At 46.4% G+C, this 56,540-nt stretch overlaps 1 protein-coding gene across 2 annotated transcripts; it reads right to left on the bottom strand.

Moving 5' to 3' along the window:
• Positions 1-51,272: 51,272 nt before the first annotated feature.
• Positions 51,273-55,706, bottom strand: HLX (H2.0 like homeobox). Of its 2 annotated transcripts, XM_065058533.1 has the most exons (4): positions 54,615-55,702; positions 53,839-54,018; positions 53,163-53,347; positions 51,273-52,382 (listed from the first exon to the last, which is right to left on the bottom strand). In XM_065058533.1, exons 1-4 carry the CDS (start codon positions 55,186-55,188, stop codon positions 52,032-52,034), a joined length of 1,290 nt encoding a protein of 429 aa, XP_064914605.1. In that variant the 5' UTR covers positions 55,189-55,702; the 3' UTR covers positions 51,273-52,031. The 2 variants fall into 2 exon arrangements, with proteins under 2 accessions (XP_064914605.1, XP_064914606.1); XM_065058534.1 differs by lacking the exon at positions 53,839-54,018 and having other exon boundaries at positions 54,615-55,706.
• Positions 55,707-56,540: the final 834 nt, after the last annotated feature.

The raw sequence follows: 56,540 nt of genomic DNA, 5'->3' as shown, positions 1-56,540 counted from the left end.
AGACTCAGTCTTTTTGGTAGAAAAAGGACATGTCTAAGGGTCAAGGTCTCTTCATTTGTAATCCAAGAGCATGAGGAAAACAGTATTTCACCCCAAAGTCCATTGCCAGTCTATGGCCAGTAGATTCCCAGGGTCCAGTGGAAAGATCAGATAACCCCTCATTGTCCTCCAAGCCCTAAATATGAGAAGTCTCCAGCTGGCACATACATACCCTAGTCATGCAAGTCTATAATCCTATAGGTGTCAACATCTAGTGGAATGAGGTGTGTGCATTCAATGGGTTTGCTCCTTCCTTGATCACACAGAAGACCTCATGGCCCTGCTTGCCTTGGCCTCGCTTTATAGGCCAAATCAGCTCCACGTCACAAAGCTATTTCAGAGATCCACTCACTAAGCTTTAGACTCAACAAAATATGTATTTTTTTTTGCTCTCAGTCATATCATTTACTTAGTGTAACACGGACTTCAGACTCATCACAACCTCAATCATCCCGCTGGGCCCAAGGGCTAGCTGCAGAGGACTCATCCTTCCAAGTCAGATGCCATCAGCTCAATAGAGAGGAATTGCTGATTGAAACATCCATTCCCAGAGAGGGATGTGGGAACTACAAAACAGGCTTCAAACAGCAAACCAAGAGTCCTCAACATATAGCCAAAAATGCTTCAAGACTAAGGAACAGCTGGATGAGCCGGGATGCAAACCCAGTCCTGACCTTGCAGGCAATACCAAGAGCTTACTGTGTTTCCAGGTATAAATTATCCACTGACTGAAGTGCATTGGGAACAGTACTCCTATGTAATGGCTTTTCTATAATTACCCAATGTGAATCTCTATGCACCTTCTTCCTAAATCCGCTGCTCTCAGCTATGGCCAGTAACTGGATGCACACAACAAGGTGGTCTCATTTTCCCATTCATCTCTTCTGCTCCTCACCTTTTCTTTGGCTTTAGGTATGGAGGGGCTCTGTGTCCACCTGGGTGTTTTGAAAGGACCTGCTGGGTGCAGATGCTACTGCAAGTGTCATTGTTATTTTTGCAATTAGAGAGATTATTCTGTGCTCAGATGTCATGCAAGAGAAAGAGATATAATTGCTGAGATAACTGGCAGAGACCCTAACAGATTATAGATTATACAGTGTCAGAAACACAAGCAATACTCATCTTAAGTAAGATTTTAATACCTTTAAAAGCTGTGATAAATTATAAAGAGACATAATGTAAAAAGTAGGATAAAGTGCAGGTTCATTTTACTTTAGGCTCTCTACCACGTGGGGACCAAAGGAGAGGGAAAGAAGGATGGATCGTGTTTTTTATTGCTTGGCTGCAATGTCAAAATTGGATTGGTTTAAAATATTTATGACATGAGAGAAAGAAAATCTATGAATTACTCAGAACTTAATGTATGTACCCTCAATGTGCTTCGCATTTTCTTTGGTTGGGGACAGCAGAGTGGGGAATTGAGGATAACTTGTTTACTGCCAAACAGCTCTCCCTAGTACCTAGTTTTGCTATGTATTAAAAATCACGTTGGGGGCCAAGAATGCTAGGACTGGAATTAAAGACGAGAACACACAATAACTTTAAGTAATGGCAGAAAGATTTAAATAGCACACATCAGCAGAAAAGAATGGGGAAACCTACAGTACACTGACTTCATTGATACCCCATTTATCAGCAATTACTGACTCCATTAAAGGCAGAGTTTACAGCAGACAGAGAAACAGAGCCTAAAATATGTCCCAACAGATGGACGGAGAGTGTCAGTGATGCCGTATTTCAAAGGCATCTGCAACTTTGTTATCATTGTACATGGAGTCAGAAAGACAGCGAAAAACACTGGAGTAAGGGCCAGCAAATGATTTACTTGACCCTGCATGGGCAGAACTGACAGCGAAAACCTCATTAATTCCTCGGGTCATTCTGGAAGACATTAATTTGGTTTGGACTCGGGACGAGAGGAGATTTTCCAGACATACACCAGGAATTATGAAATCTCTATAGCCAGAGGAAAGTATGTCCAAATCACTTTCTGCATAAATCAAGCTGACTTTCTGAAGAAGGATAATATGCCTAATCAGGGGAGTTATGGAACTTCTTGTACTTATTAGACAGAAAATAAAACAGTATTTTATTTGATAATCAGCTTGGGGAAGATTTTTTTTTTCCTCTTTCTTTTACTGCTGTCCTCTCTTGCTGGAGATGAGCTGGAAAAAAGACTGTGATGCATGAATAATTGCAAGTGCTGTGATATTATTTGTTTGTTCATGCAGATATACACATAAAGATACATATATAAGGGTAATATATGTGTTTGGTTTTAGTCAGCCCGCTGTATTTACACATCTTTTGGCCTTTTACCTCTGTGCTGCAGAATGCCAAGTACAGTCACCTTCCCTCTCCAATTCTGTTTAACTCTTTCTTACCCTCAGCCAAAAGCACCTGGGTAAACAGGAGGACAAGCAGAGTGGAGCTTCTCCTGGGGAGCCAGCCCCAATGCTGTGCTTCTGCTCCTGCACGGTCCCTCCACCAGCACAGCTCCCACCAGCACTGACGGGACCCTTCCTTCAGCAAGGACTGACCAAAAACGCGGAGTCCAACCTGTGGGACTTGGAGCAGAAACACACTTGGGGTAAACAGGAACCCCCCTTGAGCAGGGGAACTGGGAATTATTGTCTCAGGTCCCAGCTGTGAATTCTTCAGGCTGGCCCTAAATGTCTGAGCCAAAAAGAATAAAAGGGTCCCTGAACAGAAAAGCACCAGCTGGATGTCCCCCGCTTAGTGATGGGGAGCTCCAGACCCAGCTGGGGTGAGCAGGACCCTCCCCTCCCTCCTGGCTGACCTTGGTGACGAGGCCAGTTTGGCTCCAATAGCAGCACAAAAAGCCCCCAAAGCCTCTGCAAATAGCCAGGAGCTGCAAGAAGTCGTCCCACAAACCCCCCCGCAATACATGCTTTCCAGTGCTTATACATAATGCCTTGCAGTACAGGGTATCTTCCTCTGTAAAAGATGCATTCATCATGTTCAGAGAAGGGTTATCTCTCTCTGGAAAGAACATGCATTAGTACTTTTTACTCATTCAACACTGGACACTCCCTATCAACAACAGCCTGCCGAAAGGGGAGAAAGAGGTAAATTAATCATGGGAAGAGACAATTTAAAGGAGTTTGTCTATAAAATGGAGTTCATTAGGAGGCCATAATGTATTTGGGACTAAGAAGCTGCAATTTCCCCACCTCTGCTGTTCCAGGCAACAATAAGCAGCACTAATTGCATTGACACGGCATTACAGGACAGCCACCTACCCTCTTTTAACTCCTTCCATAGAGCAGTCGCACAAAAAAGTTATGTCACCTATTGTGAATGCAAGTTCTCTTTCAAGACGCTACACTCCCTATCTCCTTGGACTGAGAGAAAACAGTATTGAGTGGTTTGCTGTTTTCACTCTGGACCTAAGGTTGTAATAATAATAATGTTACTTGGCTCTAAGGTTGCACTTAGAGAGATCTCAAAGCACATTACAAATGTATATGGAATAGACAGCATATCACTACAGGCATAGAACCAAGTGAACCTCGGCTGGGAACATAGCACAAAGCATTTTTTCCCATCCATCTGCCAGGACACAACACTATCCATTTTCCATGCTTTTTCTGATTTGGCTTGTTAAAAAATATATTATGTTGGCTAATATTTTGTTCTGCATTTAAGACTTCTCTTACATTTTGTTTCATGTTATTATTATGAAAAATAGGTCTATACAAAGCACTGTTGAAAACATTTGCCCTGTAGGGGACTGAGTCTAGGGCAAAAGGAGAGATAAAAGAAGGTTTGAAATCCACAAGAGACCCACATTTGTGCAGTGCTGAGTGTCTGGATTTCTTTTGATCCGGTCAGAATAAGTCAGTTTTTTCTAAGGCTAAATTACAGTTCAGTTATTCGTTGGGATGTTAGTGGTGACCTTAGCTCTATGCAGCACGCTAGAATCTAATACAAAATAAATATTTCATTTGGGAAGCCTTTGTTGCCCATCAACTGCAAAAGTACCACAGGAGGCAACTCGGCTGCGGGGAACTATTTGCTCTCCCATCACCTTCGTGCTTTCACTGGAGACAGTTGTGTTCTTGCTATTACGAGGGTGAGAGAAAAGTGCCCAGCCTGCAGGTTCAGAAGTAAGTAATCTTGAAAAGAAAAACAACATGCAACTAGCAAACATTTTGTTATGAGCAAGATAAATGAGGGAAACAATTTGCAGTACACAGTATTTCTTAATTACATGGACACTCCCAGTTTAAAAATATGAATTAAAATAATCTGGGGATTCATTTTCACATATGCTCAGACAGTCTCTCTAGCGACGTAAAGGAACTGAAAATAAAAGCAAATTATGTGTAGAACCAGATTATGTGGCTAGAGTGACAGAAACTGATATTAACATAAATGAAAAACAGACAACAGGAAGGACTCTGCTCAATCGTGATAATTCACTGCCTAAATCCGGCAGAACACATATTCGAAAAGAAAACGGCCACGTTTCAAATAACAATTGAGATTATTCAGATATTAGAAGATGTATTTCTACTCCTTGCACTCTTCATAGTGCCTTTTTCCTTATTCTTTTTTCTCCCCTCTTCTACCCTTTCCTCCCTTTTCCCTTCACTTCCCCAGTTGTTTCAGCATAAAGACTGAACAATAGAAAACAACTTTCAGTTTGGTTTCCAGTCAGTTCCTGCTGAGTTTTACTTTCAGATGCTCATATTCAACACAATGCTAGAAAATCTAAGTTGAAAATATGGTAATAACATGTTTGCTTGTTGGTCTTGTTCTTAAATATTTCCCTGAGGATTTGTAGCAAATCATAAAAATGTTTTCTACTGGTCTTAAATATTGTAAAAGCTTATTTAATTTAATCAAAACTTAAATATTAAGCCAAACTTCATTGCACAATGTGTTCCTTTAATGGAAAGAGCTAATGAAAAACACACTAGGCCAAATTCACTCTGTTTTCTTCACCAGGGAGATATTTGCTCCTTTATTACTAAGGATCATTTGTTTTGTTTCATTTTGCTGGGAACAGCCTGCAAATTTGTATAATCAGACCGTGTTCTGCACATATTTTTCATGGCTATTCTGAAACAGTTTTGTCCTCATTTCTACCCCTGCAAAGGCTCTTTTTTTGAAATGTGAATCTTGGCTGGATGACTCACTGGGACACTAACTTTATCTTCATCTGTTTTACAGTAATTGGACTGGAGCGATTTTTGTAGCTGTATCTGAGATTGTTTCCTGCTTTGAACTCAGCACTCATACTGTCATGTGTTAATTTTAGTGATTACACAAACTACACCCTGGCCAATGAAGTTCTTGTAGTCAAAAATATGGCTCCAGTCCAAAACACTCTTACTTTATCTTCAGCAGTGTAACTGCTGCTTCACGCTATGAATGGACTAAAATCAAATAAAAATATTTGCCACAATAACTTGCCAGCATAATAATGTGTAGTATAATTTCTTTTGCTACTTAGTTGAGAATTTTGTACAGCTACATTCTGCATAGGAAAGCTTGAAGTTATTCTGTCTCGGTTATAAAAGGACATTTATTCTGTAAGGAAGGGGAAAAAAAAAAAAAAAAAGAAAAAAATAAAGTTGTTCAATGTTTTAGCTTTCATTCAGGTAAAAATCCCAGTTCAGAAAGGGCATAGAAGCATATGCTGGAAATGAAGTGTGTGCTCAAATCCCATTGAAGCCAGGTAGATTGTAAGCATATGCTGAAATGCTTATTTAAATTGGGCCCTTAATTATTATGTGCTATGAGATTGAACTACGTTTCATATTATTTTCATACATCTATATTTATATATGTGTGGGTGGGTGGGTGTGCGAGGATGTATGTAAGCTGTTCACTGAAGAACATTAAAAATGAGGGAAAAAAATCCCCCACACCCTTCCTCCTAAAGTGACAGATTATTTGATGTTTTTGACAAGCAAGATTTTAATGTTTGGTTGAAATGGTATTTTTTTTTCAATGAAAGGAAAAAGAATCAGAGCTTGTTTTTACTAATCTTTCTAGTATTGCACCTCAGGAGTGTTGTATGTGCACACAGGGCTGCAAGGACCCCAGGCCAACCTCGCTGATCTTTGTAGAGTGATCAAAACCCTCTCATTCAAGAAGAAGGCGTCTCTATTTGCATCTGGGTTTTTGTACTTATATGAGTCAGCTATCATTTTATTTTATATCAGTTATTAAATTCTGTCGATTATTTCTATCATTTACGTATATCAAGTTTAAAGTTACATGTACCTACTGTTAACATGACTGTGGATTTTCTCTGTGATAAATCTTTGTCCCATCGGTTTAGGAAGGGAATAGCTTCACAGAGTTTTATCTGAAACCACTGGTCTGTGCCCTACCAAGACAAGCTGGTGTTGCTGATATTGTGCAAATGCAGGAAGCTAATAAAATGTGGGTGTGTGGGTGGGGGGGTTAATAAAAGATCTTAAATACACAGGTTTTTTAAATGGTTGAAATTTTTATAAACAGTCAAAAAGTAAGCTAAGGAGAAAATGAAGGCTTTGAGGAGGGATTTGATTTAGACAGCTGAGACATTCAGCTCCAAGAAGAAGCAGGCACAAGTGGAACAGCATGGACTGTCCCAAGGAAGAGACAGAAATATGGTGCAGGAGGAGACCAGCCCACTGGTAGGAAATGAGAGAATATGAAGCAGCGTCCTGAGGGGGTTTACAATACAGGAAAGTGGTTTTGAATTGAATTCACCAATGAATAAGAAGGTAACAGGGGATAGGAGCAATGGGATTCCTATTTCTTAGAATGAGGAATAAACCAGCCATGGAAGTCTGTATCCACTAAAGTTATAAGAGAAAGAATTTTTTATTCTTTCTAATTGTTTAAAATAAAAAGACAATTTGTGATTGCTGAGGTGTAAAGTCAGGTCCAGGTATGGATGAACTGCCGCGTTGCTTGTAAGATAATGACAGACCTGCTAGCAAGGAGATGCAGCCAGGCTGGTAAAGCTCGGACTCATTATGAGCCTATCTTTGGAGATCGTCGTGCACAGCTGGGCTTCATGCAACTCCCAGGGGAAATCGGTCCCCTGCATGACATCCAGAGGCTAAGAAGAGCAAGAAAAGAGGGGTAAGAGAGGAACAGAAATGTAAGAAGCTTTGCAAAATCACTTAAAGATAGAGTTAGGTCTATGCCCTGATCTCAGCCTCTTGCTTGACATACTGTCTACCAGGGCAGGCAGCCGTTGCAGTGCTGTGGTGACCCCAGGACACCCTCCAAGACTTGCTGAAGGAAAAACATCAGGGATGTATGGAGCATGACTGAATTCTCCTGGTGCATCTTAGCTCCCACCTTCTTGCTGACTGAAGGACTGCGTTGCCCTCCAGCCACTTCTGGTTGTACTTCAAATGTCTGCCACATCCTTTGTGTGGGCAGACAGAGACAACAGCAGTGTCAGAAATTTATGTCCTGAAGCAGAAAGAGAGGACATAAATGCTTGGCTAGAAAGTACTTGTATGAAGGTATATACCATGTACCATCGACTAGCAAATAAGAAGCCACTAGCAAAGAACAAGGCAGAAAAAAGACTTTTTCTGCTGGTCTAAAGACAGTCATGGAGCAAAGGTTGGGATGCCCATGACTCCTGGGTTCTGTAACCACCCTCAGCAGATTTTTTGCTAACTTTGTCCTGATTCAGCATTAACAGTAAAATACGTGTTGTCATAAGGTTTTATCACAGCTGGGCCCAACCAGGATGCTCAGAAAAACCCCCAAGCTGGTTGGTGTAATGCTGTAATGCTCTCTTAGCATGCAGAAGGCAAACAGCTACAGGAATGTTTTATGTTTCTGTTCCATCCCTGAAGTTTCCTGTTGTTTAGAAACCTCCTGGATACAAGGGAGATGAATTATTGATATGCCAGCCTTGGGAAGGAAAAGCAAGGCAAGATTAGAAAAAGGGAAGGGACCTTTGTTTGGTGTAAACTGTATAAAAAAGTAGGACATTCGGTTCCCAAGGAGCCATACACAATAAAGAGAAATCAGACTGCCGTGGTCTGTGTGGTTTATAAACGACTAATCACGGGTGATTCAGCGCATACCTCTGGCTTCGCTCTGCGAGCCGCTGCGCGGCGGCGTGTGGGGCGTTGCTCTCCAGCCACAGGCAATGCTGGGGAGCACACACCACCTCCCCAGACACTGCTCCCAATGCACAGCCCTGCTGTTGGGCTGATGGTGAGGACCTGGGTGCAGGTGGGTTGTGCAGTTGCAGCCATGGTCTGTGTGCTCAGCACTGCAGCCCTGGGCCCAGGCACCATGGGCATATTTGGAGGCAAGGAAGATGCAGGCCAGTGCCCAAACACACAGGATTTTTCTGCTGATCACCATGCAGGGATCTCAGTAGTTACTGCAAGTGTCATAGAATCATAGAATCATTTTTGTTGGAAGAAACCCTCAAGATCATAGTATCACAGTATGTTTGGGACTGGAAGGGACCTCAAAAGATCATCTAGTCCAATCCCCCTGCTGGAGCAGGAACGCCTAAGTGAGGTCGCACAGGAACATGTCCAGGTGGGTTTTGAATGTCTCCAGAGAAGGAGACTCCACAACCTCCCTGGGCAGCCTGTTCCAGTGCTCTGGCACCCTTACTGAGAAGAAGTTTTTTCTCAAATTTAAGTGGAACCTCTTGTGTTCCAGCTTGATCCCATTACCCCTTGTCCATCCTAAGATCATTGAGTCCAAGTGTTAACCCAGCACTGGCACCAAACCACGTCCCTAAGAACCTCATCTACATGTCTGTTAAACATCGCCAGGGATTATGACTCCACCATTCCCCTGAGTAGCCTGTCACAATGACTGACAACCCTTTCCAGGAAGAAATGTTTCCTAATATCCAATCTGAACCTTCCCTGGCACAACTTGAGGCCATTTCCTCTCATGCTATCACTTGCTACTTGGGAGAAGAGACCAACACCCTCCATGCTACAACCTCCTTTCAGGTAGTTGTAGACAGTGCTAAGGTCTCCCCTCAGCCTCCTTTTCTCCAGGCTGAACAGCCCCAGTTCCCTCAGCCACTCCTCATCAGATTTGTTCTCATGCACAGCCACCAAAGCACCTGTATCCATCAGCAGGGATGACACTTCACCAGTTATCTTCCAGCTGTCTGACAAGTCCTTGGAGACTGCTCACTCACCCAAGGTCTCCCCTTTCAGTGGGCATGAGAAGGACAGGCCCTGTGTGTCAAGCTCATGAGGAAAACAGTCATCCAACCATCCAAAACCAGAACCAGCTGATGCAGAGTTGGTCTGGAAAAGGACCTTTTCAATTGAAGGTACCCTTCCACAGGTGCATCCCTCTAAGGTGGTACCACTGTGCCCTCACTAGGGGTTTTGGAATTCAGACAGGGGAGTGAGAAAATAATCTGTCTTACTAATACCTTGTCCTGCAAGGACTCTCATTTATGGTTTGATTAGCCCCATCAGTTGGAACAGAGCACTTCTGCATGATTGACATGTGTGGCATTACATGGCTGATATCTCCCTACTTCTCTAAAGATCCTATATATGGCTCACAACCAGCCACTTCCCCCTCAGCTCTGTATGCTGATGGCAGACAGGAAAGTTGCAAAACACTTGCTCATTCTTCCATGTAATTATGTCCACGCTGTTCTTAGAAAGTAGAGCGTCACTCTCTAAAACCTTACAGCACGTAAAGATGTACCTGCGGCATTCAAGTCTTCCCACCATCACACCTTGGAAATCCCAGAGCAGCCACGTGGGCAGCACCCAAAGCATAGGAAGAAGAAAAAGGAGACCTATTGTGGGTGCTGAGTTGTAGAAGGGTCACCCCCTTCTGTCTTGGTCATGGAGGGCCAAACCAAAAATTACTCAGACTGAGAAATTTGTGGCTGGTTGTTATAGCTGGAGAATAGCTGAAAGGTGAAAAGAACTGATCTTTCAGCTCACTGATGAAGCCAAAAGACAAGAGAGTAGCATAAGGGGGAAGGACTCCTTGAAGTGGACCTGAACAATGTGTTGGAGGGAAATGTTGGAGGGAAAATATTTGAGTTGAAGGCTGTATCTTGGTTCCTTCATGAACTTGTAGTGTCATTCTCAAGCACTTTCAATAAAACTGAAGTAAATCTGAAACTAACATTGGTTTTGAATAATTATATTGCAAGGCTGTCTTTAAGATGTCAGCATTAAATGTTTTGATGTTTTCAGACTTGTATTAACTACAACTTGTTTCCCTTTACAGCAATTTCATATTTATCTTCAATATGTGTTTACCAGTGGAAAAAATAAAGTGACTGAAAATTGTTACCCTGCATTATTTACCAGTACAAACTTTCACATGGAAAAAATCTTAACAAAAATAAATGTCATCCAGCAAATAATTTATTTGATTGAATGCTGCTTATAATGATGGACAGGATTCAGAAAGTATCATGATATCCCTAAATTCAACAGCTGGTGAGAGTGAATAGAAACATCATCCTATAATAGGATAAAAGACGGTTTAGGTTTGCATTGGCCTCCAAGTCCACAAGTAAGATAAGGAGCTCCTTTGACAACACAATGCCAGGGTGGTCAGCACAGCCAGTTTAAAAGTAACAATTGTTGCTCAAGATGTTTCCACATTTTTGTCTGAATTTTCCACTAACCATTTATTTTCCTTCTCAGTTAAAAATAAAGATAGGCAACGTGGATACCGAGTTTTGCCACCTTCTAAGTGCTTGACTTAGAGCACTCCTGAGCACTGCCTTTTGAGTGTGCTTGTTTATATAAAACAAGTACCTGCAGGTGTTGTGAAAGAGTCTTTAATCAAATAGTTTGTTTCCAATTTGCTGTTTTTTCCATAGCACCAATGTCCCTTGTGAGTTTGCTCATGGCACCACATTTGCCTCTAGTGAGAATGCATCTTCTCCAGCCTGGAGGAAGCCACCAGCAATGCCAGAAGCCAGGGCAAATGCCCAACCGCCCTCCAGCAACTTCATTTGCAAGCCCTCAAAGACCTTGACCACAGGTACAAGCATCTGCAAACCCATTACTGACAGAGCAGGATACAGCAGGACGACAAGAGCAGCATCTCTGCTGTTCAGCCTGAGGTCTGGCACACTCATCACTTCCCTGGCCCAGGGGTTGACCCTCTGTGTTCCCTGCCACCAGCCCGGGGCTGCTCCTGGCCTCCCAGCGAGACCTCCCACCCAGCAGCGAGTGGCGGTGGTGGGTGCTCGCCTGCAGTCCCTGGAAAGATGGGCAGGGACTGGCTGCTCCTTCTGATGAAGATAAATGGGGCTGTGTAGATCAGCAGACTATCTGGGGTGTCCATCACTGACAGCTCGATTAGCTGTAACAAGCTCTGGATGAGCCTGCACGGAGGAGTTGCATCACTTAATTTTGGGCCGGTCAGGTCCTCAGACCACAGAGGAGGCAGCAGAAGCACAGCAGAGCATACCTCGCAAATCCATGGAGATAGCGGCTGTCAATTAGCTCAGTGTGTTTATTTGGAAGCAGAGCCATGCAGAGGAAGGGGTTTAGCCCCTGCCATCCCGTATGTTGTTTCCCTCCTCATCCTCACAAAGCAACTTTTCAGACACATTTTTAGAGCAACTGCCATAATTTCTGCATTTCCATTTAAATCCTGCACCCCACCTTTCTGGTGCACGGTTGGACTCTGACTCATTTGTCTGCTCTGAGTTTGCTGTACATTCAGCAGAACACATCTCCAGCCTGACCCTGCGGCACAACAGCCCATATCCTGAGATACTTCCTTGAAGCAGCTCTCAGTAGCAGCAATAAACCACAAACCATCTCAAACATGCCCAGACCAGATCAGCATGCTGTGGGGATATGCCAAGAATCAGACCCCAGATAAATTCCAGCGCACAGATACACACGAGAGAGCAAATAAGTCCAACTGCATCTGGCATGTGGACAGCACAGGCAAGCTTATCTCTTGCATTTTATAATGAGAAGGTGATGGGCCAGATCTCCAAAGGCATTTAGGTGCTTCGACATTTAACCTCCCACTGAAATCAGTGAGAGGCCCACAAGGAAATTAGGTTTCTAATTGTGCTTGGAGGTCTGGTCCTAGAGCTCTGCTTTCCCACACTGTTTATTTCTACTTCATTTATTGCTGCCCATGAAGGCAGTAGACACCACCCTCTCTGCCCCTTGGCCATCTAGATAGCATGAGTTGGTGCTGTGAGGCCCTGATCCCGGTCTCTCAACCCACCTTCAACTCAAAGCTGCTTGTGCATGGCCACATTTGCTTCTCATACATAGAGCTCCTTGGAACTGCTTTATTACACTTTTGGTGCACGCACAGTGTGGACATAGGAGGGAAGAACTGGGACAACGACAACAGGATAAGAGGTGACAGTTCAGCAAAGGGCTAAGTGTTGCTCCAGCAGAAGGTGTTGGGCTCCAGCATGAGCTACACCCACAGACAGGAGCTGCAAATACCAGAGGAGAAATCTGGCCTGCATCTGGCACCACGTCATGGTCACATCCCGTCTTTGCATGGCATCTTTGACAATGTTGTGGCAGAAGGTGTGCAGCAATGACTCTGTGCAGTTGGGACACTCACTCCAGAGCCCCCATGTTCTGGAGAGTGGCAGGAGACAGAAAATCTCCGCAGGCAGAAAAAAACATGTGGACACAAGGAGATGCCAGAAAGCATCTTCTATGCGTGGTTGCTTTCGCTGAAGAACCACATATGGACTTTTTCTACCACCCCAGAAATCATGACATATGTGTCAAGGGAAGTGCACACAGTGTCCTCTCTCCCTTCAGTATCACCATTCTTTCCCAGTTACAACCTCTGTGATGTCAGCGCTGCTTCACTGATTAACCATTGCTGGTTTACATGGCTGGTAATCTGGTGTCATCTGGATTTGTACAAATACATTGCCACCACTCTATCTGTGTGGCCATATTCCATTCCTGTTGTGTCTCTCCCACCTGGCCTTGATGAGTGGTAATCCTCCCATACTGGGCACAGAAGAAGGATTGTCCCCACAAGGGGTGATGACCACCCCTCCCATCTCTTAACTTCAGAGTCACAGACAGACAAAAAAGACCTTTTGCAGGGGCGTAGATAAGTCTACCTCCACCATGCTTGAATTGTCCTCAAGCTGTTGCCAGATTCTTCAAGACTACTTTGAAATGAGCAAAGTCTGACAGCAAACTCTGGCTGTGTGGCGTGTGGGCACCTGTGATTTCAGAGAGAGTCGGACTAAAGGACAGGCTTAACTGTAAAAAGGTCTAAGTATTTCCTACAGCAGAGTTTGCAGCTGAGGCCTGCTTCTGATCACGTCATTGGTCCATACAGTTGGATGTTTTCCTGAATCCAGCAGTGGCCAAGAAGTGTTCACGTCTACCAAAAAAAAAAAAAAAAGAAAAAAAAGAAAGAACATTAGAGAATAAATTCACTCCTTGTGAAATAGAGGTCCGTAGACTTATGCCAAGGAGGAATTTGGACCGAGATACCGAACTTTGGTACTACATTTTAAATAGTAAAAATATTTTCAGTGGACAGGGAACTGTAAGAGGTTTATAAATGCAAAAGAGGAGGGAAAAAAAATGGTGCTGCTCCCCCGCAGCCTCCTAAAAATAGCAAATTACACACCTAATAAATGTATCAGCAGCCCATGAAATTGACAGCCTGAAATTGAAGAACAGACCCGTTTTGTTTGGAGAAATAGTCTTTAAGAGTATAGAGGTGAATTAGAAAAATAGCAACTGACATTAAGAGTGCAAGATTAATTCGACCAAGCTTTAATTGAGACAGCCTGAATGAGCCAGAAAAAAAAGGGAAAAAGGGAGAGGAAGAGGATCCCAGCTCTGTCTGGCTCCATAGAAACTCCACCTACCATGTCCTTTCAGCCGGAGCTCAAGTTACACCATTACATCATCGCCAAAACTTCTTTTTGGCTGATAATTCCCTGGGAGCTGGGTACTGATGCTGCATGCAGGGTTATGGATGTGGCCACTGGGTATAAATTCACCCTTTTGGGTTCATCGGTGGAGGAATGGACAGAGGGCGTCCCTTGGACAGCCTTCCAAACCCTTCCCTGTCCAGAGACTGGGGACCATGGGGGCCACCGGCTCTCGGGGCAATGTCCCCATCATTCCACCCTCGCACCCCACGGGGCCACCACAGAGCTGCCCCAGCTGCAGCTTTTCCTCACGGCTGGAGGATCTGGGACTTGCTGGAGCTGGTAGAGCCGGGGCAAGATGTTATTTATATTTCAGAACAGATCCACGTACTCGGCAAACCCCGAAATCCCGAAGCCTGTAAAAGCATTAAGCAGGCCATCCCGACTGTGAGCCTTGCTCAGGTTTCCTGGCTTAAACAAGAAAGTCCTTCTGGTAAGCAAGGCATAAGCTCTTGCACAGGCAATATTTCAAAAGCCTTGCTACTACTGAGTAAATAAATGTGCGTAGCAGATACAATAAACATTTTCTTCTGTTCTGAAATCAGATCTGCAGATCCCAAATCCCCCTGTGCTGTGCAGACTGTAATTACAGGATATGTTAAATTTTCTTTATAGCCAGCCCTGATGGTTGTTAAGTGACCGCACCGCCCAGTACAGCACCCCTCTCTGGTCTGCTACCATTCGTAATGAAAACCAGATGTTTGTTTAAAGTTAATAATCAATACAGCACTCATCCCGAGTCAAGTAGGGCTAAACATTTGCTTAGAGAAGCCATGTCAGAGCCGCGATAAGCAGGGGCTTGGTGCAGCATGCTGCTTCAGACCCCGCTGGGGCGTGAGATAAACCATTTGAATTCCAGCGAGCGAGTGCTGGGGCCGGGGGTTGTTCTGGGCCTCCATGAGTAACCAAAACAACTAAAATAAAAGCAGCCCTGGCCACATCCAGAGCGACGCAGACCCCTGACGGGTGCAGCAGCCCTGCTCCCAGTCCCCTGCGTGTTCTCAGCAAGGCCAGGGCCTTGCCTTGCACCAACTTCTCTCTTATAGGCATATCTGAACTTAATAAGAATATATTCAGGGGGAAGTGTATGATGCAGTTGAAAGCCACGGTGCTGATAGAGGGTGAGTGCTCCCAAATTGCTGTAAAGGCAATGGAAACTGGTGGAGAAGAGGGTACCCAGCCTCTCATCACAGTCCATTGAGGTCAAGGCTGCAGTTTTCTGATCTTTTTAAATCCCAGGTTAGGAGGTACATTGAACAATTTACTTCTGGATTGGGCAGTGAGATGGAGGAACAGCTTAGGGCAAACCTTTTTTGTGGCCTACATGCCTTCTCACAGTTGGCAATATTCGAGCCTTCATCTCAGTGAATGGATGATGAGGAGGAGCATTGAGATGACTGGTGGGAACTCCAGATGGAGGTAACTCCAGTTGAACTGCTCTGCTCGGATCTATCCTAGCTGCGCCAGAGCTGTCCCAGTCCAAACATGACTGGAAAATTAACACTAGGAGCATGATTTGCTGTTGCTCCAATACTACTCATTGTCTGCGAACAGCTGGATGGCCAAATCCTTTATGTTTCCTGTGCTATAGGTATGAATATTTCAAAGCGGACTGAGTTATTTTTCTTCACTGTTTGCTGTCCAGTGGTCTCCTTGTCAAATGATCTCCACTATCCAGCCCAAGAGCTGAAACAGCTGATTCAGCTGCCCAGCCTGCACCTCCTCTTTCCCACCTCTACTCCCAACACTTCCGCACAGAGGACAGACACCATCATATAAGCTTAACCAGAGTAACTACCACACCGTAATTCTGTGTGACAATACCACGATGAATACCAAGTGAATCTGAGAGAATCCTGAGTCCTAGCATTTTGCCTGGTGGTAGAAAAAGAAAGTTCTCCTTAGCCTGTTCCTTTCTGATGCAATTTTAGCAGCAGAAGCCGGATACTTTTCTACAGCCTAACCCAGTGAGAGAAGTCACTGCTCAAATATTCTGGTGCAAAAGAAACTGAAGTTTTAAATTCTAGGCTTTCTCTAGGAAAAATAAAAAGTAAAATGACAGAAGAAATGATGGGGAAATGTATATGACTCTCAGAATCATAGAAATTTTGGTTAGAAGGGACCTCTAGAGGTCATCTAGTCTGAATTCCTTTTTGAAGCAGGACTAACACCACCAGTGTTTTACTAAGGCTGTATTTCAGGGTATGATCTGTGCATTTGCTCCATGCTTCTTTCTTTCTTTCTTTCTTTCTTTCTTTTCCCTCCAATTTTGTTTGCAAAAGCCTTTTCAGAACATTTGAATTTATTTGCATGCAATATCTGCCCCCTTAACTCACATAATTAGGCTCAGCATTGTCCATTAAAATATTTGTGTAAAGGAAGTTGACAATATCTAAACTTCTTCAGGCTTTTCTACCCTAAATAAAAGGCTTTTCTCCCTTCAGCAGAACATCTACTGAGCTGAGGTGCCATCCCCACTGTTTCTGACAATAGACTCATGCAGCACCTGAGCTGAAATCCAAGGAAGGACAAGAGGATTACAATTCATAAAGTATGGGGTGACCTACACTAGCTTCACTTTTTATTGTACAAGTACATAAAGGGAGACACAGGAAAGCAGAAACACTCACATGCCAGTTCTACTTCTGCACTGTGCTGAGTTGTTAACTTCCCTTCTTCCTCAGAACAGAAATCCCCAAGTTAAAGTACTCATTTAGAGTTACCCAGAAAAGCTGAAGATAGATTTGGATCCTGTTGAAAGCCGCTGTTTTGTAACAAGCCAGAACCAACCCTCTTGGCTTAAAAAAAAAACACCCTTCATTCCACTTAAAACAGGTTCAGTAAATGATCCGTGACCAAAAACAAAACCAAGTACTAAAAGCTGGATAAAACTGCCTATCTCACCTCCAAATTAAATGAATCTGACCTGCACACTGTGCAGACCAAAGCATTCCTAGAGCTCTGCGGCTTGTGAATGTATCAAAAAAGGCATTTATTTAAAAACAGTCAATTTGAAATCATACTAAAAGTGAGTTTTTCTGAAGAGGATTCATCTGCATTCCCAGGTCATGCCATGCCTATGGAGCTGCGGCATCTTCCTAATACACTGCGTGGTGTCACCTTCCCCTGTACAACTAGACTTTGAGCACGAAAAAAACCTCTGTGGCAGCTGCACATCCCTGGATGAGATCCGGAGCTTTCATCAGGGCAGTTTATGTCTCTTTAGCACCTTTTGTGTCCCACTGTGCGTGTCCTCGCATACACACCTCGGTTGGTGCCAAGGTGCAGACAGTCACGTCTCCCCATCCCAGGGCAGCATGACTCCTCACGTTCACCTCCCCCCTGGCTGGGGTAGCGAAGGGGTGGGACCCTTGGTCAATAGACAGGGTCCTCAGCCAAGGAGGAGCCCAAAGAAGCTGAGGAGCTTCTGGACCATGCTCGTAATGACCACAGCCAGATTCTACCAAGCTTTAAAATCAGGCCCCCACCAAAGACCCCCTTTGAGTGGTTTTCTCAGAGCAGTGGGTCTGTGATCAGAGCCCTCCCCTTAGAGTGGAACGCCATCTAAGGAGACTTCTTGGGACTGCCTGCCCTCATCTCCTCTTTGGTGAGTGATTTTCCTTCTGGATATATCCTTGGGTGAGCCCTTGTCCACCCTGGGCAAGCAATTATTTTCTGCTGAGTACCCTTGAGTGAAAGAGACTTCTAGTTCTGTTTTTTGTGAGTGAATGTGTGCGTGCTGTAGATCCTCATTATTCTTATGTGGTCATACAATGATAATAATGTCCTCAACTGGTATCCAAACCTGTATTTTATAGTGTTGCCGGAGTGCTAAATAACTTGGATAAACACCATTTCTGGTTGGTTCCTTGGCTGAACTCTTCTGGCTAGAATAAAGTCTGTCTGAAGCTTGTTGCCTACCTAAATTGACTTTTGGGGTGCCTCTGTGACAATCTCAGAGCACAGCTCTGAGTAAATCTACAAGGAAGGTGACAGCCTCAGAAGTGGTGCCCATGGGTTTCTTGTCCTCAGGGCTAGTTCGCATGTCAGAAACCTCCCACAGCAAGCTCCTGGTCTCCATGTTGGTTCAGGGGTCCCTCAGTAGAGCAGGGTTTTGTCCAGAGAGGACAGGCCTGGGACCACCATCCCTCTCCTGGGCCTTTCCCGTTAGCCGAGTTAGGTGGCCCAGCTGCTGCTGCAGTCCCAGCTTTCACCACATGTTGTCTACAAATGCCTCAAGGCTGGGCTTTGTGATGCCTAATTCCCAAGCCTTGCCTCAAACAGCCAAGTCAGCCACACCGTAACTTTCAAAATAGCAGTCGGTCTCAGCCTTTGTGCGGAAGAAAAACTCCTTTCCCTGGGACAAAAAGCCTCTAGTTTGAGTATTCCTGGGACCTGGTTGGGCACAGTGCTCCCATTGCTCTCAGAAAAAGGCATGGAATTAGGCTGCTTACTGGTGCGCCTGGATACAGCTGTGTATTCTCATCCAAAACCTTCTTTCCCTGGAAGAGATACTGCTTATTTATTTTTCCCCCCCTTTTTTTTTCTCTTTCCCTCGGCTTTGTAAGTAATCCTGTTCTTCACTCTCTGCTGTCTTGGCACCTTCCAAGCAAAATCTGACACTGAGGAAAAGATCTTCGTTTTTTTGAATAATAAATGGAAATACATTTTTACTGCAGCCTTCCAATCTGCACAGGCGACACTGTCAAAACGCTCTGAACTTTTTTTGGAAGCAGCAGATGACTACAGCTGGTTAGCACAATTATAGCCGTTGTGTAATGCTTGGATCCTCTGTTGTTTCATTCATTCTATTCATCAAAATCTGCATTATGCTGTGGGGGAAGATCTGCTGACGGTAAATTTACATTTTTTCCTATGTTACTGTTATTTTTCATAGTTAAAGGGACACTGGCAAGTGACACATCACTTTTTTAATGTTGTTTCAAAAGTTGTTTACCCTGTAATTTACAATATCCTCTTAGAAGCCAGAAGAATGGAGAGCTTGAGCAATTTGGCATTTCCTCACTCTTGTATACTGATTTTTTTTGTTTTCACTGTGGGCTGGAGGAAGCTCAGACACTTTCTGCTTGGAGCGGCTCACAGTGAACTTACGGACAGAGGCTACTGATTTTCACAGCTCTCCCAGAGATCGGTGTTATCCACAAACTATCCCTGTTTTACAAGTGGGAGACAAGCAACCTTTGCAGATATGGGACCAAAGCTGTGCCAAGAGAAGCACCTCTGTCCCAAGCAGGGGATTTTAGGAGGGAAGAAGGACCTTCTCTAGAAACTCATCTTCCAAAGCACCCATCCACCCTTCAGTATGAGCGAGCCCTCCTTGTCCTGCCACCACAGTCACAGCCACCATGGTCTTGCTACCTTCAGCACGTGAACAACTAAGCTGGCCCCAGATGTCCTCATGGGGTGTTCCAGTCCCACCAATAATGGGGTGAGGAGAAAGGGGTATGAAGCTGGCCTCTCTCCCTCACTTTATCCATTATTATAGTGAGCCAAGGTGCTGAATTTTGATTCTTGCAGATATCATTTTACATACAGTAAGCAATATCACCTACATTGGGTCAACGTGAGACCACAATAATAAGATGGGCACTGATGGTGATATTAATTTTTTGATTCTGTAAAACCACCACTGTGTTTGAGCTTTCTTGATTTTTTTTTTCAAGGTAGAAAACCAAATTATGTTCAGTTTTCAAAAACTAAACTTTCTTTTGCTGTTCTCAAGATGAACATTTTGGGGAACTTCTCTAGGATATTTGTGTCTCAAGGCTTTCACTGGAAAAGTGAAGGAATGTATGAAAAACAGTACATTTCTTAAAGGATTTTGATACTCTTATAGCAAGAAGAAGAAAAAAGAAAATAATAGGATGGCATTGAAGGAAGAATAAGGGAAGGAATATAGTTTACAGATGCTGTTCCTTATTTTTCTTCCTCTTTTTGGTCTTCCTATATTAAAAATAAACAAATGAACCAAAAATAAGACAGAAATGTATGTGTTTTTGTAGCTCCTCTCTATGTGATTTTCTCTTGTTCTCTTTCTTTCTTGCCATTGTTCAATCTGTAAGCCTGTATACTTAAAATTAATTTGGGTAATTAATCTAGCAGAACAGCAGAATTTCATTAGCCTGGAACAGAAAGTGGTTTCAATGAGCACCAGAGTTTTCACATCTCCTGGGAGGTAGTAGAAGCACAGTGTCACCCAGCACCAGCCCTGGAGCATTGGGGGACCGTGGAGCCCGAGATGAACCCCCAGACCCAAGATACACCTTGCTGTGCTGTGTGAAACAGCTGTCCTGCACGGCGACAAGTCGTTGCCAATAATGTTCTTGGGTTCCACTGCAATAAAGATTATTTATGCGCCACGACTGCTAAGTGCTACTAAACACAAAAACAAATGACACTACAGTCTCAGACCACTAAATTTGTCTCTCTGCTACACATATCCTTTGCTTTCCCTTTGGCTGCCTTCTTGTTAGCTGTAAATTGTATAATTCATTCTCTTGGTTGTTTTATAGTTTTGTGGTGAAATTCAGATTTATCATCATTAAATATTGTTATCACTGTTTACACAATGACGCAAACTGTCTGAAATGTGTCTCAGACTCAACGCTGACATCTAACCTCAGGAGAAGATGGGACTCTCCAGATCAACCCAGACACAGCCTACAGGCCAAGTTACTGGGCTGAAATCAGAGAAAGCTATTGTAATCCTGTAAGGTGAGAGGGAGGGTCATTACACATTTAACTCTGCCTCTAAAAGGCAAAGGTGCAATGCATGGTCTGTCAAGAAATGGGCCTTTTAGTGCTTTTAATATTATCAGTTAGCAAGGGGTATTTATTTCCCCGGAAACATAAAAAAAATGAATATACTCTAGAAGATGGAACTGTACGCAACAAGGGGACAAAAGACCCATTTCTCCTCTGCTTTCTGTCCTCTTCTCAGTCTCTGGAAAGACTGTGAACTAGAAACCTTTCTATTTTGCATGGCTATTTCATGGTCTGGATGCTGGTGACCTGCTCTCTCTGCTCCAGGACCCATCAGCCCCCTGATTCAAGACCCAAAAAAGCCACTGGCAGGACCATGCATTCGTAACCCCCAAAATGGACACCATGATACCCTGTGGTGATGGAACACTGTCTTGGTTTGTAGGTCAGAAGGAACACGTTGCTCCCCCGAAAATTTACTCCATGTCTTGATGGACTGGGGTGACCTGTGGGGTGTTTCAGTTAGCCCCACTTAAGTCAGGTCAAAGATTAGCAGGTCTCAAGGAAAGCCACAAAATGCTGGGCTCTCAGTCTCTCAGGGCTGTCTCTGCTTTGGCTGGTTCATAATAATGTCATCGTGAAAGATTAAGACGTTGCAGCTTGGCAAAGAAGAGCTATAGTGCAATAAATCCCTCTGTTAGGGCATTTCCTCTGGCTGGTTGTCTGCGCAACCATTTCAGGCTGCTCTGAAATTAATTTCAACATTCCTGTAGGCACTTATCTCCCCAAAGTGAGATTTCCTGGGAATCGTCGGGGAAGGAATGAAGACAGAAGAAATACAGCTAAACCCCGGCACTTAAAACCTGAGCCCTCTCTTGTTAATGCTCTTGGTGTAAATCAGGAGGAATTCCACTTTCATCGAGGGAATTATGCCGTTGATATACTGTCAGCAAGAGGAGACTCAGGTGTGAGTCCTTTTAGCTGAGCTTCCTTTATTCGCTTTTACAAAAGGAGACCCAAATCCTGCAGATAGCTGTGCTCAGCTTTTGGGTATCGGAGATCTCAGGGCAGAGAGAGTGGAGAAGCAGTGTGGTATCTTGCATACTTAGGCTTTGCCATGTATATAAAAGTTTCAGAGTCAAGGCTTAGACACTTCAGAGGGGAATTACAGTCACAGTCGTAGGCAAATGCTAACTCAAAAATACTTGGAAATTGCATGTTCTTTGACACAATTAACAGTAAATTTGACCTCCTACCAGAGCAGACTTTTTTCTCAGTTTCAAACAAGTAAAATTCCGTCCTGAAACCTAAAGCATCTAAAAAATATATAATTATTTGCTGTATCTAGTAAGAAATAAGTGATGAGGACTGAAGGTGGGGGAGGGAACAGAGCACGGCAACAGATACAGAACCAAATGCCATCATGGAGAAAGCCATCTCACAGTGAATACAACCAGCTGGGTGTCTGGATGCTTTGTAAAATTTTATTGTGAAATGCACAGATGATGAGCACAGCTGCAAAACATCAGGAGTGTTTATCATGATCTCCCAGAGCGTTCTGGGTGTGTTCCCCTTTGACACTATTTATGTAGGCTTAACCTAAGCTGATTTCAATGGAGACATCAAAATTGTTTCAAGGTGCATCCTATTATAAGCAGGATAAGCTTGTGGCTTAAGGTTTCTCTCCCCTGTCTTCTGTGGTGTTTATCAGCATGCAAAGCACAACTGAATGAAGAAGTAGCTGATAGCATCTAACTAACCGGCTGCTGTTGCTGAAGCAAATAAAAGATGTTTCTGGCGCTCACACAAGTATTAAAAAGGGAATTAAGCAGATTTTTTGAAAGGAATTCAGGCTGAAAAATCTGTAATCCATCCTTCTGTGCCTAAACAATATAATGGTCTTCAAGCAACAGGCCTGACTCTTCTGAGTGCTGCTTATTTCACCTGAATTTGGGTCCCTCCCAGCATCATGCTAGTGCGATGGGAGAATTGTGCGGCCAAAAATCAGTTTCCCCACGCAGTGTGCTTCACTTACTTGCAGTCCCAAAACTTTATACAAGAATCACTTGCATCCCATCACGTACAATCCTGCTCTAATTCAATTAGATTGTTCACAGGCACAAAAGTTACCATGACTGTGGCCAAGCCTGTAACACTGTAAAGGAGGAGACAACATAAAAGCCTATTCCCGATTTCCTCAGATAGATTACTTTAAAAAAATATATATATGTTTTCTGTGTTGTTTATACTTCCTGATTTTGCCAGGCAGTGAAAGCATCAAAATACTCTTAAGGAAGTTGGTTTTGTAAGTTCCAGCTGGTGATGCAAAGAGAGAAGGGGAGCAAGAATATAGGGCAAGAATAGATGCTGCCAGCTACCTGCCCCAAAAGAGGATTTACAGGAAGAATCCAAGAAGTAACTTAGAAAACGTTGTTGTTATAAAGTTAAATTACACAATTATTAAAAATCTAAAAAAGCTATTAAGCTGTATTTCTGCAGAAAAACAAAGTAATTAAGCTACATTTCTGCAGAAAAACAAAAAAGTAATTAAATTATGGCATTAATCTTAATGGCAACCCCCTCTTTCCCACACTAAGACCTTTTGACAGCTTTACTTAGTCTTCATTAAGTGTTTTCAAACAGTTCATTGCAAATAGTGTCTGATATAACTGTGAAATCCCTCTAGCACTGTCACGGCTACAGTGTCAGATTTTAAAAATGAACGTGTGCTGGGAGGGACACTGTAACCACTAAGCCAGGTCTGGAAGCTCTTCAGATGGAGCTGTTTATATTGTACTTAGGTGAGTTTTTTTCTTCCTCCTGAGATTCACAAATTGTTTGACAAAAGCCACGACACCTATCTTTTCACACCAGGAGCGAAAAGCAGAATACAGAAAGATTTACTAAGAATAGTTTGTTACAAACCTGGGATTAGAAATCAGATCTTCTAAATGCAATCTCCTACCTAATCAGCAGAGATGGCGGCTCCCTAGACCTAAAAATAATGAAGTTTTGCGCCTGTTCTTCCAGGCTTGCACAGAGAAGGCATTTTGGTTCTTCTGGTCCTGAGAATGGCCCTTTCTGAAGTAAGAAACCATATTCCCTTCCAAACATTCCAGCCTAGCTCACTGCTGTTGCTACAACAGGCATGGTGGCAGGCAAGCCCTTGGCAAGGAAGATGCTGGAGCTGAGCTGTCTGTCACCTCCATTGATGGCAAGAAGCTGCAGGTCAGATCTTCTCATCTCCTTGTTGTCTGCTTGCAGTAGTACTGTTGATCGCAGGGCGATAAAAAGCTAAAGGCTGCCCCTGGTTTTGCTTCAAAACCTCTTATTAGAGGGTTGTAAAAGTTTGAGTGTGAAACACATATTTCTCTCCCATCATAATTAATATTTGATATTTCTGTCTTTGCAAAGTTGTTTTTACAAAGCCAGATATCGGCTGGACCCCAGCAGCTCCTATCACAAATAAAATTTTACATTTATTTGCACTTCTGTCATTGGAAAGCAGGAGGTTTTGTTAATAGTAGTACTAATGTTCGTATCTGGAATTCACTGCTGGATTGAGAAACTCATGTGCCAGCATTCAGCCAGGAGTGAACTTTATGATCGTGTTATCAACTCTGAAAACAGGAGATTAAGCAACAGCCGCTGAAGTGGTAACAGATTTTTAACTCTATCAGAATCAGTTGCCCACTCATCTGTATTGTTTCCCTGCAATATCAATCTCTCATATTTGAAGTCTTTCCCAATGAAAGCGAACCACCACATAGCATTATTTGTAAAACAGCTCTGTCCTGAAACACGATAGTGCATGAACTCCACCTGATAATTTATGAACTCACAGCTAAGCAAGAAACAGTTCCCCCGTAGCCCAGGGAAAATGTACTGTAACATGCTAAATCTCTTTTTCAAATGTAAAATCATATTGCCATTCAGGTTTGTGGCTTTCTTAAATGTGGTTGTGTTCGGAGAAGTGACTATAAAAATGACACGCTTTTACTCAATGGATGTTCTGTCTTCTGCAGGAAATTTGAGTCAGATATGTTTCATTTACTGACAAAAAATAATACCTTGTTTTTGTATTTTCTACTCTGCTAGCAGCATAGAAACTGTACAGCCCTGGGAAAAGTAGCCAGCTCTCCTCTGGTTCACGCACCATCAACAGTGCTGGTAATTAGTTTTAACCACTGAGTTCTGGTTGCCTGTGCAAAGAGATTAGGTTGACTTTCATATCCGGGGCTGGATCTACTGAGCTACTGGCTAGAAAAAAAAATGAACCATTTTTTTGTCTGATACGCAGCTCCCTCGACTGCAGCTGGAAATCTCACCCTCCATTTTCTTGCCCCGTGCCCTCCTAGAGCAGGGATGTCTACTTGGTGGCGACTACGCCATGCAGACCTGGACCGAGAACATGTCCCTGCATGGGAGGATGAGTTACACCCAGGGACTGGCAATGCGGTCACTGCTACCCTCCAGCTGGGTGAGAAAATCCCATGCTTGGGAGCTCAGGTACACGATGAGGTACATGCTCCTTGCTCACCCCAACTGCAAAATAAAATAGGTGGCTTTGAACCACTGGTACAGCCAGCTGATAGATCAACTAATTGGCAAATGTTAGGGTAAAACATGTCCACAGCCAACAGCAACTGCAAAAATTATGATCAGTGTATTTAATAATGGCACATAATTGGTACCAAGTGGGGCTGGATAATACCCCCAAGCCATGCCATCCCCCCTGCCGATGCCATCTTGCCATCACCTCCTGAGCCGTGAGCGCTCTCCCACATCTGCCACACATTCAGCTATTTTTAGAAGGATTTAGCTGACAGGTGGACTGAACTGCCAGTTATTTCATCTGATCCTGGGTCGTTTTGTTTACAGTGCCAAAGCAATTCAAAATGAAATTATGCCTTCAAACAGCTTCCAGATTCCATGATCTCCCAGCTGCAAATGAAAGCCACGCTGTCACCCAGCAATCCAGCTGTTTGTTTGCAGCACTGGAAACAAGCATGACGAAAGCAGACAAGAAAGCTTTCAAGTCAGTCCGTTGTTCACTGCGAGACATGATGAAGCTGCAATTGCCTCACATTTTCCAAATAAACAAAAGCAGGAAGCTCCCATCCTGATGGCCTGAGTTACAGGAAGGGCACTTCTGCATGAAAAATTCACGTTTGTCACCAAAAAGTATAGTCTACATGTGGCATTTTGCATGCAGAACATCGTGAGCTGACATCGTAAAGCTGAACATCAATACCCCTCCCATCAGGTTGAGGAATTATGACATTTGCCAGACACCTTTGCCAACTCTAAGAGTTTTTGCAGTTTCTGTATAAGGTGTACATATGTCTGTGTGGATCCACTTTCATGGGCTGTGATCAATTACTAAATTAAGCTCCTCTACAAAACATTCAACCTGTAACTGAATTTTCCCTTTCTGGTGATTTCATGCAGTGTTTGACATTAAAAACAGCTGTCTTAGGTAGCTAACTCCACTTGTCCCCAATGTTTCATTATGACAAATGGGATGTATTTCCATCACTTATCGTAAGATCAACACTGAAGCCAAGCAAGTGCTAGCTTATTTATTGTCAGCCACAGGATGGATGGTTTTAAGTGCCTCCCTTAATAGGGATGATTCCTTAACAAAGACTATATTCACAGATTGAAGTGTCCGTCTCCAGTTTTTGTCTCTCAGTTCACCAAGTTCTGTTGATCACACTGTTTGTGTTCACATGCATTATTAGTTTGTTCTGGCTGATCCAAATACAACAGTAAAATGACAATTTTTTTATTTTTTTTTTCTCACTTATGAGTGCTTGTTAGTGTGATTTTCCTCCCGTGATCTGAAAGCACTGAGTGTGATTGTGTGATACTTCCTTCTTCTCATTGTGTAACATTTACACCACCAGCATGGGTCTTTCTCATTTATCCACTGTGTTTGCGGGGAGAAGGTGGGCTGAGTGGAACAATCACACAGGAAAACACTGCTTGGCCTGAGTTTCCAGGGCTGGGCTAGACTTAAAGAGCTGAGACTAAATACTGAGTCCCTAACCATCTCTCCTCCCCCTGCATTCCGCTACACCAGGACTAGCTCTGAAATGGCCACAGCTTTACTGCCTCATACTACAATATTTTGGCCAAACCCAAGGAAAACCCTTTCCTCATGAAGGATTCCCCCAATATTTACTGTACTGATGAGCAGGCACGCAGCCATCGCCTGCCAGGGGGGTTTGCATTAGTGGCGCTGCCACCATCACCCTGATAAGCCCCAAGCTGGTGTTGTTTGTACTTCTCAGTCACCTTTATTTGTTTAAGAGGCCACACAAGGCAAACACTTGTGATGCCTTGTTTATTCTGCGGCTTTCACTGGAGCATATTAAACTCATCATTACTTCATATAAGCTCGAGATAGGCATTTTTTTGCTAGCAAGTGTTGACAGTAAGTAACAGACACTCTGCCACAAGGTAACATGTTTATATACTGGTGCGAATGCCTGGTGGATTTTATCCCTGTAAAACTATCACAGATAAAGAAGCTACTATCAGATAAGTGACTATAATAAATGGCCACAATTAGTGCTCTGCTGATGAGACTACTCGGTGGTCTCTCTGCTCTACTTTGGACAAACCCCAGGCTCAGCTTGCTTAGCAAAAGTGGAGACAAGGATCATTTAAAATAACATCAGCCTCTCCTGATTTCTGGGGGCGTTTTACCAAAATACCACTGTTAACTGAATTGAAATCTCCCTGTATTTATCTTCAGAGGATATACAAAAGGGAAAATTAAATCAGACATAAAGTAAAGATGTCCATTTCCACACACACCCCCACACACCTCACATGGCTACTTGCAGGTTTCCCTCATTTTTAAGACTTTAGGTTTAACAGTGGCTTTTGGTCCCAGTTGGCTTTATCACTCACCAGCCTTTCCTTTTGATGTCACTGGGAAGGACAGTGAGAGCCAGGGATTTGGGGAGATGCTGTCAGGAAGCCCCCTGCACCCCACTGGAGTTGCATGCACCCCAGGACCCAGAGTTCCCAGCCCCCAGCAGTATGTCCTCCCAACGGCTGGGTGGGAGCTCTGACTGCTCCCAGGAGCTTGCTGAACCAGCACAGATACCGCAACCAAGGCAGTGCCACCCTGGTGCAAAGCTGGGCTTGGCAGGGGCAGTGGTGGGTGCAGCTGCCCCCAGGCCAGCACTCCTGGGGAAAGCCACTGTCTGCTCTCAGCCTTGCGTCAAACATTGATAGCAGTCCAGAGGGCCTGATACATCTTCAGGTGTCTGCTTATATTCTATATCTCTTTGTACCCACATGGTGCTTAGTGCCTCTCTGAAGCCAATGGATCAATTCCCACTGAGAGGTGTATCCCCAAATGAAATTCTTTCCATTGAACAACCAAAGACCTCCACAAAACACCCACCCATCATGTACAAGATACCAGTCCTGCTCCCATCTTTGCCAATGAGACAACTGGAGAACTTGACAGGAAAAGGAGTAATGGTTTTAAACTAAAGGAGGGCAGATCCAGGCTAGACATGATGAAGAAACTTTTTACAATGAGGATGGTAGAACACTGGAGTAGGTTGCCCAGAGAGGTGGTAGATGCCCCATCCCTGGAGACATTCAAGATCAGGCTGGACGAGGCTCTGATTTCAGTGAGGATGACCCTGCTCATGACAGGAGGTTGGGCTAGATGAACTTTGAAGGCCCCTTCCAACCCAAACTATTGTATGATTCTACGAACTACAATAAAAGAGGCAGTGCCAACCCCTGGGGTTGCATAGAGCCAAAGCCCAACAGAACCAAGCTCCACATCCTCCTGGTACCCCACTAATACAAATAATCACTCCTGAGCCATGCTTGTTGGCTGTAGCTGTGAGAAAGGGCTGTTGTATCAGCTGCAGTTTAACTCCGTTCCTCTTCATTAGCAGCCCTTGTTTGTAAAGTGAGCTCCTGTTGCTTCATGAAGTGATATTATAGTCAGTGTTTTAAAGACATCACTGTTGACATCCAGTTGGATCTCATTATGGCCAGGATTCAGAAATGAGAGCCTATAATTTAAGCACTTCTGCTGAAAACATCTTTAAAAGACATTTATACCCTTACACAGCCTAGTAATTTATAGAATGACATGTATTTACAATGAACTGCTTTTACATATAAATATGTATGTATAGATATGGATATGTACATACTCAAATACATATACGTATGTATATATACATATGAATGTGCTGAAAGATATTTCCGACGTGCTTTTACCGTCATCAAAACAATGAAAATAGAAAAGCTCAGAAGGATTGGTTGTAAAACACAAGCTGTAATCCTCTTGAATTATTTTTCATCTGTAACTACAAATTTTGTTTATATCATGTCAAAATGGCACCATCCACTATGGCTGAATGTCTCCTGATCTATTTCCTACTCCCTCCTGAAATGCAGTGACTTTTTCAGAACCAGTTAGTGGAAAAAGCTCTTGTGTAAAAGCATGCTCCTACTGGGGTTTATACTTCTACTTGGTTTAATATTTCCTAACAGTAATTTCAGGGGAAATTTTGTTGAACAGTAGAGGAACTCCCACATACACACTCCACCCCAGGAATTAGGTGCTTGTACGCAGCAGGACTTATGGTGGTTCTTTGTATTACTGTTGTCAGAATATCTCATAAACTCAGAAAAGTTACACATGCATCAGTGTCTTTACCTTTTCATGATTTATTTAACTTTTGAAAAATAGGATAATGCTTCTTGTTGAAAACACCGTGGAGAGCAGATTAAATGAAGATTGTCAAGTAGTTTCGGCCTCAAATCTGAGCTACCTTTAACTATTGTAATTTGAGGACAGTGTTCACTTAATTCAGTATATGATGTCTGCCCATCCATGCAATTTATACATGTGGGTTCATGTAGACCTTCGCATGTATTAAGGTCTGGTGGAGAGGTGACTCTGGTGAGATAACATATTGTAATGAGATGCTGCAGTGCAAACACCATTTTAAGACACTGCCTATTGGGGGCTTTGCACCAGAAAGGCAATGATAACCCTTTCAGTGTAATTATACCGGTAAGAATTTCCTTAGAGAAAGCAGGGTCTTAAAGCAGAGCAAGTCATTGCCCCCCAATAATTTGTCCACATAAGTCATCGTTTGTTTGCATTTGTGAATGAGTTGCGTGCACGAGGCAGAAATTTTCTCTGTGTTAGCCATTTACAACAATTTTAAAACTTCTGTAAGTTTTCCTTGACATGCCAAGCATTTGCAAGCCATTGCATTGTGCAAGTTGTGTTGATGGCAGTAATACCGAGCCCATTGTATTGCTTCTAGTCAGCAAAGGATACAATTAGCCAGTATAGTACAAATAACGAACATACAAATGTGGTTCCTCTGTCAGGAATTTCCAAATAGCCCAGTTTAAATTCAGTGTGTTTAGTGTTCACCACAGGAACTCACAAATTCAAAAAGAGAACAACTAGGAAAAGTCAATAAGAAAAATCAATAATTTTCCCCCAGCCTGGCCTGGAGGTAGATTACATACCAATAGTCATGGGAACTTAATAGAACTATTTATTTCACAGTATCGGTTTCAGCTGTGATAAATGAGCCACAGATATTTACACGAGACCCCAAATCCATTTATCTGTGGGATTAAATCTCACTCAAAGTACACAGTGGTATTACCAGCCTGCAGGTACTTTAAATAGATCATTTCAAGTGAAATGATCAGTTCAACTGAAGTGTACTTGTAAAGACTAAAGACTCAGATCCATAAATAAATTATATACCAAGGGAGGCAGGGTTCCCTGGCGAGCAAAGACACAGGTAACAGCCTGTCCTAAGCGAACACTTCACTTTTTACAAAATATCTTGAGACAGTCTTGACTGTTGTGTGCCTATATGGAGTACCGTCAACGTTATGAGTTCACAACAGGAATTTCAGAGGTGTCTGAGTCATGCCAAGCCCTCCTTTTTTCCATGGAGAAAGAAGATGACTTCTGTGGTCAAAGAAGACCTCACTGTTAGATGAAACCAGGGCACAAACCAAGGTTTGCATGGCCTATTTATGCCTTGCAGTGTCTTCCTCAGCCACAAAACTAAAATGGTTTGACATAATAACGGAAGTGTCTCCTGTTTTCTACTCACTATTGCTACTGGCATCATTAGTCCCCATAGTTTCATAGGAGTGATCAGATATACAAAGCCTTTCAAAAACATTTGAAACTACTAGAAAACTGGATATTAATATGGAATCAAGTAGGACAGGCATGCAAGATGTCAAGGATGGCAGAGGGAGTGGGGGGTACGGGGAGAGTGGTTTTCAAATAATAGAATTAAAAAGCTTTATTTTTCACATCTCCTTTCCCTGTTCTGGTCATCCTAGGTTTTTTATTTTAATCTGGTGTGTAAGTATTTCTGTGTCAGCTTTCTGCAAAGCCGTATTTTAGTAAATTAAGCAGCTATTAAATATAACTGCAGAAATTAAAATAGCTATTGTGTTTCTCCAAAATACCTCTTTAAATCACAGTTCAGGAAAACATCATTCATCTTAATGGAGAACCACTGTAATGGAGCAAGAAGCAACTTGGAAGCAGGAGCAGCAAAGACGGGAAGACATGGTTCAAGTTCCCCCTCATATTTTCTTAGGAAGCAAAACTATCTTTACATAAGTAACTCACACAGTTCCAGCCAGTTCCACATAGTTTCAGACCAGACTTGGTTCAACCTCTCCTCTCTTCTTTTCTTTTTATATTAAAAGAAAAAAAAAGCCCTAGGAAAAAGTGTGTTTGGCAAACATGCATACATATATTTTAAGACACATAGAGAACTATATTAATGTTGGTGGCTGGATTAATTTGCTCTTATGGGAGCTGAAAAGGGTCCCTACACTCAGATCTGTTTCCTAGACTTTATTGGTCTTCACTGCAACCTATTCAAGACTGCAGCCCAGTTTGAACCCTGGGTTAATTCACAATACCCCACAAAATGTAATGATATATCCCATTGCCTGAGTACAATAGTGGCACTGTTCAATAGCTTGCCATACTTCAGGGCTTTAAAAAAATGTTGGTCGGAGATGTGAAAGAGAGGAGTCCTTTTCATGCATAAGCTAGAAATGGGAGGTGAAGTGCCCATTTCTCAGGACCAGCCTGGGTTAATCTGTTCTGTTGACTTTGATTCTTGGCCTGGTTTTATACCAAGAGGTGTTCAAAGTCAGTCAAATGTCCAAACAGATTGCAAATATGTCTGGGTTTAAACAACCAATACCTGTCTATGATATTTGTTTGTGTCCCAGAACCTTCCCACAATTTAAAAAAATAAATTAATTAATTAAATTTTTAAAAAAATAAACAAGCCCAAAGACTGGCTTTGCCAGTCTGGTCCTTGATGGGTGATTTATTAGCTCTCCTCTTTTCATCAACATGTTCAAGCTGCTAAAATTCATCTTGTAAAGCCTAATGTATCTGGCATTCATCTCTACCTCTGTACCATCTGCAATAACAAGCAATGGATCCCTGATCAATGCTTTTAATGCCTTCCCAGGAGTACCCTCCAGTGAAAAAAAAAATAATAGAAAGGATGAGCAGGATGAGCCTGTCTCCAGCTTGGGCCAATCCCTCAGTCCCATTTTCCCTGATAGTTATAGTAAGTTGTTGCTTTACCTGCATTTTCATTTTCTAATGGGGAGAGTGAAGAAGTTTCAAGAATCCTGTATTTAATGATCTTGCAATGTGGGAAGTAATGTAGGTTTTTCCTCTCTTCCTATGGGAAGTATCTGTTCTCTTTATTTCTGCAATGGTGAAATCAAGCTGTGAGCATTGGTTAAACACTTAGAAAACTGTCTTGTGTACATTTGCCCCAGTGAAGTTCTGTGTGTTCAATGACCTTTGTTTTCTACAGATTCTTCTCCATTCACTTCTTCACCACTCTCAGTGGAGGTGCCACTGTTATGACAATAACATGAGTGAAAAGGGCAGTTCTCATTAGTGTACCTGAGAAACAGCATTTGAAGCAAAATTCACTCTAAAATTTTCTCAGAGCTTTCTTAAGAGGACCAAATCCCTGACCTGAGAACCATATCTTCAGGAAGGATTCTGCCTGGGGATGAGCGTAAAAACATGGCAAGTGTATTTAACACTGCCTCCCCGATGTCCTCCTGCATCTACCCACTCCTAAGACTTCCCACGCCTGATGTATTCACATACTTGTTGACCCAACATGGATTTCTGACATGAATTAGTTGTCCCCCCTTGATTTTTCTTATCTTCTAGCATCCAACACACACTTGGAAAGACATTGTCCATCCCATCTTCCCCTTCCATTGGCCTTCGTCTTGGCTACTGTTAGTTTCATTTGATGCCCCCTTGGTTGTGCACAGAAACGTGTGTTTCTGTGAGTCCTTTTGCGTTTCTGGATCAAGGTGGGAGCACTGATGTGTAGTTTAGGTTAGATTAAGATGATATTCAGGCCTTCAAAGATAACAGAGGGAAAGTCAGCTAGACCATGTGAGACAAGCGAGAACCTGCACACACATCGTACACATACATATGTGTATGGCCCACAAGCGATGAGTTCAGCAGACAGCTGAAGAATCACTTTTAAAAAAGAAAACTGCAGACATTCAGTCCCATGCACAGATATGCTGCAAACAGAAAAGGGAACTCTAATCCCTGAAAGTATTATGTTGTAAGTAGTTCTGTATGTAGGTCCATTAGCAACAAACATGTTGAAGGAAGTAATTATTGTGGTAAATTTATTGACAGAGGTGGAAAATCCCTTTGTATCACTTCTCTGATTCTCTTCACTTTTTGCTTTGTTCTGCATACACAGAGTATTACCTCTGCTAATTTGGGCTCTCCAAGCTAAGGCAAGTTATATAGGAACTGTAATGACAATCCTAAAATGAGGTAGAAGAGCTGGCAATCAAAAAGACTCCAGAGCAGATGCTTCAATACATCATTTACTAAAAAAAAAAAAAAAAAAAAAAAAGGCATTTTGAGAAGGAAAAGTGTGAAAAATATTTAACAGATGACTGGAGGGCTTCAGTTGTGAGAGATCTCACTGGAGCTCAACACTCGCTTAGATTTTAAAAGATATTCTTGTACAGGGGAAATAAAAGGTGGAAACTTGGCTTAGCCAAATTTGAAAGGAACCATCTAAAAACTAATATTGTTTACACCCATTTCTGACTTTGTCATCATGAAAGCTACCTGCTAAGATGTGATTATATTGCCTTAGAGTAATTTGTAGTAAATATGCGTCTAAACACATATAAGTGATTGGGATATTCTGTAACATGAGCGCCCTGGCATGTAACTGGATGTGTCCTTTACAGCAGAGGCTTTTGGCCATACAGAAAAACTGACAAAATGCAACACAGGAGAGTTATGACTGAAGTGAAGCATTACTGAGCATTAACAGTGTAGGAGTAGGTTGGAACTACACAGGTAGAAAACCACTTTACACAATCAAAAAGACTGATTTGGGATAAGAGCATTTCATACAAAAAAGTGCCAGCGGGCTCTGGTAAACAGTCTGAAACTGGATAGCAGAGTCAGACTGCAACATTTGTGGACGAAGTTAGTGACAATGAATTTTGTAACAGGTTTCAGAGTGATTTGGATTTTTGAGTGCTTTGAGATCTGATGAAAAGCATTAAAAGAGAGCCAAGCATATAATAATAATTGTTAATATTAAAAGCAATATTACAACATTGATATTGTTATGAGTGAATCAGCAGATGGGAAATGCCTTTCAGTGAAGGCACAGGCAAAATAATGTGTCTGGTAGCAAGGAGTAAAGCTAATGATTACGTGTTAAATGAAACAGCCATTTGGCATGCTGATCAGGAAAAAACATTTGGGAGTCATTGTGGAAAAAACATGGAAACCATTAGCCCAGTTCAGAACAGCAGTAACAGTAAAAGAGGTTGTGTTGTTCCTGTGCAATGCTCTAGTTGAGTGCCTTATTGCTGAGTTCTTGTTGTGGCTACGTTCACCTTGACCACAAAATTGAGGGTCCCGTTCAGCTAGGCAAGATGTTCCCCTACCCCAAAGGAGAGTCTCTGCTCCAAAGCATTTTGTGTAGAGATCTCAAAAATGCCAGAAGTGTCACTCATGAGGGGTCCCCAACAAATGCAGAGGGCCATCTTGGCCAGGCAAAGCCAGAGGAGGTGAACCCCCCTGACACAAACCATACGGCAAAGGTACACCAGCCAAAGCAGCCAGCAGAACCAGGAGAGGTCACAGCCCAGCACCTCCAGACTCCTTCTCCCTGTGATGAGACCATGTCCTCTGGTCCCACACCAGCCCAGCCAAAATGCCTGACTGCGTGCAAGGTCAGTGTCAGCAGAACCCAAGCGCACAGCCACCAGGAGCTGCGCAGACCCGTTTTGCTAGTGGGGCACAGTTCATTTCTGAGCTAGGTCTGTCAAGAGAGGTGGGTGAAGCTCCTCCATGAGGGCATCCTCAGGGGTCCTCAGGGGAAAGTAGGACACAGGGCTGAAGCCAAAAGGGCAAGAGACAATAGTGAGAGAATCCAAAAATTGGTTGTAACCCTGTGACTGAGTATTGAGTTTAACTACATAGCATTCAAAGGGCACAAACCAGGGCTTCATGTATTATAGTACAACACAACAGCTCCAGCCCTAGCTGCCCACAGCTTCCCCTGCTTCAGCAACATCTTCTAACAAGCTTTTCTGTCTGGGCTAGACCCAAGCCATTAGCGCCGAGGCGGATGGCTTTTGTTTGTTTTTTTCCTGATCCTTTTTTTTTTTTTCAAGTGGGCTCTACGGCTGAAGTATAAGAGTGCTTTGCTCCTTTTAAAACAGAAAGGTCTGAGTCCAGTCACCCTTTAGTGACTCCCTTGCAGCCAGTTAACCCACAAAAATAAGCAAACTGAAGAAAGGAGTCAGAGCCTAAGCCCTTTGTGGGAGATTGATTGTAAAGCTGGTGGCAACATGACAAGCTGATTTGTGGTGGCTCCTCATAGCTTGTTTGAACTGCAAACCTCAGTCACGTTTATTTATTGTACCAACGCAGATTTGTCACAACCAGCCTCAGCAGGAAGGCTGGTATCTAGTGCCTTGACGGAGGAACGCTCGGCTGGGCACAGGGAGAGCACAGGTACGTGTTTGTGCACACACACATGAGACACCCCGTGCATGTGAAACGCCCCATGCATTCCATCTCAAACCCCACAACAAACCTCTCCTTTGCTTCAGTGAATGACAGACCAGAAGCTTGGCTCACTATCGCGTTTGGTGACACCACAGCTTTCCATGATGGCACCAGCCCAATGCTCTATGGCTCCTTCACAGGGACCTGGACCCCTTTGCAAAGCTCAATTCCTTTCAATGTCCTCTTTTCCAGTGATAGCTGGAGCAGCTGTTTCTTCTTCCTCCATAACATGTGGGTTTCCAGAAAGCCTGAGGGGCCCACCAGCTAATTTCCATACTTGGATCTAGGTCTGTATCTGCATCATATTTTCTTGAAACAGTAGTCGTGTAGCAGCTCCCTCTACCTTCTACAGAAACGTGATTTAATATTTTCCTCAGGAACAGTGAGCTCATCTGCTATAACATGAAATTATAAGAAGGATTGGCTCTTCTCTCATTAATGTAATCACTTTAGACTAGTTGATATGTCCTGTATACAGCTTATGGTGTAAAGTTTTATAGCACATTACTGCACCTCCATATAAGTCTAAACTGGTCATAAAACATAATCACTTACTGAAAAAAAACATATATATTAATGCCGCTGAAACTAGGACACAAAGTGATTTTCATAGCAACGGATAAATAAAGGCCTTGGCAGAAGTCCTTTTCTTTTGCACAAAAAAATGCAGATAAAAGGGAAAGTATTATACCCTTCCTCCGTTTCTTTTTCATCTTTTACTCTTTCCCTTTGCCTTCGAAGTATCCCACCAGCCATGAGCAGAACCACTATATTAATAGTGCTAAAAGGGCTGCAAACTTCTCCCTCGGTCCAGCAACACTTGCTGTTACCAAGGACCCACAGATCCATGGGAAAAATATCCTGTGACTCCAGTGGCAGTCTTGGAAAAGTTTTTGCCATTTTTCTTAGAGACATCAGCCCAGGAAGAAAATTAATGACGTTGGGAAGCAAGACCATGCTGTACCTACCAAAACTGTATTCTCTCCAAGTACCAGTAAGCAGCACTGAGGCAGACTCTGATGCTCAGTAAAGCTTGTCTAGACACAAAATTAGATCAGGCTAAAAAGACTACTGTATTCCTTCTCTCTTCTGTTTATATGGCTCATATCAACACAGTATTTTAGTATGTGATGTCTATTTATGTATTTAACAGTTGTTAAACAGCTGTGCAAAGCACTGTCTGGATATTTTTATTTTAGTTTAAAAGTGAGTCAAAATACAGTTATATGTGTAGTATGATTTAAATGTAACCTAAATGGCCCAAATTTAAACCAAAATAAGTACACATCCAAGCCTTTTGGTAAGGTTTAGTTTTATTAGCTTAAAATCACACCTTAATTTAAAACATACTCACATCCTGAATCCAGTCTTCACCGGTATTTAAATAACCCTTTTTCCCCACCGCATCTAATGATCAGAAATGGAGGTTCAGAGTTAGAGGAGAGGGTGTCTGTGGTGGAAGAAGATGTGAATATGGGGACTTTCTTGAATCCACCATGAGCATCCGAGCCTTGCACCAGCCCTGATATGGTGGGGGCAGCAGCACTGGCAGGAGCTGGGAAGCAATGGAGCTGCTGGTGATGTGGGTAATACACACCATGCCTCTTCTCCAGCAATGGCAGAGCATCACCTCCCTCCTCTCCATCACCAGTGTATGCAGCTTCAAGACTGATGGCAAACAGGTCTGAGAAATGCCCTGGGTGAAAAAAAAACCAAAAAAAACCCAAAAGATTTGGAGGTGGCAACGAGTGGCCCTGGGAAAGGGGTGAGCAGAGCAGAGAGGCGTGGGGTGCTGGAGCATCGCAGCATCTGCATGTCAGCCCATCACCCCATGGCTAAAGGTGGCCCCAAAGTCTTTGAAGTGGCTTCCCAGCTCTCAGTGAGGGAATTAAGAATGTCAGTCTCTGCCCAATAAAAGTTTGTTTTCTGTCCTACTCCAGCACTCATACATATGCAGACATAATAAACCATGGTATTTTGTTTAGAGAAAGAAAGGGTATTCCTACTCCCCCTTTTTCTGTTGGTTTCCACATCTGTTTTTATTTGTCATTTTGGTTGGTTATTTGGATTGTTGGGCTTTTTTAGACTGAAGGGGGCTAAGTAAAAAAACCACTGGTTTATTTTCAGTGTCAATTTTTAATAGAAAGCTCAGCGTGACACAGATAAGCAGAGAGCAGGAGCAGTAAGACAGCTCTGAGTCAGGGATATGGGTGGGAAATTACCACCTGATAACACTGCAGTAAATTGTTCCTTAATATTTATTGCACCATGTTGCTCAAGGTCCTGGAAGACTTTCAGAGAGAGAGCACATGATCCGTGGCAGTGGGGTTTTGTGGCTGATGGGTAGTGAGAAAGATAGCTATTGCATACTGCAGTGAGCCACCCCAAATGTCAATCAGACTCAACGCTGGGGAAACTGTTTCCAAGGAGAACAGAGCATCTTGGGCCTCTAGCAGTTGGTTAACATCTAAAGGGGTTTGGAATGCAGCAAGCAGAAGCTGGGGACTTTTAATATAAATCCACAATACTGGTAGCCATGAGGTGAGCTATCTTGCTGGTCTGTACTCAGCTTCAAGGCTACCATGAGCTCCTACAGAGCCATTCTCCCCTCTGACACTGTCTCTGGGTGAAACATTTCACAGCAAGGCATGCTCTTCTCTTCTGCTAGTACCATCTCTCCTATTGCTCTGGATCTGTGTGTGTGATCAGCTAAAGACCTTCCTCCAAACATGGGACACAAAGTGTTTGCTGGTCCGTCCACCCCTATATCGGGTACAGTCAGCAGCTAAACAGATCAGCCTCTGTCAGGAGAAGAGAGTAGATGGCAGAGGGAAACACTGAGTATGGACTGAGCAGACAGGGTGGGAAGCAGGAGATAAAAGGGTACATCTGCAAATCTGAAGGAAACACAGACTAGCAGGGTTCTTCTTGGCCTCAGTCCCTTCTGTTGCCTGCTCAGCCTTCCTGCAGCATACCAGCTCATACGTACCTATAGAGCATTGCTACAGCAGGAACAGCAATGACTGCCAGCAAGGGACCCTGAAGGAGGCAATGTCTCCCAAGGACACTTGAGCAGTTTCACTTTTCACAGCTCACAAGCCCTGTCTAACCTGGCAAGAGCAGGCCACAGAAAGGCTTCAGCCATGAATTCAACCGATGGACAGGCTAAGACATACCATGACTTACCAAAGCTTTGACAAGCCAAGAAAGCAGGCAAGGCTATGATTTCCACCTCCCAACTTCCACACTGTCTTCTAACCTTGGAACCCTAACAGCTGATGGCTAACATAAAATTAAACAATCAAAGGCTCCTAACAAAACGAATCTGAGGGGATTTCAATCGCAAAAGGCAAAACCCAAAACTACTTATATAGATCCCCCTTGTTGGTAGGCAGGAAGTCCTCCCTTCATCTGAATAATGCATCCTACATGGAGGCCTTCACAGTAAGACAGGTTTATAAACACTTGCAGGATAATTTCCAGCAAGGCTACAGTAGAAACAAATTTGCCAGAGCTGTAAAAATGAATCTGTCATCGCAAGATCAATATATGCAAGTAAAAGTGTTTGAGTTTAGTTTATGAAATTGTTCACCTTGGCCTCAACTCTATTATTTTGAGTGGATATTTTGTATTTCAGAAGCACAGAAGTGAAGGAGTGTTGTCTTCCATCAAGATTTCAACAACCCTTGGCTTTGGAAATATCTCAGACAAGCCCATCTTTCTATTTTTTGCTGTGCACGTGTAAAAAATGGCATGATCTCCACTATTTCAACAGGTGGCTTTTCACTACAGTGTGCTCCGTGTGCTGCGCAAGTCTTTGTTGTGGTCTTGCAGTAGGGCGCCTCCGCTAGCAGAGTCAGCTCAGCTCTCGTACATTAACGTCGACAGTGCAATCCAAACACCAAAGTTTTGAAAAAATGATACCAAGGAAATGGATCTGCACTGGAAACAAAAAATAAATGTAGCAGCTGAAAGCTGGATTCGTTTCACATGCCTGAGTGAGAACAAACTGAATCTGTCAGTCAGCAAAAGGGAGTTACAAGGAATTGTCTCTCAGGAGCGCTGCACCCCACCATGGATGGGAATATTTTATCTCAGTCACGCACAGGATACCTATGCATGTCATGTTTCCAGGCAGCAAAGCAAATGAAATTAATTATAAGATTTGTAATAAAAAGTACGTATGTATTGCTTCATCATCGCTACCTCTCTCAGCTAACATGGTTTCATCAAGGATCGCACAGATGAGGTCATTACCTCAGATGAACTTTCTCCAATATCCTCTTAGGCATCAATCTCACAACATAAATCTGAAAAAGAAAAAAAAAATTCCAAGAAATACTCATTTACAGAAGGTGCCTCCTGCGTTTTGTCAAGGCCATTTTGGAGGGGAACAGTTCACTTTCTGTCAGAAGTGGTCTCTGGTTCACATTTGGCAGCTCTGGCCACCAAACCACTATGAACCAGCTCTTGTGCACAACTAGTTAGTACCAAGGCAAAAGCTTTCACTGCACTAGGGACAGGCTTAGGAGAGAGAAAGCTGAAAACAAATTGACATTCCAGTGCAACAGCACATTAAATAATTGCTCAAGAAAATGCATGCAAGACCCACTATTGGTATCACAAGGAATATTTTAGGAAACTGCTTTAAAAAAAAAAAAAAAGACAACTATGGATGAAAAATGCACAGTTAGCATTTCTTTCCTACAAGGAGGAGCCTAGGCTCTCATTTGAGTCATTTTTTTCTGATTACTATTCCACACCAGCCTTTTTAAACAATGCCAGTCAAGGAATCTTACCTGCTGTGCCTTGTGCAAATGGCCTTTAAAATATTTTATTATGCCAAAAATAAAAAATAAAATAAAAAAGATTAAACAAACACAATATGTTTTCCCCCACCAGGCTCAGCGCTATCGCTTTTCCTTTTTGCTGTTCCTTCTTTTGCCTCACTCATGGTTATACGGGCAGCAGAACTGGCAGATAATCTGTGACACTTAAACCTAAGTAAGCTTTGCTCTTGATGTTTTAGCCCAGTAAAACTTAGGCCCTGCACTGAAACTTCCACAGCAGAAAACCCCTGACTTCACTTACCACCTTTAACAGGATGGATCTTGATGTGGGTTTTCATCACTGCAGGTTCTTGGGGTGTTGACTTCAGTGAGTCTCATCATGAGGACAGGAGTCCGCACAAAAGCACAGATCTGTATAGCAGATTTGCCTCAACCTTTACAAAAAGTGAAGGATGGAAGGAAAGAGTGCTCTGGGTTTCTCAGGATGAGTCTTGATGTGCCTGGTTTTAACAACAGGAACTTTGTCTGGCTGCACTACTGCCTGGGCCAGTTCCCCCTCAAACACGTCATGTCGTAACCCATCGTCAGTCCTAGACTAAAATGACAGACTAGTATTTGGGGGCCCACTGAAATCTGGCCCAGGAGGGACAGTGAAGGTTGAGTGGAGCAGTCCCAGGGGCACTTAGGGAAGGAGAGCTGGATGGAGCTCAGGGCTTCAGCAGTACATCTACTCCTGGTATGGTGACCACCCAGCTCACATTCACCATGCTGAGTCCCCATCCATGCACTGCCAATTCTTGTGCCACAGAGGGCCCTTCAACCTGCATATGCATCGATATCAGCTGGGGAAACCCTAAAATAGCACCCTGAAAATTTGAATGGGAAGAGAGAAAGACAGAGTCTGATTACCTTCAAGGCAAATGGCCCTTTGACATCAGGTTCCCAACCTTGCAACAGCAGCCTGATGGTCTCTGGGATTCAATGTGACACCAGAGGGGGTGGGGACCAAGTCACTAAATGGTGCATAGTGACCTTGCATCGCTGCCAGTGGGTCGATGGGCTAGAGAGTTGCTTCTTTCTAATGACAAGACTGTGGGCCAGGTCTGAGGTTCATGCATGGAAGCGTGGAGCGCTCCAGTGACATGGGCCAGCTTAGGAGCTCATGCATTTCAGAAACACACTAAATAAACAAGAGAACCAGGGATCGGTAACCACTGCTCCTGTAGGAAATCTATGCAATGAAAAAGTCATCAGCCCTGCCTTTTTTTAATCCATTCCTTTCATTCCTCAGGTTAAATTTCTTTCCACGCCATGCTTTCCCACCCCTCAGCCCATCCCTCAAATGTCTGTTTCCTTCAGAGCTGCAATATTGGCCACCAGCAAGGAAGAAAAAGCTGGTAAAAGATGACACACCACTCTCATTATTCCATAGTTTTCTCTTGATGGATTTAGAAAGGTCCCGAATGCAAAGAGAAATTAAATCAGCAGGTAGGAAGAAAGATGCAAAGTGAAATTCAAGATGCTGGAAAGCTGCTTTTCTCCGGAGGTCCTATTCTTCCCTCTGTCCGGAAGACAGGAAAGAGCAGACTGTTCATGACAGAGGAGAGAAATCTTCTGGAGGTCTTCAGGGGGAACTCAATCAAAGAAATTATTTTCCCACAGATCAGAGCTGTGCAAACCTTAATGTCTTTTTCCTGATTGAAGAATAAATCAACTATTAATTTATGACCTAAAGTGTATATAACAACCCCCCAAATGTTTTCCAGTTCTGTGAGTTCTCACATCCATTCCGCTTGAGTTTGATTCTCACCACCTAATTCAGCTAATGGGCTAAATATTCCTCACAAAACTGAGGCTTAAAAAACAAGAAAAATAAAGGCCAGCCGTATGTTCCCAGTATAATACTATATGTGTATGCACAGAGATCCACATGTATTAAAGTGTAAGCACATGTCAGGCAGGAGAGACGGCGTTTGTGTGGATAATCCAAGGGCCTATGTGCAGGGTATTTTTGGGGGGGGGTGGAATCCTCTACCCTGTGAGCGGAGGTAGCACATAGGGGCTGCTGGGGGTAAGAACACACCGCCACTGCCCGGCCATCCTGTTAACTGGACTCTGCGGAATTGATAAATGGCTCTGGATCGCTTTGTTTATTTAAATGGAAGCCAACGTTTTAACAGCAATAAAGAGCAGGCTAAATGATTTGCCGGGCTGGGTATCAAGGTGAATAAGAGCTCTGAAACATACAAGCTGCATTTAGGAAACTGAACTCCACTGCACCTTCGTTTGTATAGACACACTGTTTGGGCAGCCGGCATAAATTGTAAAATAAGATGACAATATTAGCATCTTCCCTTGGCTTTCCCTCGCCGAAAGAAAACCGCAGAGGGAACACTATTCAAGCATTTCCTTTATGCTCGTAAGTTAATCAAGAAACATCAGGGAATAAGACAGTTTTATAGCTTTCCAGTAAAATGTGATACAACTCGCAGACGCTGAGTGATTTTACAGTTACCTTTCCAAAGTGTGGCAAACAAAACAACAACCAAAAAAAAAAGAGACTTAACGTTTGCGCCTGGCTCTCGACGGCTGGCGAAGAGGTTGCAGGAGAAAATAATGTGTTTGTGACTTCCGAGTTGTACGCCTACGGACAGAAATAAGAACAGTAATGAAACCGCGGAACATCTTGAGCAATTTACGAGAGGATTGTGCTCAAAATGTTAAGCGCCGCCACACAAAAAGAAAGAATGCGATCGCTGCTGTTTCAAAGTCAGAGCTCACGGGTGGGGTTTGGGGGCGGTGATGCGTTTGACAGCCCCCCTCCCGTGTGCTGTTATGTGTTATGGCCGAAACAAGCCGCTTCCCCCAAAGCGCTCCGCGCCGGAGCGGGGAGCGGAGTCGCAGCCCCGGTGAGACCGAAGCCCCCCCGGTCAGGTGCCCGCCTTGTCCTTGGGCAGAGGCCGGCTGCTCGGTGTCGCAGCCTCCCGCTCAATATCATCCCTCTTCCAGGCGGAAACTTTAACGCCCTTTACACCTCTGAAGCTATTAAAAAAGAAAATGTACTTCTAAAAACCTCTCCTCAGAACTTCTCCACCCAAGGCTGTGGAAAAGGGGGAAGGGGGATCAATCTCTCACGATTATCCACTTTAAAACTTGAGTGGAGTACCCCGCATCCTCCTCTCCAGGTGCGCGCAATAACTCTCCCAAACTCCCTTCGAACGCCAGTGTGAAATGACTGCTCTCCCTTCCTCTGCTCAGTACCTCGGCTGCTACTCCCCAGCGCTCTCTATTTTTAGGTTTGGGAGGGATTCCCGTACCGATGCTTTTACCAAGCAAGAAGAAAGAGGGACCGAGAGAAACCCTGGAGGGTCGCCGGGCACCCTCCAGGCTTGTAGCGCGGCGGCACCACCGAGCCCGGCTCCTCTCGGCAAAAATCGCCGTGCGTTTCGCTTTTCATCCGCCCGTCGCCCGCTTCAACGTTTATAGCTAAACACGTTCACAGTTTACACACAGTAAAACGTCGATATTGTGCTTAATGGTTGCGGAGAAAAGGCTCTTCGCAGGGATCCTCATAAAAGCCCTTTATTTAGTTTCGAGCATTTTCTTGTAATCAATAAAAGTTGGCTGTTATCTCTCGGCGCATTTAGCCGGGAAGTTTATTGCCTGCCGGGCGGATTAAGGGCGAGACAGGAGTGCACCATACAAGGAAGGGACTCCCGAGTCCCTAGATCCGAGCCTCGGATTCATAAAACATAACCATCCATTACGTTGCCGATATCTGGAGCCAGCAAATATATACAGACTATAAATTGTCGCCGGCGGGGTGCGGGCCGGCCGCGGGCGCGGGGGCTCCGCCCGCCCGCATTCCTCCCCGCGTCAGGGGGGAGCCGGGGGGGTCCCCGGCCCATCCATCACGGCCGTTATGACTCTGCGATGCAGCAAATGGGTTGTGTAAAGAGGCAGCGTTTGACAAGGTGGCATGGTTATCCTGTCCAAATGATGCATAATATTAGTATTAGGGCTTAGATCATCGCATGCTTTTAAAATCATCACCGCTAACTAGAGGGGGGAAGAGTCCTGGGGGCTGCAGGGGGCAAAAGTTTCCATGTAGATAATGATTATAGATGATGGGATTTATGGGGAGGGGTGAGCGCACAAATAAACACGTCTACTGTAGTCGGAGAGAGATGCCCGATCCAGCCGGTGCTGTGGAGCCGCTCCCCCCACAGCCCAACTCGCCTGGGGTGCGTTGCAGTACCCATCGCCCCCGAACACGTCCCCAGGGCTCGCTTGAGGAGAAAACAGGGACCGACCTCTCCTCACCCGCCGCCTGACAACCAGCCACGGCTGTGGCCACAGACATCAGTGGGTGGAGGGGGGAAGGGGCTCTCCGGGGCTGGGGAAAGGGCCACTAGGGCCAAACTCTCCACATAAGGATCTGCCCTTGGAAATATAGTATGATGAAGCCAATTGTACCGGCACATTTTCGGGTAGAAAGGTCGGCTCAGGACCGCATCTCATCTTCCTTCTTGCCGCTTTCCAGGGTTGGGATTGGGCACAGGCTTGAGGCTGGGGACTCCCAGTGGAGCTGGGGGTCGGTGGGGGTCTGTCCCGGTCCCGCATGAGTCAGCTCCCTCTGTAGCCCGGCTGAAATCGGCCAGGGCCGGCAGGGCTCCCCCGCCTGTAGGCAGCCCACAGAAGAGTTAAGGGAGAAAGTGTCTGAGCCAAGGGAAGAAAGGGAGAAAGTGAGAAATGGAGAGCCCCGACTCCAGCCTTCCCCTCCTGCCTTCCTGATAACCCACACCGCTGCTTCTCTGCCCGGGCACCGCGCAGAGCCCGCTCCCGGCGAGGCTGCGGCTCCGTGGCAGGCGGCGTTTTTCCAGGGGAAACGGCTTCAGGCTGCCGCTCGAGTCAGCAAATTCGGGAGAGAAAGTGCCTCTTTAATTTGGCATCTGCGCTCTCGCCTCACCCGGGGTCGGTACCGGGGCACGGCCCGGAGAGTGGGTCAGCAGAGCCAGATGACAACGGTGCCGTGAGGAGGCTAAAAATCCGCGTTCGGTGGAATATATCATCTATCAGCCGTCTCTGACCCCTGAATGGTCGATTTACACGGCTGGTGACATATTACCAGCATCCCCATCCCCTCCATCGTCCTCAACCCCTCCAGCATCCCCATCACCCCCAGCCCTGGATCTAAGCGGTTGGGGTAACCCCACCGGCTCAGCTAGGCAGTCAGGGGTGGCCCCGGGCAGCCGCCTCTTTTGGCCGCCGAGGGAGGGTACTGGTCATCGCTGTGTGCGGTGGGGGGAGAACAGGCGACGGCAACCAAGGCCGGGAGAGATGGCCTGGGACCAGGCATAGCTGGAGGGGTGTGATGGCTGGAAACCTTTGATTTGGGGTTTGCCTGGAGAACGGGGGTGGAGGAGGGTGGCCTGGGTTTTTTAAGGCAAGCAGAAATTTGATTATAGCGTACGGCAGAGCTCTGTGATTTGCGGTGAGCGGATTTCATTAACTACGGCCGTCCGAGTCCCGGAAAAAACGGTCAGGCCCGCGGGGCCGAGGATGAAGCTGACCCCGAGGGCGGGCGGCGAAAGGGGCTCGGCCGCGGCGCCGGTGCTCCAGCCCGGGGAGAGTCCCGGCGGCTCCGGGCTGTTGCGGCCGCGGACATTGCCCTTGCGGCTCCCTCGGCTCCCTCCGCAGGCCACCGAGATGGGGTCGGCCTGGTGGGAGGGGAGGGCGTGGGACGGCCGCTTTCCCCGCTGTCCCGCTGGGCAGGGGTAGCCCCGGTTCCCTGCGCTTGCTTTCTGCGGGGAGGAGCTGTGGGGCACAAGGGGGCTACTCGCCCCACTTCCACACGTGTCACCTGCTGCAGCCATCACCGGGACGAGAGAAGGGTCGGTTCTCTCTTCACTTCGAGGTTTACCTGTGGCATTTCCATTTCTGATGATGATGATGGCGGTGGTGGTGGAGGCAGCAGCGGGGAAGGAGGTGGCCAGGGCGGCGGCACAGACCACCCCTTCGGGGGCTTTGGGGCTGCCCGGCTACCCACCGGCGCAGAAGAGGTATCGGTTCTAATTGCCGTCAACGAATGTCACCGGCAGAAAGAAAAACAAAATCTGCCTCCAAAGATCCCGGAGCAGAATTTGGCAAGGCTCCTAAAGACACCAATTAGCAAAGGCTAAACCCATTAATGAAGTGGCGGCTCTCTGGTTTCAGCCAGGTGGTGCAGATCAGAGCGCCTGTATCTGCAGCAGAGCTCCGCTTCCCTCCAGCCAGGACCTCACAGCAAACCTCCACATCAATAATACGCTTAATGGATCTCATTAGGGCTGGGGCCGCGAGTCCCGGCCTGGGAGCTGGGGAGGTGAAGGGAGCAGGGGGGCAGAGATCCCCCCGCCACGCAGCTGAGGGACGGGGTCCCTTCCCCATGGGGCAATGGCCAGGCGGGACCGCCGCCTCCCCCCGCAGGTACCTGGCGCTCCCCGATACCTGGGTTTGTGCAAATTCAATTTCTAAGTCTGCTCTTTCGAATGAACGGGACCTTGGCATCTCCTCGCCGGGCTCACCGATCCCCCCACACCAGAACGCGTGTCTGCCTTCATCTGAGCTCCCTCAGCCCACCGAGCTACGAGCATCTTCGGCCGTGTGGGCTGCGGAAGGTGCCGCTGCGGCGGCAGCTCATTGCCACGGAGCCCGGCAGCCTCCGCCGCGGCCCGAGCCGGGGCTATAGAAGAGGAGGAAGGAGGCTCCTGCAAAATTTATTTTAAAAGAAAAGCATCCAGACCTCACCTCTGTAAAAGGGGACAAGGGAGTAAGGAGGAAATATTTCCGCTTCAGCTAAGGGGAAAAATTAAAAAGAGGAAAAAAGGAAAGCTCGGGTAGTATAAACTCAGCCGAGGTGAGCTAGGATATTTAGCTAATGGATGTGGACTATGAAAGGAGACTTCATATTTCTCTCCGAGGAGTCTCTCCAGGTCCGCAGCCGAGAATACACACAGCAAAAGTTGTGCTTGAATTATAGCTGAGGTTTTGCTTTATTTGAATTCGCTGGTGTTTATTTAAGAAAGTGAATAAAGGTTTTGTGTAAACAGCCATTATTTCTGATGAGCGCTCAACAGCAATAAGAAGGGGGTGGTTTTTTTAGTCGAGATTGTGGCAAAAGTTGACATTTCGGAGATTGCAGTTTGTCTTGCCGACGCCAGGCAGTCCCGAGGCATGAACTGCAGGGAAAGCTGTGTGTGCCTGTGAGTGTGAAACGGCGATGCCGAGCGAAACGGGGTCTGAAAACAATTATTTTTTAAGACATCAGCTTAAGCCCGACATTAAAATAAAATAAAAATATTTTCCTAAGGAGCGGGGCCGCTCTCGCTCAACTAACGAGGGAGGCGAACTCAGGTTTCGCTACCACCGGCCCCGCGCCCGCGGGGCTCTGCCGAGGGGTACAGGGGGGACCGCGACGGACCCCCCCGCGCCGGGCGGGGCAGCGACAGACCCCAACGCCAGCTCCTCGCCCGGCCCTTTTTGCACCGTAAATCGCTTGCTTAAAATATTGAGTCTTATTTTGTTTTATGACCTTTTTTTTTTCTTCTAACGTGGCTGTTGTTTCCGAGGCTGACTCGAGTCTCTTTGGAGATAGGAGATTTCTGGTAAGAAATCAGAAAAGGATGTCGTTTGGCTTTTTAATGCAGTGCTCAGGGGAAGGTGTGGGTTATTGGTAAGCTGCTGCCCGGACAGGAGCTGGATCTGACCAGCCTGGCTGCGCATCTCTGCGGGTGCGGATGCTCGCAGTCGGGTCTGGGATGTCGGAGTGACACGCAGAGGCCTCCCGCTCCGTTATCAATCCTATTTCCCACACATGCCACGCAGGAAAGAGACAGTGAAACCTCTGTTCTCCTCCGTGTATCGCTCCGGTTTCTCGGCCCCGGCGACCGCAAGCAGCCCCGGGTAAGCCCCTCCCGGCCCCTTCGAGGGGACTCCGGCCCCCGCCGGACAGGAGGATCCGCGTCAACACGGACTCGTTGCGGCGGGTGGGTGCAGCCAAGGGGATTTGGAATCGGTTGGCACAGATCTGAATACAATCACAGCGGATTTAAGGGGAGTAAAGAGACCTCCTGAAAATCTGCGGCCCCCGTTTAAAGACCGTCCAAGAACCGGATCGGCGGGAGAGCCGGAGGCTCGGGTGTTTCGCCTTCAGAAATAACCTGTATCAAAATCCTTTCGTGTTATCAGGCGATGATAAATCAAACAAAAAGGGTGCACCCCCAGGAGTTGTCGGACCTTTTCTGGGCAGGCTGCTGTATTGCGCTACGGACAGGTCGATTTCGCCGATTAATGGCGATCGAGCTGCCTGCAGTCACGACATTGTCCCGACATTTTCCGCAGAAATTTAGCAGTAAGCGCAGCCTCGCAGGACCGGCCAAACTCCCTTCCCTGTCGAGACGGACACAAATTCCTCCATCCACGTATCTTTCCCCAAACTCGTTTTCGTGGGTTTGCTCTGCCTGCTCCATTACATGTACAACGGGAGCAGTCGGGGGGAGAGATTTTTTCCTTTTCTTTTTCCCTGTCGTTGGAGGAGATGAAAAAAAATACCCTCCCGGCTCCATCGCTTGGCCAGAGCAGCAGCCCGAGCTAAAGCCTGTAGGCGGGGGACAGGGAGGCACAATCACGCGCAGGGCGAAGGAATTTTATCCCAGCTCCTACATTCGGATTTGAGCATCTTTCTCCGCAGCCTGAGTCCCAGGAGTGTTATTTTTTTTTTCATTTTGCCGCGTTATCTTAAAAAGGTGCCATAAAGGTGCTGCCCCTGCTCTTTCCCCGACCCGGGGTCCAGGCGGGCATTGCTCTCCCGTTATTTGGGGAGGCCGGGCGGGGGGAGCCTGCTCCTGCGCAGCCAGCCCTGCTCTTGAGGGAGGCGCAGATTCCTCTGATCCAAGGGAAGAGAAACTCTTTCCCGACGCGCTTTTCCTTTCTCATCTGCCAAGAGCCACCTCAAACCCCTCTTTCCCCCACGGGTTAGTCTGTAGGAAAGAGGCAAACAAATTCCTACGCGTCCGTGAGCCGCACCGGCGTGGTTTATCGGAGCGGAAACAGTCATGTTTTGCTGGACATCTGTCCCGCTGCTTCCATTTATCTTTATGGGAAGATATAATCCCCCACGGCAACCCCCTCACCGATGAGCACATCAGCGGCCATAGAAACAGACGCTTTCTGGGGCTGGGAGCGCGCTCCAGGGCCCGCTCCGCGCCCCGAAAAGCTGTGGCACCCCTCGTTGCGTCCCTGACAGTGTCTTAAAGGCACGGAGCGTTCCTGTCTCAGAAGGTTTCGGACAGGATGGGCGCCCCAGGCGCGCTGCCCTGCGCGGGCGCTGCGCGTTCGCTGCGCAGGTTTTGTGCGTGCTCCTCCTGTACATCTCAGTGCCCGTCGTGACTCCGGCGGAGCCTCTACCCTCTCGTTTATACCTTATTTACCATTTCACTCGTTCCCTCTTCACCCAGGCAGCTGGCCTCTTGGCTTGCCATTTGCCGCAGATCCTCTTCCCCCAGTGCTTGTGGAGTGGGGATGCTGCCGGCATTTCCTTTTCTTTCCTCAGGTGTTTGCTCCTGCCAGAGTCTCCTTGCTAGCAGGGGTGGCCCTGGGAGTGTCTTACCCGGAAAACACCCACAACCCCGAACGATATCTTTCTTGAGACCCCAGAGAAGCAGCAGCCAAGAGTCAGGAGCTTACCCGCTTCCACATCGCCGGAGTACACCGGGAATTTTTTAATCCTTCGCTTTATTTCTTTGTCTCCTCTTTCTTTCTAAAGTGTCACACGCTCAGTGCCCATCGGTCTAGCATGGAGTGGGGTCAGCTTCGCTCCCATGCCCTCGTCTTATCCTCCCTGGGCACGATGAGGCCTTCCCCAGCCCGGGTGTGTTTGAAAACATAATTGCTTCGGTTAGGGACTCTCAGAAAACACACTTCCCAATGGGCAGGGAAATGGGCTCCTCACCACTGCAGCTTTCGCTTTAATCCTTGCTGCTTGGGGAAGGGAAGGTGGAGAAGGCGATTGGCTGAGGAGCGGTCCCCCGTCCTCCCCCATGCCCCGGGAGGAGAGGAGCACCGAGCACTGCGGCGAACAGCGAAGCCGAAGATGAACCCGAGTGGACCCGGCGGATCCCGGCCTGGATCTCAAGGGAGCCCCGGCAGAGCCGCACGCCCCAGGCGCTCCGAGCGCTCCCTACCGGGGAGGGCACCCAGCCCCGCAGCTCCCGCCGAGGGAGGAGGAGAGGCCGCCGTGCCCGCCCAGCGCAGCCCCGCGGGGCTCCGCGCTCCCGCCCGCCGCCGCGGCGCGGTCCTGCGCTCGGCATCCGGGCCGCGCTTAGCGCTTTCTTGACGTCACAAAGAGCCCCCCCCGGGCCGCGCCGCCATGCCGTGACGTCACAGAGCACTATCTTCCAACCCCGCCTCGGGAGTCTGGCGAAAAGGTTACACGGCAAATCAGGGGGACACCAAAGCAAAGCAAACCCTCTCACCTCTCTGCACCCCCAGACGCACCTGAGAGTTGAGGGGAGTCAGGCTGCCCAGTCCCGCTTTCCATCAAAAAACAGAAGTCACCTCACATGATACACATATATACGTACACGCATGCGGATCTACAAATGTAATTGGCAACTTTCTCACAGGACTCACAATTTCGCGTAATCAAATCCGGTCATCTCCTCCATTAGAAAAGGAAGGGGTAAAGGACAACGAAAAATTTTTTTTAAAAAGAGGAAAGGGCTGCCGGAGGAGGCTTTCAAGGCGAGGAGTCACAGTGGCTGCCTTTGAACGGGGAGAAGGATGCTGGGGCAGCCTCACCAGCCCGCTGCCCTCGTCAACAGAATGACGTGGTTACAAATCATAGCAAACATTTTATTTACAGGAGAGATATATATATATTTATAGATTTTTGTCAGTGCAGTATTTCTCGGCCGGATTATTCGAAGCAACACGTTGCACGTTGGCAAAATACTTCACATTGTAAATTTTTTGGGGAGTGGGGAGGGATTTCGGAGCACGTTCTCGGAGTCCTTCACTTGGATTTTCCTGGAGAGGACGAGGGGCGGGAGACGGAGAATAAAATAAAATTTTAGAAAAGAAAAAAATAGAGAAATCCCGCTCTCGGGCGAGCAGCATGGAGGGAAAGGCGGCCGCCTCACACACAGCCGCCCTGGGGCTCCCCGCTCCTCCCGCGTCCTTGGCCCCTCGCCCGGGTCCGGATCAGGCGCTGGCCGCGGGTGGGAGCGGCCGGTGCCGTGTCGGTGCCATGCCGGTTCCGTGCCGTCGTTGCCGCGCTCCCGGGGCGGAGAAAGGGAGATAAATTAGCGCTCAGGTCCCGGGCGCGGGAACGGCGGGGCCACACCGTCTATAGGCCGCTCCGCGGCTCGGGGCTGGCGGCGGCGGCCGGCGGCGGGGAAGGGAGGCCGGTGCAGCCGGGGGAGTTGCCGAGCCCGGCGGCAGGCAGGCTCCGCTCGGCGTCCTCAGTCCGTTCTGTGTCGCTGGGGGCCATGTCGAGGGAGTCGGCGTCACTGCTGTCGCTGTCGCCCTCGGAGCGGCTGGGGCTGCGGTCGGGCTCTGCGGCGGTGGCGGGCGACGCGCCGGCTCGCTGGGCCGCTGGCTCCGGCTCCGGTTCTGGCTGCGGCTCCTTGTCTTTCTGGGCCTGCGCCTCTTTGGAGTGCCGCCACTTCATCCGCCGGTTCTGGAACCACACCTTCACCTGCGGCCGCGCCGCCCTTAGACGGGCGTCACGGCCCCCACCGCGCACCGCGCACTACACCGCCCCAACGCCTTTACCGGGGACAGGCAGCGCGGGGGAAACAGGAGACGCCGTCCTCACTTCCCTCTGCCCACACCCTTACGCGACTAAGGTGTCTTTATATTTGTTTTTTCTTCTTCCCCTCGTTTGCGTGTTTGAATAAAAAACTCCCCCTCCACTCTTCCCCCCCCCTTTTTTTTTTCTCTCTCTTTCTACTTCTTCTTCCAGGAAACCAAATCTTGCTCAAGAAACCACGGCGTTATACAATTCTGCGTGCTGCGGGCCCTCAATAGTGGAATCATTACAGAGTGGCATTTAATGATTCCGTTTGAAGAAGACTTTTCACTTCCCCAAAACTAAGGATTTCACAACGCGGTGAGAGATTTAGAGAAAAAAAAAAGACATAAAAAATAGTGTGTTCTCTTCTACTTCCTCTGACCTAAACTGCCTCCTACAGCGAGTTGCAGCTGAATAAAGCGCACGCTAGTGATCTGCCCCGGCCTCGCTCGCCTCTCCGCTCGGCCTGCTCCGCAATGGCCAAAACAAAGGCGAAAGCGCCGCGCCGGGCCGCGAAATGCCGCGGAACCTGCGCAGAGGAGATGCTCGGGGAGAGGTTCCACTCCTCAGGCGGCCCCGCCAAAGATTAAGGAAGGGAAAAAGCTTCGCAACCGCCTTCCCCCCGACTCTGGTATCCCTCTAAACTGGACGTAAGTTTCGAAATAAAAGCGAAGTCGTTCTTACTTGAGCATCTGTCAGCCCCAGCATCGCCGCCAGCTGCTTTCTGTCCGGTTTGGTGACATATTTTTGGATTTCGAAACGTTTTTCTAAACCTTTCCTCTGCAGGTTGGAGAAAACAGCCCTGGACCAGGAGCGTTTCCTCTTGTACGTCTGGGGCAGCGTGTCCTTGGTTAAAACTGCATACGGGCCTAGAGGGTGGGGGAAGAAAAGCGGGGGGAGAGAGAGGGAAACGGCGTTATTTATATCGATGCCTGAAAGAGAGCCTTAAATCGATCAAAAGAACAACTAGACTGAGGTGTACGGGGAAGGTGCAGGCCAGCGTGGCCCCTGCCTGCTGAATGGATACGTGTCGTGTCAGCATGTGCTTTCTCGGGCAAGGATGGAGAGATTTGAAACCCGAATTTATTTCTCTCCCCCCTCCCCGCCCCTTCTCTCTCAGCCCAGGTATTATTTTGTACTAGATGGGATGGTCATCCGGGTCAGGCCCTAGCCAGCTCTTCCTCCCCCAACGCAGCCCGGCTTTCGCCCAAAATCTGAGCCTCGCTACAAAACATACGCCCTGGTCTTTCAAAAGCACCTGGCGGGTCCCTCCAGGAGGAGAGCGCCTGGGGCCGGGGGCGTGCTGCTCCAGAACGGAGTGCCCTGTGCCACGAAAGGGTCAACGAGGGACGAGATGTACCTGGAAAAGTGTCTTGAAACTGGTGCTGAACTGAGCTCCTTGGGTTTGTGTTTAAGGGACCCAGAATAGCAGAGGCCTCGTTAATGGGGTCTAGAGACGCGAAGAACTGGCCGGCGGAAGGCTGCAAGTTGGGGAGATGAACCCCAGTTTGGCGGCTGGTAGTTAATAAGGAGGTCAGATCTGTGAGTACAGGAACAAGGAGAGCTCTGTTACACCGCGGTCGAAACCGACACCCCGGTACGCTGCGGGCGACAGGGACGGGGTAGGGAGGAGCGGGTCCCCGGCCGGCGAGGCTGAAGGGGGAACCCGTCAGCCGCCTCCTCGCCCCGCGGGGCTCTCTTGGGGTTAGGCGGCCGTGACCCGGCAAACAGACATCCTCTGCTATATTTACTCCATTGATCAGGATGTTCACACGCCGCGAGGGGACACGAGCTGCAGCGAAAGGCTTTAAAATGGGCTCTGCCATCTGAGGCAAAATCCTAGGCCCGCTTTGAGAAGTGGAGACCGCTTCGTTCGCTATTTTTACGCTATCGCTATTTTTCGCAGCGGCGCAAGTCCTGTGCCGCGGGCTGCTGCCGTGCGCAGGGCCGGGGGTGTGGGCTATTTTAGGGAGCACTATCAGAAACTCTGATTTAGAACTCTTTTTTAAAAATAACTCTTTTATCGGCTAGATCGAAAAGTTTTCAAATCGCGGGTATATTCGCTAAAAATAATATAAAATAATAAAAGAGTAGCAAGCGCGCTAGCACGGAAAGCGGACGAGCCAATTTTTATACCTCTCAGCGTGTTGCCTTCCTTGACTTTGGGGTCAAACTCCGCCGATAAAATGCGGTCGATGCCGAATTTCAGGTCCTTGCTGGCGGGCGCCGGCGCCGAGCCGTGCGTGTGGCCGCCCGGCAGCCGGGCGGGGGCCGGGGCGCCTCCGCCGCCCGCCGCCGCTGCCGCCGCCGCCGCGGGGGACCGGTGCTGCGGGGGGCGGTGGTGGTGGGAGTGGTAGGCGGCGGAGAGCGGCGAGAGGCGCGGCGGGAAGGCGGTGGCGGGGGTGTCGGGGGCCACGACGGGCGTGGGCCGGAGCGGCGAGGCGGTGGCGTGGAAGGGACCGCCGTGATGGACGGCTCCCAACGCCGCCGGCATCCCGGTGCCGGGAGCTCCGGCCAGGCTGTCGGTGGGTCCTCCCGCCGCCTCGCCGCCGGCGTGGAGGATGTCGGCGATGCAGAAAGACGGTTTCTTCGCCGCCGCGGCGTCCAGAGGGAAGCAGCCGGCGGCTGCCGGCCCCGATGCTGAGCAATACGCCGCTGACCACAGGCTGAAGTTGGAGGCGTAGAAAGGAGCCAGCCCGGCGGTGTACATCCTGCTCGGGGAGGGGACGCAGCTCAGCTCCCGGGTGCGCGCCGCGGAGCTGCCCGCTGCCCCGGGTGCATGGGGAGGGATGGCCGGGACAAGAGGCGGCTGGCGGAGCACTTGCCGGAGGGGCAAGGCGGGGGAAGCCAACCACCCAAAAAAGAAAAAAAAAGGAAAAAAAGAAAGAAAAGAAAGAAAAATTCCCGAAAACCCACGGCGAGACTGAGAGTGAGAGCGGACGAGGAGAGGAGCGGCGCAAACAAAACAAACTCAAACCAAACCCCCTTTCTTCGCACTGGGGAAAAAAAAATATTCACCCCTCCCCAAAACTTTCTCTGGCAGTGACACTCCCGGCTCCGGAGCAGCCCTTGCTCCCTCCCCGCGCCCAATCCACGATCCGTCGGGCCGGGCAGCACCGCCCGCTGACACGCCCACTCAGGGCCGGGGCGCGGGTACGGGACACCGTGCCCACAGCGCGCGGTTGAGCGCTGTCTGCGCGGCGACTCGTACCAGCGACTCGGGCCGGTTTGCCCCAAAAAGTACCCGCTTCTCCCCCCCCCATCTCCTTAAATTCGGCCCTCAACTTTGAATTCCCTTCCCCCTCCAGCCCCCCCACAGAAAATCAGCGCAAGGGCGCTGCGCCTGTCCGCGTGATTACCAAACGTTTGAAAGAAACGCGCAGGAGAATCTTGCCCGATCGGAGGCAGGTCTGTCCTCTTGAAAATTACGTTCAAGAAAATGTGATTCCTGGATAAATGAGCCTGGGATAGTCTGAAAGAAAATAAGTCTATGCTCATGCACGCAATGTATGTATTTGTGTGAGGGAGCTTCGTGGTATTTTGGGCCCAGCACATGTTGGATCCTGCGTTAGCAGCGATTAATTCATCCTATCTTGTCAACGATGTAATTTTAAAGATTTTTGCCTTGTTCTTCAGCCGGGTGACTCCGTCTGCTTGCACACCAATTTAACCTTAAAGACTAGTTCGTAATTTCGCAAACCTCTGACAACCGAATTATATATATATGTATATATATATATATATATTTAATACAAACATAAGATACATTCGGTGCAATAATATAGAGACGAATTTATTAAAGCGTCTTTTGCGCTTTCCCGCCTTCCTTCTAAAATCCACAATCGCCCGCATCTGTCGCTGAAAAAAAACATTAATTTTTGTTTTCACACACATAAAGCAGTCGCTACCTTTTTTCAGCAGGCTCCTGTGTCAGACGATTGCAGATTTGCTTTGATTTTGTTACCAAAAAATATTATTTTTTTTTTCAAATAACTGCCCAAATTCTGAAGTTTTTTGGGGGAACCGCCAGAAAATAAAACTCTCTTTCTTTCGCCAGCTATA

Source organism: Columba livia, chromosome 3, assembly GCF_036013475.1.
Source record: "Columba livia isolate bColLiv1 breed racing homer chromosome 3, bColLiv1.pat.W.v2, whole genome shotgun sequence".
NCBI classification, from domain to species: Eukaryota; Metazoa; Chordata; class Aves; order Columbiformes; family Columbidae; genus Columba; species Columba livia.
The sequence above is the reverse complement of the archived record's forward strand: the minus strand, read 5'-3'. Positions and strand labels throughout refer to the sequence as shown.

Bases quoted from the DNA above. Each gene is read 5' to 3' on its own strand.
- HLX (XM_065058533.1), bottom strand. From the start codon at position 55,188: ATGTACACCGCCGGGCTGGCTCCTTTCTACGCCTCCAACTTCAGCCTG. The intron at 53,348-53,838 runs GTACATCTCGTC...CCCACCCTCTAG, and splicing joins GTTTCAAGACACTTTTCCAG to GCCCGTATGCAGTTTTAACC. The intron at 52,383-53,162 runs GTAAGAACGACT...GCGCGGCCGCAG, and splicing joins TGGGGCTGACAGATGCTCAA to GTGAAGGTGTGGTTCCAGAA.